We start from the raw sequence: 72,089 nt of genomic DNA on the forward strand, positions 1-72,089 counted from the left end.
CCCGATCCATCGGCATGTGAATGAACAGTTATGACCTAATTGGAGTTGATGTACACGCGCACAAAGAGAGCGTGGCCATAGTGCCTGATCTTTTCTGTCCCTAGGGGAAAAAATATCCAATAAGAAATTGCAAGCATCGTCCTCACAATTTCCCCACATTTGCTCTGCCCCACTTTTGACATTTTCACAAAGTCAAAGAAGAAGCTAATGTGGAGGAATTATAACCCAACACAAAAAGAAAAGAACAAAGAAACAATTATATTTTCCCCATGGTCTAATTATGATTCTCACCTCTCTACTTTATAAAAAACCATGAAATTAATATTTTAATTTATGTTGATCATTGAACAAAATTATTTGTCATTAGGACACTAAATTATCAAAATAGTTTTTAAGTATTTTGTATTTTAATTTGTAAAATTGAAGGATTAAATTCATTCAATTATTTTTAAATAAAATTCAAATAAAATTGATAGAATGCGAGATGAATCAAAAGGGAGGGTAGATGTCCCTGAAAATTGTAAACTAGTATATATTTTAGATATTTTTAATTGATAATCGATTTTCGTTTCATACAATTTTATAAGTTCTTACTCTTAAAATTTTAAAAGTTTACCCCCTAACATAAGATCTTACGTTTATCGTGCATCCCTGATAGAATGCGTAAAGGATAAATACTATTATTTTATGACTTATTGAGAAATTTTATCCAATTATCAAAATAAAATTGATTCTATTATTTAATTTTTGGGTAAAGAACGTAAACGGTCTCCCAACTATAGGATAATGCTTTATTAAGTTCATTAACTATTAAAAGTTCTAAAATGATCCTTCGACTATGGAGTGTTGCTTTGTTGAGTCCATTGACTATTAAAAGTTATAAAATGGTCATTTAACTGTTCATTATTTTCAAACTCGTCATTTTTCGTTAAAAAATGGATGATATTCTGAGCTAAACGTTAACTTATTGATTGTGATATGATAAAATTTGATTCCCAAATCTCAAACGACTATCATATCACAGTCATCATTTTAACATCCAACTTAAACAACCACCAAATTTTTAATGAAAAAGGACGAGTCTGAAATATAATGAATAGTCGGGTGACAATTATGTAACTTTTAATAGTCGAGGGACTCAACAAAGAAACACTCCATAGTCGAAGGATCATTTTGTAACTTTTAATAGTCGAAAGACTTAATAAAGCAATACCTATAGTCAGAGGACTATTTGTGTTCTTTAGATAGAGGGGTGAAATTTAGAATTTGACCATTTTTCTTTCTTTCATTCCTATCAGATGAATACACATTTATGTTTTAATTTTCTGTATAAATAAATTAACAATGACCAAGTCAGTGCACCGCCATTTCCTCACTTTTCTTTGATGCTTATTTTGTTTTTTCTTTGTTTCACACATAAACGAAAGTCAACGCCGTCCTTTCTGCCTGCGTTCCCTTCATTTTTCTTCCCAATTTGAGTATAAGAAAAATCGCAGCCGGCACCGAAATCTCATCGATTTTCAGACAGCAGCTCGAAGGGAATGGCGGAGGACTGGGACCTTTACGCCGTTGTGAGGAGCTGTACGTCGGCCGCCGTCAATAGCAGCAGAGATTCCGCCGTGGAAAGCAGCATCAACAATGAGAATTGCGGCAGTTCCCGTGAGGATCCTTTGGCTTGCTTGGCGTCGTTGACGTTTGAGGAAGAAGACGACCCCTTTACCTTTAAAAGTGGTTCGTTGCATGATTCTTACAAGCCCTTTTTGCCGAAAGTCGACCCCACCACTATGATCGCCACTAATCGTGGCATAGATCCATGTTCTTCGAGTTCTGTCCATGGAGGATCTAGTGGCCAACTTAATCATCATCATGAACATCCCTCAACCCCCGCCGCCCCCGCCGTTGGGATTGGCTCCCCGTTGTCTCCCGCTTCCGCTAGTATTTTAGCTTTCGGCGGTTTCGGAAATCAGCAACGACAACCACAGCAGCAGCAGCAGCAGCTGCAACAACGAATTCAACCACCGGCTCAGACTCCAAGATCAAGAAAGAGGTAAATCGACGCCGTACTTTGGCTTTCAAAAGATTGGCGCTTTTTACAGTATTTTCTCAGCTAAAGATCCTCCATTTCATTGCAGGAAGAACCAGCCGAAGAGAAACGTATGCCATGTAACGGCAGATAATTTGTCGTCGGATCCTTGGGCATGGCGTAAATACGGGCAGAAACCCATCAAAGGCTCTCCTTATCCGAGGTTAATTAATTTCGTTTTTGATTAAATTCGGATTATAAACTCTCTTACTTAACCGAAGAATGTGTAGTTAAAGGTAAACTTTTTTGGTTCTTTCAGGAACTACTACAGGTGCAGCAGTTCGAAAGGGTGTTCGGCGAGGAAACAAGTGGAGCGTAGCAATACGGATCCCAACAACTTCATCGTTACCTACACCGGCGAACACACGCACCCTAAGCCCACTCATCGGAATTCTCTCGCCGGAAGCACTCGAAACAAGGTTTCAACTCAAACTGTTCAAAAGGCCGCCACCGTCAAAGATTCCGCCCCGGAAACTATGCCTACCACCACTGCTTCTTGCTCCTCTCCTCGCTCCGGCAGCAACAACCTCTCCCCATATCTCCCACGACCCCACTTTCGGCACCTGCAGACGCCGCCGCAGCCGTGCACAACGCAGGCGAAGATGAAAGCGTCGACATGGCTTTTGAAATGGCACTGGACGGAGAAACCGACGACGACGACGAGCTTTTGATCCCCAACGTGCATGTAGATGAAGATCTTTTCAAAGGCTATGAAGAACTTGTTGGAAGTTCTGTTGACTCTGCTGCAACCGGCGCCGCCGCCAGCGGTGGCTGTTAGAATTATTTTTTATATTTATTATTGTCAATTTTTTTGTATACTACATAGTATAATTTTTTGGGAGGGGTTGGGTACGAAGATATTAAAGATACGTAACTTTTATGTAATTTGATTTCCATTTTATTTTTCTCGCTAGCTATATAATTTTGGAAAGAAAGCATATTTCGTGCATAAATAACATCATAAAATTTACTCCATTCCTATATTTATTGTTTCAATAACAAAATCTGACTAAAATAAATATAAGTTTTAAGGTTACTTTTATCCATTCAATATACTATTTTGTCCTGTCGTATTTTCGCATTAATTTAGTCCTTAAAATTATTTAATTATATCATTCTATACTCTATCCCTAAATTATAAATCTTAAATTATGGTTTAGATTTAAAATTTATGGTTTAGAGGTTACATGGTTATGGTTTAGAGTTTATAATTTCGGATTTTAAGTTATGGGTAGGATATAAAATGATGCAGTTTAATAATTTCGAGAGCTAAATTGAAGTAAAAATACAATAGGGACAAAAATGATAAATTATGTCTATTACAGGGATAAAAATAACCCTTATGCCCAAATATAAATATAATAATTACGATTAGTAAAAGAATGTTTTCATCGTAGTTTAAAAACGATTTATTTGAAATAATCACAAATACTTGTTAATATACAAATATAAGTTTCAAATAGAAATAAATTAATAAGATAATTAATTATTTAACCAAATTATCAAAATCTAATAATCAGCTTAGTATAATTAGGTTGTAATTGCATAGCCAGCTTGGATCCCAAGGACCTTGTTATTGCCCACTTTTTGTTTAATTCGAAATAAGATGAACCATGGGGCATTAGGACCATATAATTATCATTCTAATTATTAACCCTAAAAGCTTTTCCTTTTTGAAATCCATTCATTCTTATTGATAGAGGGGAAACTAATGATTTTCATTGGCTAATTCATTAAAATTAATAGGAGTTTTAATTTTATATATCATACTTTATAATTTATAGGTTAAATTACATGTTTAGTATTTAAACCGTTACTTTCATTTTGGTATCTATATTTTATTTTATTTTTAAAATCATATATAATATTTAAATTTTATTTTGGTATGTCGTTGCTAAAAATTTAACTGTGATGTTGAAGTGATAAAAAATATCACGTTAGTAGTTCTATTAATTTTTTAACGATATAATATCAAATTAAAATCTAAATTAAACGTTAAGTATAATTTAAAAAAAATACAATTTAAGTATCAAAACATAACAAAAAGTATAAATTAGATATTAAATGTATAATTTATCTTGATATATATTTGAATTTTGAGTTAATATTCGAGTATTGGACCTAAACATTTGATAACCCGAGTTTGCCCAATGATTGGGGAATAAAGTTTTTGTGAGACCCAATGTTTAATTGGAGGACCAAGAGCTAGTTTACCCTTTTTTTTACCTAGTTTTGTTTTGACGTGAAATTGTGGCAATTTAATAGTGAACGGTAACTTAATTTAAAATTAAAAAAATAATAAGAAATAAATGTGACCGGAAATATTATAAAAATTATAATATTTTTAGTTAAGTATAATTTAAATTGTTAATATTTTAACATTTTCGGTAAGAAATATTTTAAGTTGTCAGACAACTTAAAATATTTTTTAACTTAAAAATATTAAGAAAATGTTAATATTTTAGGATACACTTAACTTAATTTTATTTTAAACTAATTTAAATTATCAATTTTTTTATATTTAAAAAATTCATCAATTCAATTATTCTTCACGATACTATCAACTCAAATGCCTTTACCATATTAAAATAGGAATTGAATAATTGCAGTATGCAATAAATCAATAAAAAGTTATTAGTAAACTTTAATTATATATAAAAATAATATAATATTTATAAGAGAAGAACAAAAATTAAAATGATAGAAATTTTAAATATAAAAATTAATTTTATTAAATTAATTTGAAAATCAGATTAAATTAATATTATACCAAGCCACTTACTATTCTCATCTAATATTTAACTATCACTTGCATGTTTATAGTAATATATTAATTGGGTGATTTGTAAGGGTAGGGGTTAGCAGTAGCTTGGGCCCTGCAAACAATTTTAATATTTATTAATACTAAAAAATTTATATATTTTTAAGAAATAAATAAAACAATTTTTATTGGTCCTTCAATTGAAAAACTTAGATATTATTATATGATCATTGATCAGGAGATATTATCAGACTCTCTATCTTTTGACCCCAATTTTAATAAATTTCTAGATCATCATTGGTGGTTTGTTTGTAATTTTAGAAAGAAAAAAAGACCTGAATGTTATAAAAGCTATGATTAAGTGATACTGGGTGTAGTTTATCCTTATCGAATTGGGTAAACTACGTATTTAGTACCTAAACTATTAATTTTGACCGGTTTTAGTATCTAAACTTTCGATTTTTTCAAAACCATACAGAACGTTTGGTTTTTGTTTCATTTTAGTACCCATCGTTAAAAACTTAAAACGTTTAGTACCTAGACTATTTTTTTTGTCCGTCTTAGTACATAAATTTTCATTTTTTTCAAAATTTAATGTTAAAATTTGAATGGGGTACTAAAATGAAACAAAAACTAAACTTAGGTATATTTTGAAATTTTTGAAAAGTTTAGATCCTAAAACAGATCACAAATGATAGTTTAGGTACTAAACACATAATTTACCCTATTAAATTTGCATGCATTTTGTAATTTGGACAGTCAAGGTCAAGGGTGTAAAACGCCGGTTGTTGTAGGAACCGCCAAAAGAAGGGCTAGAAATGGGAGTATGGACCGTGTCATGTTCGGTGGAGTGGGAAAAGGATGGCCTTTGTCACGGGACAAAAGCCAAGATTCTCCTCCTGTCGGTTCACGAAGTGTGGACTTCGGCTATAAGTGGCTTACAAGGTCAATTTTTTTAATATATTGTTTTATTACTCATTCAAACATATATTATCTGCTTAAGTCTACAACTACTTTTAGGGTAAAAAATGAAAATGGTCCTCTGATTATATAATATTATTTTATTAAGTCTTTTGATTATTAAAAGTTATAAAATGGTCCTTTAACTACAGAGTGTTGCTTTGTTGAGTCTCTTGACTATCACAAGTTACAAAATGGTCACCCAACTATTCATTATGTTCCAAAGTCATCATTTTCCGTTAAAAAATAGACGAAATTCTGAGTTGAACGTTAACTTATTGACCGTGATATGATAAAATTTGATATCAAAATCTCAAACGACTATCATATCCCGATTATCATGTTAACATCCAACTTAATCAATCGCCAATTCTGGAGTAGTCTTTGACAAACCTCTGGTAGTAATTAGCCAACCCTAGAAACGATCTCAACTTCGTTACCTTGTTTGGTGCTTCCCACTCTTCGATGGCCTGAATCTTGTCTTTGTCAATCTTGATCACGCCATCTCCAACAATATGGCCGAGGAACGAAACTTCCTTTTAGATAAATGTGCACTTTTCTACCTTAACATAAAGCTTATTATCTTGAATTACCATGAACACATTCCTCAAGTGTTCGACATGCTCCTCCAAGGTATTGTTATAAACCACAATATATCTACGTAAAGTACAAGTCTAGAAAGGGTTGTAGTACCTTGCTCATCAACGTGCAAAAAGTGGAAAGAGCATTCGTAAGGCCAAAAGGCATAACAACGTATCCATAGAATAATACCTCGTCATATAGGTTGTCTTCGGTTCATCTCCCTCATCTATCCTGACTTGGTAATAGCCCGATCACAAGTCTAACTTAGTGAACCACCTGCTTCACCAAGTTGATTAAACAAGTCCACAATGAGAGGAATCAGATACTTGTTCTTCACCGTAAGCTTATTCAAAGCTCTATAGTCGATGCACATTCAAAGTGACTTATCGTGCTTATTTTGAAACAACACCGGAGCACCGTAGGGTGATTTGGAAGGTCGGATGTAACCAGCATCAAGGAGATCCTTCAACTGTGTGTGCATTTTCTCTAACTCAGGCATAGCCATCCTATAAAGAGCTTGGGCGAGTGGCTCTACGCTCCACATTCGACACAATCTCAATCTTGTGATCAATCTTCATTTTCATATACAACTTCTTCGGTAACTCGACATACATCACATCCTTGAATTCTGCCAACACATGTCCCACTTCAGTAGGAACTTCCTTAGTTGTGATCACAACATCACACACCAAGATAGCCAAAAAGGTCGGCTCCTCCTTGCGCGCCACCTTTGAGAACTGGATTGCGAATAAGATATTGGCCTCTACTCTGGACCCTCGGTTCACTAGAATGATGCAATGTTGTTTCGCATCCATATGCATAACAATCGGCAAAAAACACTAGGAAAACACTGATTGGTATAAGAAACTCAATCCAAGCATAAAATCGAAATCGTCAAGAGGGATTATCTTGATGGTTTCCTTTCTGTACCAACCCTCAACGACTAACTACACTCCCTTTGTGACTCTTGCAATCGAAACTTCTTTGGTATTGACAATTTTGATGGTTTCACTTGCCTTCTCCACATAAAGACTAACCTTTTTGTCTACTTGTTCTGACATAAATAACTCCAAGGCAAAGTATCAACTAGTGTACTCAACTTTTGGCCAACAACGTTGATTTCCAAGAATATCAACCCCTTATTCTTTGGTCCATTCTTGACCTCCACAGTAATAAGTATGGAGCCAAGCTTGAGAGACTCGATCTCTTCCCCATCCTTCTCCATGATGGCATGGATTTTGTTCTTCTACGGACACTTCCTCGCTAAGTGCCCAAGGCCATTGTAGTTGTAACATTGAATAGATTGTTTGTCCTTCATATCCCCATTATTGGCTTTCGATGGCTTAGTCGCGCCGCTCGAATCTTTATCGCTTTGGATGATTTATCCCTATCTCCACCTCCCCTTGAACTTCGTCTTTGGTTTGAAGGAGTCAGACTTTTTGACACCAAGCTCAATGATTGGCTCGGTCGTTATAAAGGCAGTAGAAAGATCTTTGCAACTTCGTCGCCTTAGCTTGTTCTTTGCCCTTGGATTTAGCCCATCCATGAAGGTAAAGAACATGTCCTCTTCACCCAAACTCGGTACTTGGAGACTCAGCTCGAAAAACTTTCAAACATGGTCACTCAGTGAACCTTATTGCTTAGTCATCTCAACTTTGACTTCGCCTCCTCTTCAGCGTACTCTGGATAGTATTATTCCTTTAACTCAACTTATAACACATCCTAGGTCTCGATGATGGACTCTCTCATTTCACATCGTTGTACCTTCAATACCACCACAAGAGTGCCCCCTCAGACAGATAAACACTGGCAATGCTTACCTTCTTGGCATCATCCTCAATGTCCATGGCTTAGAAGTATTGGCCCATCCCTAAAGAAATTCTCCACATACTAGGTGGACCTAGTCCCCTTGAACTTGTCGGGCTTAGGGATATCACCCACGACTTTCGGTGCTCGAACCGCCATGCTACTTCCAAACGCAGCTTTACACACCAATAACTCATTCTTAAGTATCTCCACATCCCTTTTTAGCTTGACAACCTTAGAGTCGGAACTTTGACTCTTGAGTTCCGTGACTTATTGTCTTAAGGCCTCAATCATGGCCTCAAGATATACCACGCTCCCCTATCTTGATGTAAAAATTATTGAGGGTTTATTGTACCTCTTCCTAGATATCCTCACAAGCCTTTAATATATCAAGATCTAATGACCCTAGCTTGTCCAAATCCATGGACTCCAACTGTTCCGTGACCTCTCTAACCTCCTTCATAGAATCCTCCAGCTTGGTAACTCTCCCTTAGATTGACGTCAAGACATCATTCGACAGAACTCTCTTATTCGAAGGGTTGCAAGAATCCTGTCCCTCAAAACCCGTTGCCTCGGCATGTTGAGGTGTCATTTTACTCGAAAAAATAGGTCTGATGTTACTTATCACGGGGCTAGACTGTTGCTAGCAAGCTCGTGTGGCCTTAGTCGCGTTCTTAGTTGTTGAGTTAATCGATTGACGGAATTGGCCAAGAGGGGGGTGAATTGGTAATAAAAATTTTGGTGGAAGCTTTTGCAGACAATTAAAAGAAATTGCACAACGATTTAGAGTGGTTCGACTTTCTCAACCAAAGTCTACGTCCACTACCTTAGCTATCCACACTAAGGATTTTCCACAAATTCACTAATTTGTCTTTCTTTTGAGGACAAATAGTAACCTTACAAACCCTCAAGAATTATACCCAAATTCTTGAGAACACTCTATCCCAAAGAGAACAATACAAATTTGCAAACTTACAAGGAAATCCTCATAAGGTAGATTGTTTGCACAATTCTAGAACAAAGAAAAGAACACTCAATAATGAATACAATTGAGCACAATAAGTGTTCTTGAAAGCAAAATGAATATGAATGAAAAATAGGCTTGAAATGCTCAAACTTGAGGTTTGATGCTTTCTCTTTGATTCTCTTTGATTCTAGTTGCTTGATGTTTCTTGTTGTTGATCAATGGCTTCTAAGCTTGCTTAAATACACCTTGATTCACTTCTAAACATTGGGGATCATTAATGAAGATAATATAGCCGTTTTAGTGTGAAATCAATTAATAAACAGTTTGGAGCGTTGGGGGAATCGGTTCCCTAAGTGTAAAATTCAAATATTTCGACCGTTACACAGGGGGAATCGGTACCCCCTGGGGGGAATCGGTTCCCTCCGAGCATACTGGAATTCTCAGAGTCAAACCATTAGGGGAATCGGTTCCTCTGAGTAATATGGAATTTTTGGCTTTGAGATGGTTTCGAATATTTTGTAAAATCGTTTTGAAATTATTTTAAGATTAAAACTTAATTTTACACTTGAGTAAGGATTAAAAATAACATTTGAAAGATTTGGAGTAATATTTTGATATTCAAATAATTATATCGAATATACTTAGAAAACCTTTTTGGAAAAACTTAAAATTCATTTAACTTAATTTGTTATATCGAAATATCAAAATGTTTTCAACATTAGTCGAATCTACTGCTAAATAACCCAAACACTTAAGCAAAGATTGCTTAGAGCAAAGCAAAAATGAACAATGAAAAGGAAAAAACAAGAGATGGGTGCTCAAAGTAAAGAGAAGAGAAAATTAGTGAATGTTAACTTATATTCCTCAAAGTGACGATGACAAATGAATGGGGAGAGGCTCATTTTATAGCTGGAGTCCCTTACATCCAACGATTACGATTGAATTACATCAATGGTCCAGAAGAAAGCCTACTCTATCTAAAACTCTAATTTATATCATTTTTAAAAGGATAACTACAACAGATAATTGTGGGATTTATCTACAAGATAAATAAGAAATTATCATGCCTTATCTCTTTATCCAAATGAGTGGCCCAACTCCTCTGGGTCTTTTGAAAACTCTTATGGATCTTCTAGAAGGCCCAAAACGTGGCAAAGAATAAAGCTTTGGGCAACTTTGATCGCATTTTTGTCGATCTTGGGCTCGTGGTCTGTAACAAAATCATATGATTTCCTTTTTTATACTATTTAAGTATACTTTATAATTTATATTTAATTTTTTTTAATTTCAAGTTGATATTCGAGTATTTCACTTAAACTTTTGATAACTCATTTTTTTTAATAATCTGAAGTAAATACAAGACAATATTTGTTTATATATAATTTCAATCATTTGATATTAAACTCTTACACCCCTGTCATTCCCGAACCCGAGACCTCAAGTAATAATATCATTTCATTTATCATTAAGGTCACTTGGTTCGTGCTTGATAACCCGAGTTAGCCCAATGATCGGGGGAATGAAGTTTGTGTGATCTAGTGTTTAATTGGAGAACTAAAGAGATAATTTACGCTTTTGTTCTTTTGTAGTTGATTTAGTTTGTTTAGACTGAAATTGTGGAAACAAGTAGCTTAACCAATTTTGTTTCAGCACATTTCTTAATTAAGATATTGTTACAAATATGTGACATCGTGGTTAAAATAGAAACTAAGATTTAATATAGTTTGGTATGATAATGATTTTTAATTCTTGAAATTTATATATTATATTAATTTTATTTTAATTTAAAATAATTCAATAAATTTAAGTCTTCAGATTTAAAAATTAATCATTTTTTATAACACTGTCAAATCAAATATTCCACCGTATCAAAATAGAAATCGAATAAATGCTTATGAAACAAATCAATAAGAAGTTGTTGTTGATCTGTTATTATGTAGAGAAATAACATGAAAATATAACACTTATGAGAGAGAAGAAGAACCAAAATACTAAATGATAGAAATTTTAAATATAAATGACTAATTTTTTAATTTTTTTAAAATAAGATCAAATTGATATTATATCAGTTCATATTTACCATTATTGACATATTTATAATAATATATTAATTGAGTGGCTTGTTTGTAACTTTTAAAAAGAAAAAAATGACCTAAATGTTATAAAAGTTATAATTAAGTGATATCGGATGTATTTTTACCCTTGTTAAATTTGCTTAAATTTGGACAGTCAAAGTCAAAGCTGCAAAGCGACAGTTGCTGTAGGAACCGCAAAAGGAAGGGATAGAAAAGGGAGTTGAGACCGTGTCAGGTTCGGTGCGGTTGGGAAAAGGATGACCATTGTCACAGATAGGATGGCACGGGTCAGATTTGGGTCGAGTTTCGATCAATTGGACTTGAATTTGATCTGATTATTTGAGATAAAATTTGAATTTGATTCAATCTAAATTGAAATAATATATTTATTAAAAAATATTATTTTATTCAATAAAAACAATATATAAGGTAAAATTAAACATCGAAGCGAGGTATTCATTGGTGCTCCTGAGAGAAGCTGAGCATTTCAAAGGAGAAGGGGTATGGGCTTTCGTGATCTCGGTAAAATTTAACATCGTTTTACTGGCTAAACGGGGATGCAGACTCCTTCATCATCCTGACGCTCTTGTGGCGAGAGTTTTTCATGCAAAATATTATCCTTCCTCGACTTTCTCGAAGGCGACCCTAGGGGCAAATCATTCGTTGATTTGGAGAAGTGTTTGAAGCAGTAGAGGTCTCCTAGATTCTGGATTGTGTTGGAAAATTGGGATTGGAAGTTCAGTGTCCATTGGGAATGATTTTTGGTTGCCAGACCCGGGTCAAAGGAGGGTTAAAACGGATCCAGTCGAAGGATTAACGATGGTGGCAGACTTATTAAATCAGGATGACAGATCATGAAACATTATTCTGCTGGAATCCAAATTCCAGACTGAAGATGTCCTGCGCATTTAAGGATTCGTATTTCCTCGGTTGTAACGAACGATGTGCAAGTGTGAAGTGGGGAGAAACTAGTATTTACGCTGTCCGAAGTGGTTATAAGATGCTTTGTGCTTCCCAGGAGTTGGATGTGGATTCTAAACAAGCTTTCACTCAGCTGTGGCAACAAGAATGTCCAATAAGGTGTGCATTTTATTATGATAATTATTTCATAATTATTTGCCTACCTTTCACAACCTTTATATTAAAAGAATTGCCTAAAGCTACTACCGTCTTAGATGCCCCAAGCGATTGAATCTAATGTTCTGTTTGTCGTGATTGTCCCTATGCAATTCGAGTCTGGAGGGGTTTAGCCGTTTAGGTTTTGATTGGACTACTTTTACAGGCCACACAAATTTCATAGATTGGTTTCTATGAGTTTTGCAGATGTCAACAAAGAATCAAAGATTTTCTATATTTGCATATGGGCTTTGTGGTTCTCTTGAAACAAGTTGGTTCGCGAAGGTAAGAATCAAAGTGCTAAGGAAGTTATATATTTTGTTAGGAGTTACTTGACTGATTTAAATGCTTTCTACGTCTGAAGCTCGTTGGTTACCTCATGTCGACCTATTGTGAAAATCAACGTGGACTCCAGTTTTCTCGCATCAAATGGAGAATGCATCAGGTGGTATTATTAGAGATTTTCTGGCGAAATATTAGGCTGAGTTGTCGAGTGACTTACCTGGTTGATTCGGCATTTGCAGCGGAAGCACTGGCTTTTTTGCACGATCTGTTTCGCGTAAGAAATGGGTTTCAGGCGAGTCATAGTCGAAGGAGATGCTTTATCTATTATAAAACACATAAAATCAAACGATTTAGATTTCTCATCCATTCGTCCTTTCATAATAGACATCAGAGAGAATATCAAAGAATTTGAATGTGCCATTTCAATTTGTCCAAGAAATACAAATAAAGCAGCGCATGCTTTAGCGACAATTGGGATTAAGGAAACACTGACCAGTTCTGGATCGAAGGAGCTCCTCCGGCCGTCCTTGTGGCAGCTGCAGACGATCGCCGACTGGTAGACCCTCCGTGACTCTTTTTAGAGGAGGTTCTCGTTTCTTTCCCGCTCTTTGAAGGGTATTTTACTGTTTTGTAACCCCTTCCAGCCTTCTTCATGCTTGAGCTATCATCATCAGTTTTTCCAAGAAGCAGAAGGTGGATCGCCGTGTATTTGGGTTTTTTAGTCTTCTCTTTCTTTAGTTTTGTTCTGTTTTCTTTTGTTGTTTTCAGTTTCTTTTGTGCCGTCATTTTTGTTTTTGTTTCGCTTAACTGCCTGAGTATGTGTTTTGTCTTGGGCCTTGTTGGATTTTTCCCTTTTGTTTTTTTTAATAAATAACGCAATGACATATTACTTAAAATATATATATATATATCTGGGTTGGTCCAATAAATTTTAATGTATGGGCGAGATGATAATTTTATGCCCTTATACTTGTACCGTATAATAGACAAAACATAAATAATTTTTTAAAACAAAATGTAATAGAAATAGTCAAACTAATACAACCAAAACCTACAAGACTACAAATAGCACCTAAAACGATGCCTTCGTGCATTTTTTTAAACAAAACCTCTATTATTTTGCGATAATCAAACTTTGTAAAAATTGACTTTCGATGCTTAGAATTGCTAATCGTTCAATCTATCTTGAGTCTCGTGTTTTCGAAGATAAGATTTCAAGAGTTTCAATTTTAAAAAACTTCTTTCCGTTGAAGCAACCGTAATAGTACCGTCAACAAAATTTTATATGCTATCAACACATTAGGAAATATTAACTTTTTTGGATTTTCGAAGGGAGAATTGATTAAGTACCGTCTGACGTCTACACTTCTAAGGGATAATTAATTTTTTTGGATCGGCAATTAGGTGTTTTGGGCTATTTTTTTGGGCCAAATATATATACACATATAAGTACTAGAAAACTGATGTCCCCCTCAAACATGTTGCCCTGGGTTAAGGTCTATCTGGCAAATGTATTGGGTCGGGCCTGTATATTTTTAATCAGATCATATCAAGTATTTTCACTCTAAACTAAAATCCGATCCAACCAGAACATAATATCTAAAAGAATTTAACCCAAACTTATTTTTTTAAAATAATCGACCTGATCAAATTAAATCGAATCAGAACCCATCAGATCCGATCATGTACCCATCCCTAGTCACGGGACAAAACCCAATATTCTTTTCATGTCGGTTCACACATATTGGACTTTGGATTTAAGGGTTACAAGGTAAAATATCTTTTTAATATATGGTTCTATTACTTAGTCAAACTTATTTTATTTTCTTACTCTACAATTATTTCATATTTTTTAAAAAATTAAGAGATACATAATTTTTTCGATAAATTTTAAAATTTTTGATATTATCTCGAGAAAAGAGAAAGAGAAACTTTTGAAGAAGGAAAGATTGTTCGTAATAGGACTAAAAATCATAACTTCAAATAATATAAAAACAAAGATGATATAGTCAACCGACTAATGTGTTTGGTGTAAATATAAAAAATAGATATAAAACGACCCACAATAATAATAAAATCGATCATTGCAAGACCTAAATTTAATCTAATTCGAACATGCGTTGACTTCATTAGATCACGCGGTTATTTGACAATTGGATCTTCAATGTTCCAATTCTATTCGAGCTTTAAGCTTCAAAGAATATTTTGAGTGTGCTAAATTATGAAATATTCTAAGAACAATGTGTATGGTGATCATAGTGAGGTAGGTCGAGAATCAAATGACGTTAAATATTCTAATTTCATCTTTAAACCATGACTCTTATTTTAAATTGATTCTCGAACTTTCAAATATTTTAAATTATCTATAAACTATGGATCTTATTCTAAACTGGTCTCCAAAATTTTGAAGTCCCAATAATCTCCTTCAAAATCATTCAAAAGTTAAGAATAAAATCGGAGCTTCAAAAGGTTGAGAACCACATAAGACGAGAGTTAATTTAGGGATGAATTTGGAATGTTCAAAAGTTTAGTAACTAATGTAAAAGAAGTTATAATTTGGGAATATATAGTGCAATTAACTCACATAATTATAAAGTGAAATTAAAAATTCTTTTAGAAGATAAAAATTAATAATTGAACTTCACTATCGACACTTTCAATGTTGTTGGTTAAATAAAAAGCTTACCCTTTTTTTCCATATGTAATGGGGTAAGGGGGAGTATGATAATAGACTGCCCCAACGTCAGGTTAAGAGCGCTTCCGTGAGATCTCCGAATTATAAAATCCCATGACTCGATCTCACGACCACAAGATTAGAGCCTTGTGCTCTACAAACTGAGCTGGACGGACATTTGTTGTAGATGTTTAATTATTTGTATTTAAATATTATAAATTTAGTATGGTCCAAGTATTAGACATAATCAGGTGGTCTAAGCAAGCCCGAAACATCACGTAACGTCTTAAGAAATTAATCACACATGTTTTAGTCCTCGATTCATGGTGCGTGACATTCTCCCCATGAAATCTAACAACGCCCCATCGTGTCTTAAGAAAGAACTCAAATTGAATGATTTGGATATCCTCAATACCTTGGTTTGCTCCCAACTTCTCCAAATTGGTTTGTCCCTTTAAAGACCGTTCATCCTAGTCTATCCACCATGTAACATCATATTTGTGTCGTGTCATTGTGTACATTTCATTCGTGTGAGCTTCCTTTTATTAATCTTGACATGTCTTGTCTTATTCTTACAAATTTTTAAAAACTTCGTATATTAATGTATTACCAAAAGTACTCACTAAAAGGTTAGGTCTACCCCAACCTACACCTAACCTTTTAGTGAGTACTCGTGTGATTTTGATCGCTCAAATATGTTATTTAAATACAGTAACTTAATAGATGTATCAAATTGAAAAGAAAAAAAAGCTTGAAGGGCCTTATTTGATGACGTATAATTAGGGGCCAAATCGTTACTTAATCTTTTATATATTTTTCGAGTTAATTACATTTATGTCATCAAAGGATGACCCTCAATTTAAACTGGTCGAAATTTTAAATGTTCCAATTTCATCCCTAAATTCTTATTAATTCTAAATTAGTCCTCAATCTTTTTAATATTTCAATTTCATCTCCAAACTATGACTTGCATTTTAAATTGGTCCATAATTATTTTAACATGCCAATTTCATCCCAAACTATATGCATATAATAATCACATCCATTGTTAATAAAATTATTAGTCCAAGGTATTTTATAACATGTTTTTAAAAAACCAAATTTAAGTTAAACTATAGTTGAAATTAATTACATGTTTGGATGAATTTGGGGATGGAATTGGAATATTCAAAAGTTTGGGGGTCCAATTTCAAAAGAGAGTTACATATAGGGACTAAATTAAAATTTTCAAAAGTTTAAAGACTAATTTAAAATAAAATAATTATGGGATGAAATTAAAATATTTAAAAGTTTAAGGTATAATTTCAAATGAAGGTTATAGTTTGGGGACATATGATACAATTAACTCATAGTTTCCCTTTAATCATTATGGGCTAGTTTTGGCCCACGAGAGTCTTCAAAATTAATAGCCCACAAATAGGGATGGCAAAAAAACCCGAATCCGACGGGAAAAATCGAAAACCGAATTAAACGGGCCGGGTTCGGGGATGATAAACGGGGATGGGGACGGGGACGGGAAAAACCTATTTATTTTAAACGGGGACGGGTTTGGTAATCCCCGCCCCGATTACCCGCCCCGATACCTGACCCGATAAATATTAAAAATAATTTATATATATATATATATAATATTAATAAATTTAATTTAAATAAAAATATTATTTAATTTAAATATATATAATACCCAGCCCATTCCCCCCAATGACTCAATACCCGACCCAATACCCGGCCCAATACCCGTTTAAATAACCGTTTGTGCTAAACGGGATACCCGTTTCCCCGCGGTTTTCCCCGATTACCCGACAGGGATCCCCGGGGACCAATACCCGGCCCGTTGCCATCTCTACCCACAAAGGACCAAAAACCATCCGATGGTTGACCCACAGGACAAAGTAATAGGTCGAGATTCGTTCATCCCATGAATTCGCCCACACACGATTCTACCACCACCCAACTCAACTCAATTAGATCATCTCACTCCGAGTTCCGGTTCTTTGTTCATCGCAACAGATGTGACACAGTGCGCCGCCAGAATCCGACAACAAGAAAAGGAAAAAATAAAAGATGTTCCTCCGATTGGTCGCGCGGCGTTGTTGGCCCGTACCCGAGGAAAGGGCTACACGTAAGGCCACCGCTGAAGCTTCACGTGCCACCGCTTGAAGGTATGCCAAGAGGAAGAAGACTGGGAAATGATCGAGAAGCGCCTCGGATGCGGCCAGGTCGAGGAGCTCATCGAGGAAGCGCGTGACGAACTCACTCTTATCGGGAAAATGATTGGTATGTACCCATTTCATCTCTCCTTTTTCGCTTTTGTTTTAAATGTATGCGCCATTTTAGGGTTTGTTCTTTGTTTATGATTGGTTTAGTCTTTCTGCAAGCAAATTTGGGTCAATGAGAGCTGGTTATTATTTTACTTAACCAATGTTGCATATGGAAAATCTGAAATTCTGTTAATAAGAAGGGGTTTGAATTGATTAGCCATAATTTAATAATTGACACGGGAATTGGAATGAATTTGATTCGAAAGTAAGATAGAAATTGACTTGGTATCAGCTAAGAATACTCGGGTGGAGGGCCGAAATCGAAATGGTTGTCGGCTTTTGGAGATCGGAGAGGGATATATACATCAAAATTGAGATAAATATTCATTTTTTCTTCAGTTAATGTTAATCATTTTATCTATGCATTGAATTGTGAATGTTCAGCAATCACCTCACTCTTCAAAACTGGGCTTGTTTATATGTGAATCCTTACTTTGCAGGAGTTAGACTGGTGTTATTTCGTGTTTCTTCTGATTTGCATTGTTTGTATCCCTAGCGTATAGTTAGTTCTAGTAACTTGTATTCAAAATTTATCAAGGTGTTTATTTTTAGTCGCAGTTGTCAATTATTCCGGCCTACTCCATGTCAGGGTGTTTTCTGGGTTCCAGTATTTTATTAGTTGGAACTTCTAGAGCTGTTTGATGTGCTGTAATCTGTTATCTAATGCCCAGTAAAGCCTCCTCTGTTGCAAGCTTTATATGAAGTGAATTGCAAGAAAACTTCTGATGTTGTGCATTTTCCGAACATTGACATGCCATGCTACACCATGTTGGTTGCAGAGTGGGATCCTTGGGGTGTTCCCGAAGACTATGAATGTGAGGTTATCGAAAACGATGCTCCAGTTCCCAAGCATGTTCCTCTGCACCGTCCCGGTCCTCTTCCGGAGGAGTTCTACAAGACGCTCGATGCCCTTTCTAAAAAGGACGAGCCTAAAATCACCTCTGGGGAGCCACAGATAAAGGAGTAAAAGCAAGCTGAAGGCATTTTGGCTGGAGACGCTTTGTTTTTCAAAGTTGAAGATTGCATTTTTCTAATCACGCTTTTGTTTACGTTTCTTTGATGGAACAGAGTTTAAACCCTAAAGACAAAGACTGGAACCAGTTGCCAATAATGTTAATATGCTTTGGGTCCCAAAAATTCTGTTGGCCTCTGCTATTTTCTCCATCTTTCAGAAATTTATCCAAAACTGTCCTTTATTTATGATTTTTATTTAGCTAGAATTTATTAATAACATTAGTATTTATAGTTTGCTTTTAAAATAATATAAACACTTTCATGTATTTAAGGCTGCTAAGGTTTGAGCTTGAATCCAGTTTGAATTTGAATTTCAATCGAACTAAATCTGAAAATGTTTCGAGTCCAAGTTTTTTCAAGGTTGAGTGAAACTTCAATTTTTAATATAAAATCTTACATCAAATATTAACAACGGTTAAGTTAGAAGCAAAATTAATTAACATTGAATCTAAACCTTTGTTGGCAGTGAAGCATAAAATCTTATGTATTTAAGACAATGTGCCCTACAACATGAAACTATGCTTCAATTTGTTCTAAATTATCAATGAAACTATGCTTTAATTTGTTCTTAAATATCAGTTTTAGTAGTACGCAAGGCAAGCTCTTGCTCAACTCAGCACACAATGTCGGGTTGTGAGAGAGTTCTATGTAGTAAAATTTGACGCGATAAATAACTTGGTCGATAAGGCTCTAAGGCATCATCTCTTCTCAGCTAGGTATTTTTTAGAAAATACTTGTTTGGGTCCCAAGAAGATGAACAAATGCAACGCAATGCTGTTATTTCCTTGATTTTTTTTTCATTTTCAAGGTTTCCGACTAAGGCTCAACTCGTACGAGCTTCCATAGATTCTTCTCAAGGTAATCTCCAAGAAGAACTTGTTTGGTTCTCAAGAAAATAAAATAAAACACTACATAACGTTGTTATTTATTAGCTTTATCTCATTTTCAGGGATAGAGGCTCAACTATTGAATGTTTCTATCTCACAATATACTCTCTGATAACTAAATAACACTATGTTTTAAAGGTGATCTCCTTAACTATCTCTATTTACTTATCTATTGTCTTAAAAATTCTAAACATTTAATATTTAAACAAATATAAGAAAGAGAGCCAAAATGTTGAAAAGTGAATAACCTTTTCTCTCTCTCTCACTTAATGTCTATTTCTTTTAAAAAGTTAGGTTTCTATTTGGTCTTAAAATGTTAGATTACTGTAAAAACTGAGTTAAATTTTTCAACATAATCTAAAAAGATACACTATTATTATCTTGATGACATCTATTGTTTTACTAATAAATTTGTGTTGCTTGTGGGATACCTACATGAGACTATTAGAATATGAAGCTCCCATTTAGTATGAAGAAAGTCTCTATCCTACTCATGAAAATCAGACATTCATCGAGATGATGTTCGATAAGCATTGTTTAGTTATTATTAGATTTTTTTTTTCAAAAATTTTACTATGAGGTGTCATTAAATTGAGATTCGATATGAGTTGTTAATTATTGAACATCATCTTCCAATTTTTGTGATTTTCTAATTGCATATATTGATGGTGTCATTTGCCGGAGATGTATGCGTCTTCGCTTGATTGGTTCTCTCTTTCTGAACGCTTTGTTGTCGTGTATTGAAGAAATATTTTATCCTATATTGGACTTATAAGATATGACTAACACTACTTTTATGAATTTAAGTAACCTTCAAATGCAATAAGAACTTAAAAGAACACTTTGATTAATAAAAAATGCAATTACAATATTGCACCATTATCTCGTTACTTTTCTCTTCTCTACTTCTAAGTTCTCTTTCTCTAATTTATATTTTTGACAAAATTTTTTCTCTTTTACGTTCTTACTACAATGGTAAAACTCACTCTATTTATAGATTTTAGTGATCGTTGGATTATTGACACATAGCAATATCTTAGTAATTGAACATTACAAATATATAAATTTTGAAAGTTTTTATACTAAAACGGACCAAAAATAAAAGTTTAAGTACTAAACGCGTTAAGTTTTTAACGATGGGTACAAAAATGAAATAAAAACTAAATGTTATATATGATTTTTAAAAAAAATTAAAAGTTTAGGTATTAAAACGGATCAAAATTGATGTTTAGGTACTAAATGCGTAGTTTACCCAAAAATTAATTAACCTCCACATGAGCACTCCCCTTTTCTAAAGGAATGCAAACGGCTACCCTCTCTTACAATTATTTCCCTGTCAACCATATGTGTTACAAATTTTATGAAGCCATGGCAGTCTCTGCAGATACTACTGTTCTTAATTATATGTATAGGAGCCTTAGAAGGTGTATTTAGAAGACCAAATGCTACTGCTAGCTTCTCGCCGTGATGATACGAGTCGCTAGTTCTCATGCCCCGACGTAGATATCCATGATTCTTAAACTCGGCCTCGAATGATTCGATTTTCTCATAAATTTCATTCGTCTGTGGATGAGACCTTTCCCCTGAGACGAATAGGTGAACTTTGTTCTGAATCTCCACCCAGCTCTGGCTAGGATTCTTCCTCAATTGTTTTTCCCTCATCAATTTGAGTGTCCTCTCGACTAAGTCACCTCGACCGGAGTCCTCGTACAAGTTTGCTAACAGTATATAGAATGCTGGATCCGATGGGTCGAGTTCAAGGCCTCGTTTTGCCATATCTTCGGCTAGAGTTATATTTCTATGTGCCTTGCAGGATCGCAGTAAGGTCTTGTAGATCAAAGCATTGGCTCTGCAGGGCATTGTTTGTATCACTTCCAGAGCCTCTTCTAGACGGCTGATTTGTCCCAGTATATCGACTAAGTGAACATAGTGATCCAACTGTGGCACTATATCATATATTTCACTCATGGATCGGAAATGCTCGAGACCGAGATCGACTAGTTTACCGTTACTGCAAGCTGAGAGCACTGACAAGAATGTAATAGCATCGGGTCTAACTCCTGATAATTTCATATCATCAAAAGCAGAGAGGGCAGAGGAAATGTACCCGTTCGACGCCAATCCAGATATCAACCCATTCCATGAAAAAGTATCCGGCACTGCAATCTCCCTGAAGGCTCTTTGTGCATCGTGTACGCATCCACATTTTCCGTACAAGTTTACAAGCCCATTTAAAACAGAAACCCACCTGCACAAACCGAATTTTACTGAATGACAGTGAAGTTGCTTTCCGGTAACCACTGTGCCCAAGTCGGCTGACGCAGATAGGAAGCTGGCCGTACTGAATTCATCGATCCTTATATCATCATTATTCATATCAGTGATAATGTTCAATGCCAACTCATGACGACCCATTTGATTCATTCTTGAGGCCAAAGTAGTGTATGTGATTGCATCTCTACAACTCATCGTATCAACTATTCGCCATGCGTCATCTATAAGCCCAGATCCGGCGTAAAAATCTACAAGAGCATTCTGAACAACCGTATCTTTATATAAGTTTGTTTTAACAACATGTCCATGTAGCATTAGTGCCTGAGGAAGCAATTTTGCAGCATTGAAGGACCCAATGATGCTAGAGATGGTAAAAGAATTTGGTTCCACTCCTGCTGCTCTCATTTCTGTAAATAAGCGAAACGAATCGTGTTGGAGACCATGTTCAGAAAAACCTGCAATCAAAGAGGTCCATGAAATGACATTCGGTAAGCTTATTCCTCTAAATACTCTCAGCGCATCATCGACCTTATCAGAGCATTTGACATACATGTTGACAAGAGCATTTCCAACCGAAACATCATCCTCGAAACCAGCCACTACCACCCTCGAGTGAACCTGTTGCCCAAGTTCTAGACACAACATCAATGAGGAAACATTCAAGATGCTCGAAAATGTATAATTATTCGGTATAAAACCAGAGACTCTCATATCACGAAATGCAGCAACAGCCTTTCGAAACATGAAGTTTTGTGCAAACCCAGAAATAAGAGAAGTCCATAACAAGTATCGTATTTGGGAGTTGAATTTGAGACTTTTATTGCATCTTCAATCCTTTGACATCTCGAGTACATATCGACCAAAGCCGTTTTCAATACCACATTCAACTTGACTCCCCACAATATCATGTGAGCATGAACCAATTTCCCATAGCTTAAACCATGGACACCACAAGCTCCCAAAAGCTTCACAAAAGTAAACTCATTTGGAGTAAACCCAGCCTCGACCATATCGACATAAAGTCGCAAAGCCTGACTCCATCGCCGAGCTTGAACACATGAAGAGATCATCATTGTCCAAGAAACAGTATCATGATTCCCCTTATCAATAAACAAGTTAGAAGCTTCAACTATTAAATCAAAATTGGAGTAAAATCAATCAATCCGCTGACCAAAACTGGATTCATATCAAACCCTTGCTTATCATACAACCTTGAATGCAAGTCCCATACCCAAACTCTCCCAATGCCGAACATGAACGCAGCACACTCGACAATGTAAACTCATTCGGGCATTGCCCGGATATCAGCATAGAATCGTAAAATCGAAGGGCCATTTCATGGTTTCCGCTCTTGGCATAAGCCGATAGGATCGCAGTCCAAGACACGACATCTTTCTGCGGCATTTCGTCGAACAAATGGCGTCCTTTGTCCACTCCAAAGCATTTTATATACAGAGACAAGAGGGTGTTGTTCAAATATAAATGGCGTTGAAGACCCAGTTTTACTATGGGACTGTGAATGTACGAACCTTCTCTGAAAGCGTTGGAGTTGCAGAATGATAGGATTCTCGAACATGTTTCTTCCAAAAATGTTGTTGCTTCGCTTCTGTTAATGACCCTGTTTGCCGTCTTGTAAAGCATAAGCATTAATAATATGGAAGCAAATTCTTTGGGGGGTGGGAGGAATTTTGAAACTAATGCTTATTCGAAACTGGAGCTCTCTTGTTTACGAGATTATAATAGATTCGATATTGGTTCTGAAAGCAACGAGTTTTACTGCTTGAAAGCGTCATTTTCCTTCGGTCTCTACCTGGTCTTAACTCTTAACACTTCTACGTGATTTACTAATGGTTAATTACATTATTAATCACTTATACCATCGTTCACTACGAATTAATTATCATTAGCAATTAAAAGATTAAGAGATATTTTTAATTAAAAGATTAAATTTATTAAAATTATAATTAAATTGAGAGAATATATAAATAATAGATTTTGGAGAAGTGGTAAAATCTTAAATTATAATATTAGCACATTGGGCAATTTAAAAATGATGTCAATTTTGGGAGAAAAAAATATTTTCTTTCTTTTAAGATGTTGGTCGGAGAATAAAACAAAGAAACATGATGTGGGAGCAATAGATACATAACAAATCTGGGAGAAGTGAACACTACTGGCAGGTTCTCTTTATGTATGTGATCAAATCTGATCTTGATCATTCTACACGGGCGAATAGGACTGTCGGGAACCTGTTGTATAGCTGAAGTTTCTCATCGGTTACGTCAAGTAAATGAAAGAGCATATGAACCGGGTTTTGAGGAAATCAAACGTGAGATCGACGAATTTCGATCAGGCATGAGACTCTTAGAATATGAAACCCGCAGATGGTTTGAAGTATGTCTTCCTCTCGACCTTGGTTCCGCAGCATTCGCAGAAATGATGATTCTCGATGGATGCTTCATTGTTCAGCTAATCTGCTTGAAGGGTTTTAAAGAAAGTATTTTCGCAGCGGAGCGTATTCGAACGGACATGCAAAATGATTCGAAAACCAACTACCGTTCTTTGTGATTTTCGAGTTGTATAAAATGATAGTACTGGATGCCGGAGAAATCAAGGAGTTTGCTAGGTTGGTTCTTTCTTTCTTCGACTTGTCTCACGGTCCCTTACCTAGGAAAGAGTTCATCCATCTGCTAGACTTAGTACATTGCACTCATCTTCCTTCACCCCAAGGAATACGACAATACAGGAATTTCAAATCAAATTCCCAACGTTCATGGAAGTCCATACAATTGTGCTCGAAGACGCTTGAAGACTTTTATTATGCTGAGATATTTGATAGTGTGAAATTGTCGGACAAATGGAAGGCATCATTGAAGAGAAACTATTTCAAGTATTTCAACACTCCCTGGTTGCTGCTATCTTTTTTTCACATGCTTAGTAGGATCGGAGATGGCACTCGTTCTTTTTTTTCTCTCGGCGCTCATTAGCAGGCCTGATGAATTCTGAGATTTTGGATCTTGATTCTTCCCGTGCCATATTCTTTTCTTCTTTGTGGTTGATCTTACTTTTGGTTCTTGGTTGATTATGTTTGATCCTTCAATGGGTGGGACTGAGCAAAGGAAGTTATTTGCGGCTGCTGAGAAATAAACCTTACCTTTCTTCTGTTGGCTTAGGAAGATTCGATCACTGTAAAACTTCTCCCGTCAAGGTTAGCCTCGTCAGTCCAAACTTGTTTGTTTTTTCGCTTATCAATTCGACTGCTAGAGATTGGATGCTTGAGAATGGATCGAGACACATTTAGAATAAGCTTATTTCAGGTAAAAGGAGTTCAGGATGAAGAAAGGGATGAGACAAGGGGATCCAATATCCCTCTTTTTGTTTATCTTAGTAACATAGGTGATGGAAAAAATGTATTATTTTGGTTGGATTTTTGGGAGGGTGAAAAAACATTGGTTGTTTTATTTCCAAGGTTGTTTAGACTGGTGATTAAAAAAGATTGTAAAGTGTCTGAAGTGGCTGTAAAAGGTATCTCATTGAAGTAGATTGGTTGTCGTTATTCAGTCGTAGTTTGTTGGATCGTGAATTAAAAATGGTTGAAGATATTAAATCAATGGCAAGTGAAATTTGTTTACATGTTGATGCTGATGATAGAATCATTTGGCTGCTCGATCGAGCAGGGAGATTTTACTGAAATGAGAGCCTTCATTTGGATAAAAGCACCTAAAGAGTTGGTGTTAACAGAAGAAAACGAATGGTGGGATAATCCTCGTTTGTATATTTATTTGGTTCAAGAGCCCTTTCCAGATTAGTATTATCCACAGCAAGGAAGTGTGATATTTGTGATTGATGGTGTGTCCGAGATGGAGATGGTGGGGTGTGGGGGAGTTCTTCAGTGTGAGGATGGTTACATTCAAGCTCTTTTTTATGGTCCTGTAAAGAATTTGGGTACAGATTGTGCAAAGTTATTGGCAAAAGTTTGCTTTGGAAGTGTTTAGAGAGACTGAATGGAATGGAAAGGTCGCTCTAGATATTGAAATCGATTCAAAAGTAATTTTCAATTGGTTGGGGGATATTTTACTACGACCTTGGTCCTGGTGGAATGTTTTTGATGAGATCGACAGATTATCGGGGCTTATTGGAAGAGTTAAATTATGTTTTACGCCTCGCTCACATGTTGGCATGGCTAATAATCTTGCGAAAGCAGGAATTAAGAGACGCGATGTTTTCAAAGCTTGTTTGTAATACCCCGAAACTCGGGTTGGTAGTTTGGGTCAATCTGAAACCTTTAAGTCAAGCCAGTTAGACCTCTCAAGATAGTTGGACCAAGTTATATAGGTGTTAGGCCTAAGGTATGCCCAAGAGTTAAAGGTAAGAGATAGTTTTAAAGTGAATAGGTGAAGGACCTAAAGTGTAGTTTACCCATTTTGTTGAAGTTGAAAACTTTCCCCCCTTTTTATATCTTTTGACGTAACCAAAGTCCCCATAATATCTCACCCACTCTTCTTATTCTTCATTCCATTAGTTTTTATTTCTTCTTCTTTTCAAGAGCTAAATTTCAAGCATTCTAATCTTAGATTTGTTTAGCCAAGGTAAGAATATTTCTCTCCATCCTTCAAACTTTGTTTCAAGCTTCATTTTGCGAGTTTTAGAATTTGTTTTTAAAATGGATTTTTGGGAGTTTGAAAGGAACCTAAAGATTTAAGCTTGTTTTGAGTAATATTAAGTAGTATAGAGTGTTTTAACTTAGTTTCCAAGTCAAAGACAAGTTAGTAATCCCTAGTTTTGTTTTGATTAGCCAATGAGGTGGGTGAAGTTCTAAAGAAAATGATAAAGGTAAGGTAACTCCCAGTTGAGTTGAGGGAGATTTTAGCAACCAAGGAGGCCAGGTAATATACTATCAACTCTTCCACACTCCTAGTGATCATTAGAAATGAGTTTAAGCTTGAGAGTAAGTTATGAAGCTTAGTGTTATATGTTAATGGTAGATTACATGATTTATGTTAAAAGCATAATATAAAGCCTTATGTATGCTACTTGTAATCACATAATACTTTAAAGAATGTTTGGGGACCTCACTAGGGTCTTTGGGATTGAAATATATCATTTTTCATATGTGTTTTATGACTTCAGCAGGTAGAGTATCGATACTTGTTCTTCGTTTTGGGAAAATTTGTGAGTTTCTGGGCAAGAGTATCGAAACTTTGGGTCATAGTTTAAAAGTATCGAAACTTTTACAAGAGTATTGATACTCTTGGGCTAGTATCTATACTTTTAGTTTTGGACAAAACGTTGCCTGAGAGGCCCTAGACCCATAGTATGACCATAAATGAGATCGAATTGGTGTAAAACATTAGAATAAGTATTATATAAGGTGTTTAAAGTTGGGTTAAAATGGATGAAATAGTTGTAGGGGTATCGATACCTTAGGTAGGGTATCGATACTGCTGAGAGAGTATTGATATTGTAAGGACAGTATCGATACCAAGGGTATGGTTTGAGTTTTAAGTCAAGAGAAAGTATAAAGGTAAGTGAGGTTTCCCGAAAGCTTATAATTTCTCTCGAATAAGACTACAAGTGATAACTTGTATTAATGTTTAATCCAAACGTAGAAACAAGAATAAAAATAGAATCAAATAAGACTAGCCTTGGTTAAATGCTTGGACACCCGAGTTCCTTTAGAAAAGATAAAAGAGTCGAAAGTATAAATTCAGTTCTGATATCCTTAGGGAGTGCGCAAGGCACTTTAAGTTGACTAGTTTGGGCGCAAGGTCCGACATTCAAAGAGTGTGCTAGTCGAGAGTGTGGTGTTCGATGCAGAGATTTCAGGGCCACATTCTCGGTAGACTAGAGGGTGTGTGAGCTTCGAAATACATAACTCTCAGTCGCACCATGATGTCTACCATATAATAAGTATACGAGTATACTCACTAAAGCATAACATAACAAACCAGTAGACCATATAACAGTAGACTTGATAGCTTGAGTATTTCAGTGATAAACTTTTACTATGTTTTAGTTGTTAGTGTGGCGGATGTTTCTGTGGGCAGATTAGTAGATTCAACAGTTGAAAAGCTTTAGAGAGACCAAGGTCCATATCCAACACAGAGCAGAGTACGCCATAAGTTTTTTAAATGGCATGTATATTCATGAATTCAATTGTATTGAGTTGTAAAGTCAGTTAAGAGTCAGTATGTAGGTATCTATATATTTTGAGGGTTCTCAGATGTAAAGAGTCGTTTTAAAGTACAAGAAAGTAAGAATAAGTTAGTTAGTCACTTCGGTGGTTCTGTATAGCACCTTAAATCGGTCGACTGTGTGTCGTACTGTCCTAATGTGTTACATTGGTGGTATGTTTTTTATGTGGTTGTCTATAGTGTTAGTATTGTTGAAGTTAGGCACCGAAATGGGGGGAAGTCAAAAAGGGGTTGTTCTTTTTTTTATTTTTTTGGCTAATGGAAGGCTTAATTTTCAAATGTAGGCACCGAAAATGGGGAAGTCAAAAGGGGGCTGATATTGTTGATTTTTTGGCAATGGTTAAATCACATATTTAGTCATTACACTTTAGGGTATCTTTCAAAGATTAGTCCCTAAGCTTCAACTATAAATACCCTAGCTCATTTAGCTTCAAAATCATCCCAAAATCTTCTAGTTCTCTCTCAAGTGTGTTCTGTAAACACCTGTAATTTTTTCTCTTTAGTAAAAGATTTGCAGCAGTCCGGAAACGTAAGCACAATTGGCTGAACTCCGTTATCAATTTTTCGGGTATTATTTTTTCCGCTTTTATTTTGTATTCTCACTAATCTGGCTATAGGAAAATTACTTGTTACTCGTTTATTTCCCAACAACTGATATCAGAGCTTTTGGGTTGTGAATTTTATCAATTTTTGTGAGGTTACTATTCATTACTATTAACGTGAATAGTGAAATTTTGTCGGCGATACGAATTTGTCGACGGAGGTATTATAATACACGGTGGTTCGCACAAATTGTCAGAAACGATCCGAAGAAGCCAGATTCGAGTGGGAGCGATGGTTGCAGATGAAGGGAATGTGAAAATTGAAAAGTTTGATGGTGCGGACTTTGGCTTTTGGAAGATGCAGATCGAAGATTTTCTGTACCAGAAAAATCTATATCAACCCCTCTCAGGAAAGCAACTAGAGGGCATGAAGAATGAAGACTGAGCTCTTCTCGACCGACAAGCCCTTGGAGTTATCCGACTGACGTTGTCCCGAAATGTTGCTTTCAACATAGCAAAGGAAAAGACCATAGCGGGTCTTATGGCGACTCTCTCCAGTATGTATGAGAAGCCATCGGCCTCAAACAAAGTTCATTTGATGAGGCGATTATTCAATTTGTGGATGACGGAAGGGGCATCAGTGGCTCAACACCTGAATGAACTAAACACAATCACAACCCAGTTGAGTTCCGTGTAAATTGAATTCGATGATGAAGTTCGAGCTTTAATTCTCTTATCATCTCTACCAGACAGTTGGAATGCTACTGTTACAGCAGTTAGTAGCTCGTCGGGAAATAGTAAATTGAAATTCGACGATGTTCGGGATCTGGTACTGAGCGAAGAAATTTGACGGAGAGAATCGGGTGAAGCATCAACCTCCTCAGCCTTGCACACGGAGTCCAAAGGGAGAACTTCACAAAGAAATTCAAATCATGGCAGATCAAAATCCAGACGGGGAAAATCCAGAACGGGAAAGAAAGATTTTACCTGTTATAATTGTGGCAAGAAGGGTCACTTTAAAATGGATTGTCGAGCACTGAAGAAAGATACCGACGCACAGGAATCTACAAACATGACAGAGGAGACAAGTGATGCCACGATTTTAAGCGTCAATAGTATGATTTAATCCTGGATCTTGGATTCAGGGGCATATTTCCACTCCACCCCATGCCGAGAAATCATGGAGAACTATATCAATGGTGATTTTGGGAAGGTTCATCTAGCCGATGATGAAACCTTGAAGATCGTCGAAAAAGGAGACATCCGATTAAAGTTGCCAAACGAGACCACCTGGATGCTGAAAGGAGTGAGAAATATTCCTGGCCTCAAAAGAAAATTGATTTCTGTAGGACAGCTTGATGGTGAAGGATTTAGCCCAATCTTTTCAGGCTGTGAATGGAAGATTACTAAAGAAGCACTCGTCATTACTCGTGGTAAGAAAACTGGTACTCTATATATAACCTCAAATTTAGAGAATATCATTGCAATAGCAGATGCTGATGGAAAATCAAACCTATGGCACCAAAGGCTTGGCCATATGACCGAGAAAGGGATGAAGACACTTTTGTCAAATGAGAAGTTACCGGATCTAAAGAATGTAGATGTCGGACTATACGAGGATTGCATCTTTGGCAAACAAAAGAAAGTCAGCTTTGCAAAGATTGGTAAGACACCCAAGGCTGAAAAGTTAGAGTTGGTTCATACTGATATATGGGGACCATCTCTAGTACCATCTCTTGTAGGCTCATTATATTATGTCACATTCATCGATGATTCTACAAGGAAGGTGTGGGTTTATTTTCTGAAGAAGAAATCAGAAGTCTTTGATACCTTCAGAAAATGGAAGGCCATGGTGGAAAATGAGATTGGTCTGAAAGTCAAGCGGTTGAGGTCTGACAATGGAGAAGAGTACAAAAATAGGAGATTCAGAGATTTATGCGCAAACAATGGGATCAAGATGGAGGCAACAGTTCCCATGACACCGCAGTAGAATGGCGTAGCAGAGCGTATGAACAGAACTCTGAATGAACGTGCTAGAAGCATGAGGATACATTCCGGATTACCCAAATTTCTATGGGCTGAAGCTATCAACACTGCAGCTTACCTGATCAACCGTGGGCCCTCAGTTCCTTTGGATGGCAGAATACCAGAGAAAGTTTGGAGCAAGAAAGAAATAAACCTTTCACACTTAAGAGTGTTTGGTTGTATTTCTTATGTACACATAGACTCTGCTGAAAGAAGTAAACTTGATGCTAAGTCCAACAAATGTGCCTTTGTTGGTTATGGCGGTGATGAGTTCGGTTACCGATTTTGGGACTATGAAAATCGGAAGATCATCAGAAGCAGGGATGTCATTTTCAATGAGAATGTGATGTACAAAGACAGGTCAACTGTAGAATCAAGCAGTTCAAATACCAAAGCTGAAACAAAAGAATTTGCTGAGTTCGAGGAGATTTCTGGAAATGATGTTCAGATCAGTCCTGAAGCGGTTCAAGAAGAGCCAGGCACACCGGAACTAAGACGCTCCTCCAGAATTCCTAAACCAACCCAACGGTATTCTCCTTCTTTGCACTACTTGTTGCTGACCAACAATGGTGAACCAGAGTTCTATGATAAAGCAATGCAAGTGGAGGATTCAGTCAAGTGGGAGTCTTCCATGAAAGATGAGATGGACTCGCTTATTTCAAATCAGACGTGGGAATTAACTGAATTACCACCAGACAAGAAAGCTCTCCATAACAAGTGGATCTACAGGATCAAAGAAGAGCACAATGGGAGCAAACGCTACAAAGCAAGATTGGTTGTTAAAGGCTTTCAGCAAAAAGAATGTATTGACTACAATGAAATTTTCTCTCCAGTCGTAAAACTGTCTACAATCAGACTGGTGTTAAAAATTGTAACTGCAGAGAATTTACATCTTGAGCAGTTAGATGTAAAGACAGTTTTTCTTCATGGTGATTTGGAGGAAGCAATCTATATGAGGCAGCCAGAAGGCTTCATACAGGCAGGCAAGAAAAACCTGGTATGCAGGTTGAAGAAGAGCTTGTATGGTTTAAAATAAGCTCCTAGACAGTGGAACAAGAAGTTTGATAGTTTCATGAGTATCAGTGGTTTTACCAGATGCCAAGCAGACCATTGTTGCTACATCAAGAGGTTTGACAACATTTTTATTATTTTATTGTTGTATGTTGATGACATGCTCGTTGCAGGCTCAAACATGCAAGAGATTATACACTTTAAGCAAAAATTGTCGAAGCAGTTTGCTATGAAGGATCTGGGCGCTGCAAAGCATATTCTTGGGATGAGGATCAAGAGAGACACAAAGTCGGGGACTTTGATGTTATCACAGGCTGAGTACATCAACAAAGTACTCTCCAGGTTCAACATGCAAGATGCTAAACCAGTAAGTACACCTTTAGGTTTTCATTTCAGAGTCTCCAAAGAACAGTCACCAAAGACGGAGGAAGAACGTGCACACATGGTGAAGGTGTCGTATGCCTCAGCAATTAGAAGTCTGATGTATGCCATAGTTTGTACCAGACCAGATATTGCTCAAGTAGTGGGAGTTGTTAGCAGGTACATGAATAATCCGGGCAAGGTACACTGGGAAGCAGTCAAATGGATCCTCAGATATCTGCGGGGTACCACAAACAAAACACTTTGTTTCAAATGTGGAGATACAATACTAACTGGCTATGTAGATGCTGACTTAGCCGGAAATGTCGACATCAGAAGGAGCACTACAGGGTATGTCTATACTCTAGGAGGTACTGCAGTGAGTTGGGTTTCTCAACTACAGAAGATAGTTGCTCTCTCTACAACTGAAGCAGAATATGTCGCTGTTACAGAAGCCAACAATGAGATGGTTTGGCTCCAAAGTTTCTTGGAAGAGTTAGGCAAGAAACAAGAAAACAATGTCTTGTATTGCGACAGTCAAAGTGCTATCCATCTAGCAAAGAAACCGTCTTTTCATTCCAGGACGAAGCACATACAATTGAGATATCATTTTATTCGGTCTCTTCTGGAAGATGGGATTTTGAAACTTGAAAAGATTAGTGGAGCTCAAAATCTGGCAGACATGTTGACAAAGACGGTGACCACGGAAAAACTGAAATTGTGTTCAACTTCAGTTGGCATGCTAGAATAACAAGACTAGAAAAGCTGCTGTATTGATCGAGGTGTGAAGACAGATTAAAATCAGTCTTCAAGTGGGAGATTGTTGAAGTTAGGCACCGAAATGGGAGGAAGTAAAAAAGGGGTTGTTCTTTTTTGATTTTTTTGGCTAATGGGTGGCTTAATTTTCAAATGTAGGCACCGAAAATGGGGAAGTCAAAAGGGGGCTGATATTGTTGATTTTTTGGCAATGGTTAAATCACACATTTAATCATTGCACTTTAGGGTATTTTCAAAGATTAGTCCCTAAGGTTCAACTATAAATACCGTAGCTCATTTAGCTTCAAAATCATCCCAAAATCTTACAGTTCTCTCTCAAGTGTGTTTTGTAAACACCTGTAATTTTTTCTCTTTAGTAAAAGATTTGCAGCAGTCCGGAGACGTAAGCACAATTGGTTGAACTCAGTTATCAATTTTTCGGGTATTATTTTTTCCGCTTTTATTTTGTATTCTCACTAATCTAGCTATAGGGAAATTACTTGTTACTCGTTTATTTCCCAACAAGTATAATGGTGTTCTGTTATTTTTTTGTGGTTTTTAGTGAGATGTTTTGCTTTGGTTTTATTTCTATGGTTTGAGTTTTTTGTTTGCTGGTTCGATGAGATGAGAACGTTTTTATGAGGTAGTGTAGTTGATTTTTATTGTTATTTGTTTTTCGGTTTTGTCTCTTATGAGGTGGTTGTGGTTTCCCTGGTTGTATGTACTCTTTTCCTTTACCTAAATTTAGAGAGGTTTTTAATGGGACATAAAACTCAGGTTTAGCTTTATCGTTATAACATCAATAAATTTAATCTTGCCAACCAAAAAAAATTACAATAGTTAAAAATAAATTTTTATATTAAAATCTTTAATATTTCAAAAAGACAATAATTATTTTTAACTATCGAACTAAAATTTTATTATGAGCAATTTTTTCAGATAATTATAATTTTTATAAGAAAACCCGCTAGTGTTATTAAAAATTGCCAAATTGGCCCGAACCAGTGACACAAGAAGCTGCAATTTTGAAACACCAACAGCAACGGTTTACGAGTTATGGCTCAATGAGGCAGAAAGTATGATAGTTTAGTTCAGTAGGGTAGTTTGTCTTTATTTACAAAAAAAAAACAAAAAATATCCCGAATAACAAAGATTTACCAACATAACCATAAACATAAACTAAATTATAATTAGAACATTTTTCTTATGACTATCGATATAAAAAATAGCCACCTAGACCACACAATGACTAAAGAAAGAAAATGTAAAAAAAATCTAACCAAAATGCTCGAACAAAATAAAGATATGAATAAATTTGACTGCATCGGCAAGCGAATCACAAATGGTGATGAAGTTAATTAAATACCACCGAAAAATCGCAAATCAGAGTTAGACGACGTGAGAAAACAATCCACGAGAACAAAACGCGTATCTAAATCAATATGAGGGTCCAAAGCATGAATGATCAGCGTGATAACAAAGAAAAAAAATGATCAAACGACCGAAAATTACCAAAAGGTAGAGATAATCGTGCCATAAAGACATAATTATTCTTATTAAAACTAAAAAAACACCCATGGTTGATAAGCAGTATCAAAACCAATACCGCGGCTCACTAAAAAAAATAAAAATAAAAAGAGAATTTTAATCTACTTAGAAAATGGAAATTACATCTTCTAGATGAACGCATCATTTTTGGTAGAGATGTTGGCCTTTACTGTTTGCTATCATTAAAATAAAACTAGTAACGCATAATAATTAAACTTTAGGTCAACATGTAATGATTATGGTCAAGAATCAATAATCTTCTGTAACGTACACATCCATTAGCAACAGAAGCAAATGAAGGTAGAGGTTCAAGTGTGCCTAACGCGGTCAAGTGTCAACGAAACTTATTGTATTATATTTCGAATTATCATATTTAATGGGTCGAATGATAAAAATAATTAATATATTTACAGTTAAATCTCTAATTTAAATCTTATGAATATAAAAAAATAAGATTGAAAAAACTTCGATTTTCGGCTAACTCGAATGTCCTAAGGAAAAGGAACCGAATGAAGTGCCTGTCGTATATACTACTCTTTGCCGTGTTCCAGACAGGACTTATATTGGTTTTCATGTTAACGGTCATGCGTGCGAAAAATCCGAAGTTCCGTGTTCGAGCAGCATCGTTCATCGACGACGGCGACTTTAACGTCGGAACCGAAGCTTCCCCTTCGTTCGACCTTCGGATGAGCACGCAATTCACGGTGAAGAACATGAATTTCGATGATTTCAAGTACGAAGTTGGCACAGTCACGTTTGCGTACAGGGACACATCGATTGGGTAGGCCACGATCGAGAAGGGTCGAGCCAGGATTAGGTCGACCAAGAAAGTCAATGTTGTCGTCGAGTTGAGGTCGAGCAGTTTGTCGTCGAACGCGACGGATAGGGTATCGGGAAGTGATATTAGCTCGGGAGTTCTGCCATTGACGAGTTATTCAAAGTTGGAAGGGAAGATTCATTCGATGAAGGTGATAAAGAGGAAGAAATCTGCTCGAATGAATTGTACTATGGAAATTGATATCCATTCGAGGAAACTGGGTAATATTATATGCAAGTGAAGAAGCTGGTTAAGGTTGTCGGAATTTTGTTTACTTTGTCTTGTTTGTGGCACCAATGGAATATATATTCTATGCAGGGCCGTGGCTAGGTTTTCGGGGGTCCTGTACAAATTCTTATAAATGGGCCTTATTTGTTTTAGATATATTCGATTTTGGGGTAACAATAGTGGCATTTTTTTTAAAACACGTCGCAATAGGTCCATCTATAGTGGTGTTTATTGAAAAAAACGCCACTATATATATAATTTTTTTAGCATTTTTTTTGGAGCCTGCACAATAGTAGTGGTGTTTATAAAAATCCGTCGCAATAGATCTATCTATAGTGGCGTTTATTAGAAAAACACCACTATATATATACTTTTTTTGGGGCATGCGTGGTCGCGCAATTCGCGCCGCCCCTGCCACTCCCCTAATTCTATGTTTTAAGGGTGAACCACCGTAATTTAAAGTTTAAAAACTGCGATTTTGGACACAATCTAAATGTTTGTAATATTTTTGAATCAATCAAAAATGTTAGAAAAAAATTAATATTCTGAGTTACATTCAATCATGTTATGATTTTTTATTATATTTTCAATTGCGTTAAAGATTATTGTTTTTAATCTTAAATTAAATTATCTTTCCTTGAATTTTACCGTATTTTAACACTTTTATTTGCTAGTGGATTGAATCTTAATTTAATTTATATTATTTTTGTTTAATAATAAAATATTTAATCAACGAGAGTTAGTTCAAGTGGTAAACAATTTGATATCGATTAAGTCAGTTCTCCGGTTCAAGTCTTTGTATATCTAGAAAATCGTTGTTGGAAGACTCACTTACCAAAACTAAGTGTGTGACGCGAATCAATCCAGATTAATCAAAACGAAATCTTAAAATCAATAAAACAACATAATAATAATAATAATAATAATAATAATAATAATAATAATAATAATAACATGTTAAATGTTAAACTAATAATAATATCAATCAAATTAATATTCAATCGTAAATCATGTTTACGCACAACTCATCTTGATAACCGAATTTTACTTCAAAATTCAATTTGGTACTTTAAGTTTTTCTAAATCCAATTAGGTACCTGAAACTGGCTTTGAAACTAAAATTGGCACCTGATGTTTTTTCAGTTGATTAAGATATCAAAACTAGGCTTGGTTTCAAATCAATACTCAAACGTGATTTTCTGATCAAATATGATATTTATAATATCCAACTTATTTAAATCAATCTGAATCATAAAATTTAGGATAAATTACGTATTTAGTACATAAACTATTAGTTTTAATTAATTTTAATACCTAAACTTTCAATATTTTTAAAACATAACATTAAATTTTGAGTGGGGTACTAAAATGAAACAAGAATTAAAGTTTTAAACGACGGGTGCTAAAATGAAACAAAAATTAAACTTTAGGTAAACTTTTAAAAATCTTGAAAGTTTAAGTATTAAAACGGATCAAAATTGATAGTTTAGATGCTAAATGTGTAATTTAACCTGAAATTTATTTTAATTACTCAATTCAACCATCTACATTGAAAAATCAAATTCAGATAACGATAAAAAAAACGTATATGCATAATATTTTTCTACATCTTTTTGATGCACTATTAATATTGAAAAATGACGTCATTTTTGAGAAAATCCAAGAAGAAAAATCCATGGAAGCCCGAGTAAAAAGCCAAGGTGGAAAATCCAGTGCCTCTCTCTGTTCACTTTTGATATCGAAAACTTTTTATTTCCTTTTAAATGTTGGTCTAAGAATAAAACAAAGAAACATGATGTGGGAGCAAAGATACAGAACAAATCTGGGCGAAGTGAACAATATTGTCCGGTCCTCTTTATGTATGTGACCCCTATGTTATTATTTGACAAATGGCCTATCAAATCTGATTTTGATCATTGTACATGGCCGCCCATTCCCTAGTTCAAATTTCAAAGACATGGGAGTGGTATGTCTCGGTCAGATTAGATCAGATTTTCGATCAACTCATTTTGATTTAAAAAATATATATTATTCACTCGAATTTGATTCGATCTGATATGAGTTTAGAGATTATTTCATTTGATCCAATTTTTCAAAAAAAAAAAACCCGAAGCCAATCGGACTAAAAATAAATATATTTATAAAAATATTGTTTTTATTCAATAAAAATATGAATCTAATTGAAATATATATATATATATTATTGCAATTATTTTTAAATATATAAGGTAAAAATATAATTTTTTTTAATCAAATCAGGTAATGTATTTTTCACCCTAAACCTCAACCCAAACTGAACTCGATTTTTTTTAAATATGTCCCAATTAAATAGGATCAAATCAAAACTAGTCGGATTTAAGTCTCATGTCCATCTCTAGACATGGTAGCTTTGTCCATATTATAATATAAAAATTGATAAATTTTAATATTCCATTTTACAAGATTATTAATTTTGAATTAGATAAGTTGTATGAAATATAAGATTAGGTTTCAAATTCTAGATTGAAAAATGTAGGGTCCAAAATTGGTGACTACTTTGGAGTAGGGACAAATAAATTGTGGGAAAAGATGATGAGATGAGGCACCACCATGACCATGATGGCACATAAGTACGTAACCATACCAACAAGTGTATAGAATATGTGGATATGACCATGGAATATGTAACAGATACAGTGGTTAGATGAATGAATCGTTCAACTTCAAAGGGTACGAAGAATATTATATATTATAAGCAGAGTTATGTTATGTCAGTTGTCACTGATGAACTGTATGGCCATAGTTCTCGGCTGAGGCAGATTGATTGAGAATATTCAAACTTTACCCTCTCTGCCCATGTAATAGGCATGGCTTGGCTTGTCCACACTGCCATAGGGGTCACCCACAGAGCATCTCTATTCACATTTGTTTAGGTAATAAAACGATCTAAATCACATAGTTTAAGTATTAAATATGTAGTTATAATATTCAAAGGTTATTACATAATCATTTTAAATTAATACTTAACGTATTTAGTATTTAAACTATTAGTTTTAACCCGTTTCAATATTTAAATTTACATTTTTTAAAGCTTAATATTAAATTTTGAATAGTAATATTAAAATGAAATAAAAACTAAATTTTAGGTATAATTTTAAATAAAATTAAAAATTTAGATATTAAAACAGATTAAAATTGATACTTTATATACTAAACACATAACTTACCCTAAATAATAATAAATTTTGATAAATTTAAGGATCGTTTTATAATAATTTAATGACCATTTTATATCCCATGCATCCCTTTTACTATCTATATTTAAACTTAATGGATGTCTCTCTTAATAATATTGTTATTAAAATTTAAACTAAGAACCTATCAGACTTCAAGATAAAGAACACAAACAGTCTTGTAGTTATAAAGTGTTATTTTTTTAATCTTTCGATTATTAAAAGTTACAAAATATCATATGACTATTTATATGTTCCAAGCTTGTCATTTTTATTAAAATTGACAGTTTTTCTGTGCTGGACGTTAATCTATTGACTAAGACACGATAAAATTTTATCTCAGAAATATTTGAGTTAACATATCTCAATCAGAATATTAACATTCAACACAAATTACCATCAATTTTTTAACATAAAAATATAAATTTAAAATATATGAATAATCGAATGATTATTTTATAACTTTAAATAATTAAAAACTCAACAAAACAATATCATATAATCATTGAACATTTTTATAAGTTTTAATAATCGAAAAACTCAACTATGGAACGTAATTTACCCTAGATTTTAACCAGACTTAACTGATTTCTTACAGTTCAAAAGTGCATTTTGGATGGAAGTGGAACTTGCATTAATCCTTCACTCATAAACGATCGAACTGCGTACGTTGAATGCATTGCCTTAAATACCCAGTACTGAAAGTAATAGCATTCAGATGTGAGATCCAATTGAATTAAAGATTTGAATTTCATTAAATGGTGCAAATCTGGGAATAGTATATTACTGTTGGAGCCATTTGAAAGGATTGAAGAAGCAAGTTCCCACTGGGAACTACCAGATTTGGAAACATGGAAGAAACTGTTGAACATCTCTCACCTTTCAAATCAAACATAGTATATGGTTTCAGCTGCAGCAATTTAAAGATCAAGCTTTCGATTTCTTCATGATCACTGCTAATAATCATAGCCAACAATCAAAAAAACAACACTACACTTTCTCAGATTTTTACATCGTTATGATATTGAAAAGATCAGTCTATGTTCTTCGCTGGATGTTCTGGCGGAAATGCTTGTAGCTCGTGAAAACATGGAAGAATCTGAGAAGAAGAAAAAGATGATTGATTAGCGCTTAAAACTTCGTTTTTTTCAAAAGGGTTTTGTAGTAGGGAAGCTTGTGTATACCTGTTGAAGAAGCATTGCTTAATTTCTCCTGTGAAGAAGAATCGCTTGTGCATCTCGACAACCATGAAGATTCTGCAGGCAAACCCAGAAAATGAAATGAGCTAAGAATCGAATTTTGAATCAAACCCAAGGTTTGAAATTAAGTATATGGTTAAGTGATTAACACCTCTAGATGAATTGAATGATCTCTTGCAATGCAAAATGGCGCTTTGGATCCCGTCATGTTGTAGAAGCAAGGAATCATCTCTCCTGTTAATCGGCGATGCTGCGGCTGACGACGATTTGCTCTTTCCCATGTGCTTATAAATACCTCTAGAATTCCCCTGTTTCTCCTTTGTGGAATACTCTGTCGCCGGAGAAGCCGCCGTAGATAACAGTGACGAGTCGCCGGAGATTCCTACCTTGGAGATTTTTTTGTACAACGGCTTCATTACGTTCAGGTATTTGTGCACCAGGTCCTTGGATAATCTCTTCGAGGAATCGTCGATTTCGCCGTTCGTTCTCCGTGAACTGTTTTCTCTGGTGAAACGGTTACCGCCGCCGTGCTGTTCGTGCTTCGGGGCCTCTGCTTTCGTCTTCTTGTGGTGAAAGACTCGAAATTTCTGGGCCGATTTCAACAGAGCGATGGGCGTTTGAGGCTTGGGGCCTGGCTCGATCGGCATAATCTTTCTTTTCGAGAAATGATCATTGGGAGACAAAGAACAAGCTTCAGCATTCCTAGCATTCCCTTTATCTTCTTCAGCCTCACGCAAAGGAAACTCCAAGTCGATGAAAGCGTCGTCACCTTCTTCGAACTCATGACCGGAAAACTTGGCGTTGGCGGCGGCGGCGGCGTTTCCATTACAATGTTGGGCTTGGTTCACTCTATAAACCCCGTGACCATGTTTCCAAAACCTCAGAAAATTCAGAGCTTCCATGGAAGGAAACAGGGAAAGAATCCAGAGAGAAAATGACTGTGAATTGTTTAGGGTTTTTCTTCTTTGGGAATTGATTTTTAGCTATTTAAAAAGCTCGTGAGAAAGGACTCTTTGCACTTCCTTTGATGACAGGAAATTGAAAATGGAGTTTCAGGGGAGTGAGGTAAGCTTTTGATATTCACTTTTACAAAGAGATTCGGACAAGAAAGGGATAAATAGCTTATTTAGCTTCGCAGCCTTGCTTTTCACCAGTGATGATTATTTTTAAGGAATAATGTTGGTTTTAATTGGGATAATATCATATTTCATCCTTGTATTGTGATATATTATTTAATATAACATCTATATTTTAATAAGATGTCTAATACAATATTTATATTTTTTTACAATTATAAATCTAATCATAATCTTACTTAGAGGAGAGGGGAATGAAGATTTTAAGAGAAGGAAGAGGAGTGATCCTAGTGGATTTAAAATCTATGACTTAAAGAAATACGAGAGAACAAAGATGAACAACTTGATCAACCGACTAAATATGATTGCTTTATAATATTTATTCTTTTAAAACGTCTAAACTGTAATCCCATTTTTGTGTTTATTTGCACTTCTAATCTCTTTATTTTCTATCACTTCTACCTATTGAAAAAAGGCAAAAAGATATTAGAGGTCCCTGTACTTTTTTAAAAAATAGCATAGTCATTGTATTAGTTTTCTCTCAATGTGGCCTTTTAACTCATAAAATAAATCAAATGTGGCCCTTTAATTAACATTTTTTTGTTGTGAATCGTTACAGTACTGGCGTGTCGATTCACGATGCTAACGTGGTAGTCAACGGTATTGATGTCGCAGTCTACTTGCCATGTTTAAGTTACCAATTTAGCCAATATGACATGTTATCCGCCACATTAATATGTCACCCTAGATTACCATGTCAGCACTGTAAATTGGCACATCAACACTGTAATGGTCAATGAAGAAAAAATATTGGTCAAAGGGTCACATTGTGTTTTTTTTCTAAGTTTGAGTGCCACATTGAGAAAAAAAATATGAGATTCACGTTGGTTTTTTAAAAAATTACAAGGATCTCTTATGTCTTTTTGCCTTAAAAACAAACTCTAACACTCTAAAATTAAGGGATAATTTGATATAAATCTTATACGATTATAAAATGATATTTGTTTAAATTTTTTTAGCCCATCGATAATTGATATATATCCTCCAGATGTAATTGCTCGAATCTAAATTCTCTAAAAAATCATTTTTTTTACCATTGAAGACCCTTAATGGAATCTATTAGTTGTTTTATTGAATTATAACTCTTACATTATATATTTTAAATGTATAGACACCTCATTGTAAATTTCACCAAAATATTAGATACCAAATGTTACTTTTATTTATACCGTTCAACTGCAAATTTTGCAGATGAATGGTTTTAGTTTGCGTGAGAGACTAACAGGCAGAGCACGTGAAGGAGCTTGCTGCTGCGAGTGAGTGATGAAAGACGAAACCTTTTTGCAAATGATGCAAATTTACTCTGTAAAAAAAATGGAAATTTACCACATATTTGCAGATAATTTTTTTTTTACTAAAGTTAATATAAGTTCAGATTTTTGCAGGAGAAGTGCAGCCTTTTTCACTTGCCTTTCAGAAACTTTCTCGGTAAAAATAAAGTACATCGAATCCTGGATTTACATGTGCACTCGTCTCCATCACTGCCATTCTTATCTTTTTGTTGTTTTACTCGGTCCAAGCCTTTATAAAAAAAATATTAAAAAATAATAATTTCGATAAATTTAAAATTCTGTCTGAATTATTTGTTTCATTCGTTTTATAAAATTAAATTAGTTTTATATATACACATGTGATGTAACGGTAAAAATAATAATCAAACCGGTATCTGATTTTACAGTTTATTAAATTATTGATTATTATCAAATTATCACAAATGATACTTTATGATGTTAGTATTTTGATTAAGCATGAACTAATTTACCTTAGTGTTCAAAGAAATTGTTGTTATTTCAGGAGGTCATAGGTTCGAGCACCAACAGTACCAGCATGTGATTGAGTGTTCATTTTCAAATGAATGCTATTGTTGTATCGACGGGGTTGATTCAAATGATAAACAGTTTGATATCGCTTAAGCAAGTCTCGAGTTCAAGTCTTTGTGTATACAGAAAATTCCTGTTAGGAGACCCACCCACCACAACCAGATGCACGACCCGGGACGGACCGGATTGATTAAGACAAAATCTTAAGAACCGAAAGGACAACCAAAAGAAATACTATTGTTGTAAAATAGAAAAATATTAACAATAAATAATAAAAAGATTAAGTCATATAAATTTAAATAAATTTATTGTGTCTTCATGATTTTATAAGTAATTTTATTTTGGTCGACATAATCTTAATAATATTAATGTAATTATTTTTTCTTCTTATCAAGTAATCGATTAATTTATATTCTCATCAATATTTTATCTCAAAAATTAATATTTAAAAAACACTATAGATATATTATATAATTTTATAATTTATTTATTTATTAAATAATATTATAAATATTATTTTCATGCATAAAATGAATATAAAAAAATATATGTGCAAATTGTAAATCTGTATTTATTCGTGTTTGGCGTAAGTTTTTATCTTAAAAATTCGGCCGAGTTTCAGGCCTTGGAACTTCCTCAAATTCAAGTCGAGTGATAGATGAAAAAATGTTATATTTGGATCGAATTCGAGTGAATAAAAATTCCAACATAATCTGAGCCGATCATCTTTAGTTTTAGCTTGTTTCGATTAGTGAAAAATATATAGAAATTGAGTGAGAATGACCAAAAGGATGGAATAAGGGATAAAGAAAAGCAAATGGAAGGGGCAAAGAACCAAAAAGAACACTTGGAAAGCAACTAAACGGTAAACAAGAGAGGGAAGTTTACGTAAAGGCTTGCACATGGTCTTAAACCACCTGCTAAAGTCAAATACACTGTTGGCTCATTTTCTTTCTTTTGGGTAAACTACGTATTTAGTATCTAAACTATCAGTTTTAGTTCGTTTTAATATTTAAACTTTCAAATTTTTCAAAATTATACTTAAATTTTTTTTTTTTAGTACTCGTCGTTAAAAACTTAACGCAATTAGTACCTAAACTATAATTTTTGGTCCATTTTAATACCTAAACTTTCAATTTTTCAAAACTTAACATTAAATTTTGAACGGGATACTAAAAGGAAACAAAAACTAAATTTTATGTATGATTTTGAAAATTTTAAAAGTTTAGGTACTAAAATAGATCAAAATTATCAGTTTAAGTACTAAACATGCAATTTACCCTTTTTTTACAAAGGCAATGGTAATGTGTAAAACGCTTTTGAACTTTGAAGAGGTCCAACTTCAATTCTACCATCTTTTGGAGCTGAATTTAGGGCAAATGGGTCCACAAAGGCCAAAGTTAGCATCATATTGAATTCAACCCCATACACTTTTGCTTTCATTATTCTAATTAATGATGATATAAACTGATAAATTAAATGGGTCTAGCTCAGTTGGTAGAGCACAAGACTATTAACCTTGTGGTCGTGGGATTGAGTCCCACGGTGGGCAATTCATAATTCGGAGGTCTCCACGGAAGTTGCTCTCAACTTGGTGTTGGGGGCAGCCTACTATACTACCTCCCCTTACCCCATTACATATGGGAATAAGGGTCAGCTAATTTAATTTATATTCATTAGTTTAGTGTGATGAAACGAATTATTCTTTAAATAAGACTAAAGATTCGTATTTTAGATACATATGATCCTCATCGTGATCTGAATTAATTAACAAATAAATTGAATATCGATGATTAATAAATATAAATTAATTAACTAATAAGTCTACGTTATACAATCACCATCATATAAAATTTGACTCTTAGAATAATTTTCAAATTTGTTGACTCATCATATGTATGTATATAATTTGACTTTTAGAATAATTTTCAAAGTAAGCTTGGCATATGACTTTGAAGCATCCAGTTCTTTTTTATCTTTATTTTCTTTTCCAAAAGATGCAAATATAAAGTAAAAAAAAGAAAAATTCAACCAAAAATAGAAAAGATAAAAGAAAAATAATACAAAAGCTTCTAGTTCCTTTAGATGATGTAAAGAAAATATATTACTTTGATGATAATCTTCTGAAAATATTAATTTTATAAATGATTAAACATATATACGCACGTATTTAAAACGGTAAAGAAATTGTACGAACCAAGCGGTCTCTTTGCAAGGGCAAAGGGAAGCCTAGGCCATGGCTCCCTAATGCCAAAAGAAAAATAACATTATTCTATAATTTTTTAATTCTTATTTCTATTTAATCAAAATTAAACTAATTAGATTCTTATTTAATTTCAAATTTAACTATAATTTTATCTCTTCACAATCTTAAACTGAGAGTTGTCTTCTTATGACTTTTTCTTATTTATTTATATTCAATATGTGCTTTTTAAATTTAAAAATTTATTCTTGAAGTCTGAAGGTATTCGTATATTTTAAGTGAAACTTTAGGTTATTGATTTTTTATATATTTTTTTTATTTTTTATGAATTTTCACACTTTATTTTTATTTTGGTCATTAATTACTTATGAACTTATGGTGTTATTAGCGGTTTGTTTAGTAATTTTTCAATATCACTTACAAGATTATAATAAAAATTTAAAAGGTATTCCTCCTGTGTTAATTTACTCAATCAAAATTATTCAATATTTATTTTGACAAGATCATAGATGATTTTGGTTTTGTGAAAATAGATCATCTTAATTGTTGAAAATATTATATTTCGAACTATGTATTTTGTACGTAAATTTAAAAGTTCTTTTAGAACATGTAATTATACTAATTTTAGTTGTTATTAATCTTTTATATTGAAAATTTTTTATATGAGTAATATTAGATAATTTTTTATTATATTCTTATTGTGATATCTATAAAAATATTGAATATTATACAATTTATTTTAAATTACATAACTTTCGTTTTTGTTTCACAAAAATTATAAGTGGGGTATAATTTAATTGGCTTGGTTATAAATAAGTGTTCAAATTATATCGTTTTTTCTAAATAGGTATTCAAACTTCTTTTTATCGATATATGTGTTTAATGTTAAAAATATTACTATTTTAAGTGTTCAGTTCGTAAATGATGTTAATTTTCTCCCTTAAGTAACACGTGTCATATTATGGTAATTTTGATATAAAAATAAAAATAATATTATAAAAAATATAGTTTCTCTTAAATTACAAAAATCTCAAATCTTTAAAAATCTTAAATCCATAATCCTAACTCGTCGCCATTCTTTCTAGTCATGACCGCCACCATCGTCATAGTCTCTGTCACCTTTTTAGTCATACACTACCATAGTTGTCAATGATTGGCCGTTGCGATCACGTGGGGTTGCAATTTTTTGCCTAGGGCTTGCAGGGTACAAAATGTTGATTGATAGTCGATTGGTCGCGATTTCATAGGATTATTAATCGTCAGGGGATGAGGTCGGGTGGAGCTTTATCGACGGTAAGGGACGGTGGAAGATGTGGGTTTAGAGGTTAAAAAGAGAGGGTTTTCAAAGTTTTGAGGCATTTTTTTTCTAAATGTAATTTTAAATTTTAAATTAATTTTTTGAAATTACCATAACGTAACACATGTCACTTAACGATGGATTCTAATGGCAGTTGCGGTTTAGACACCTAAAGTGCAAATATTTATAACGTTATGCACCTAGACGATTCAAAAAAGTTTAAGCACCTATTTAAAAAATGTATAATTTGAACACTTATTTTATAATTAAGCCAATTTAATTTAATAAAACTTACTTAAAATAAAATAAAAATGAATGTCCTTCCTCCGCTTGATTCCTTCTTCCTTCAAAAAGAAATTTCTAGAATCTTCAAGCATTCACATTCTCTTCTAGAGCAAATTCATAGTTGTGATGGTTCTGCGATCCAAATCACGAGGGTAACCTGTAAGTTGAGAGTTTAGGTAAGATTTTGAAAAACATGAAAGTTTAAATACTAAAATAGATTAAAACTGATAATTTAAGTACTAAATACATAATTTACCCCTTTTTAATGCTTATTCAGTCTATAATAGCATCACCGTCATCATCAAAGCTGCCAATTAATTTACCCTTTTGTTGTATCATATCAGGTTGTATGAACATTGAAGACACATCTATTCTTTTATTCTCTGCCAATGAATTTAACATTCCGACCAACTTCTAACCATATTTAGATCAAATTATAACAGGTACTTTTAAAGTTTTATTACATTTTAATATTTTTTAAATTTTAATTCAAATAAAATATTAATTTAAAAAATTATATCTAATACACACCTTAAACAAATGCTACAATCTCTTTAACAAGAAAAGTTGAAAATAGTGGCTTGCTCTGCAATTTCATGCAGTTTCAAGGTTTCGTTCTAATTAATTTGGACCGATCATGGTCGCATATTTAATTTTAGTGAGTGAATCTCGTAACAGGGTTTTTTACATACATAAAGACTTGAACATGAAACCTTACTTAAATGATATCATATTATTTATTACTTTAATTGATCACCGTTTAGTTATTTCACTCTTTATTCTTTAATAACAATTGAATTTTCGGTACAAGTCATGGGCCGTGTACATGTTCTGGCTGTGGAGTCGAATATCAAGTTGAGTTGGGTTATTAACACAACTCATGGGCTACATATGTGGAAACGTTTGCCCAAAGTTGAGGATTGATACAAATCATAGTAGCTAGGGTAAAGTAGATAAATTGTTTCACTATAGGATATTACTTTATTAAGTATCGACTGTTCGACTATAAAGTATTGTTTCATTGAATCCCCGATTATTAAAAGTTACAAAGTAATCACTAAACTATTCATTATGTTCCAAACTCGCCCTTTTATGTTAAAAAATTTATGGTGATATGAGCTGAAAATTAATCTGTTGATTGTGATATGATAAAATATAATCAAAGAATCTCAAACGACTATCATATCCTAGTCATTATATTGACGTCCAACTTAGACAACATTTGATCATTTAACGGAAAATGATGAGTTCAAAACACAATGAATAGTCGAGTGACAATCTTGTAACTTTTAATAGTCGAAGAACTTAATAAAGCAACATTCTATAGTTAAAGGATCCTTTTATAATTTTTAATTGTTAAAGAACTTAATAAAACAATATCTTATAGTTGCAGAACTATTTGTATAATTTACCCTATTTTCTATTATAATATTTTAATAGTTGAATAACAATTAATTTAACACGTTCACATGTCAACGATAATTAAATTGATATATTTCTATATCATTTTCTTTAATTATTTATTTATTGTTATTTTTTAAGATTATAATTTTAAGTATTTTATATATAAAGATATAAATATTTATTGTTAAAATATAAAAAGTCTTTAAATAAATATTATCGTTTTACTCTAAATTTATCACAAAAAAAAATCTAACACGTCCGCATGAAATTGAACAATGCATGATGGCGTCAACTTCCGGCTATTTGACATAACTGACACCGTTTTTTTTTAAATTTTCCCTTTCTGACACCGTTTGACCAATATTTCCAGAAGTAGCACCCTTTCTGCTGAGTTGGCAAAGGCACGTCCCCGGGGACACGCTTTACCAGTGTTTTCGCTGAGTTGGATGCCACGTGTGGAAGGCGCATCCCCGGGGACGCGCCTTTGCCAACTCAGCAGACACGTGTGGAAAGCGCATCCCCGGGGACGCGTCTTCCATTAAATGTCATAAATGCCCCCATCCGTTTTTCCTAACTACCCCTCCTCCTCCTCTATATAAACCCCCTCAACCCTCCCTCATTCTTCACACCAAAATCATCTTCTCCTCTCTTATATAACTCAAATTCTCCAACTATTTGAGTTTTAAATTTGTTATTAGTGGTGAGAAATTTATTTTTATGTTATTATTTTTTTAAATAATTATTATTTTTTATATTAATATTTATGTAAATATTATATTTTTATTAAAATAATATTTATATAATTATTTTATTTAGAATTATTAATTTTTTGCTAATTATATTGTTTTCTACAGTTATAATGGAAAACGAAATGCTGTTGCGATTGGATATTGATCATATCTCCAGACATTTTAGCGATATGGTAATATTTTTTATAATTAATGTTAATATTTAAATTTATTTTTATTTTAAAGTTATTATGAATTTATATTAATTTTTAAAGGTATATTTAGGATGTTGATCGTATTTTAGAGACTTTTATTAAAAATCCACGTATACCGACACCAGAACGTATTTTGCCATATTTGGCTTCTGCCGGGTTCGGGTATATTGCAACAATTATAGGCGGTTGCAAACTCGAACATGTCCTAATTTCTGCACTGATTGAGAGGTAGAGGCTCGAGACACACACTTTTCACCTTCCATGTGGAGAGGCGACAATTACATTGGAGGATGTCTCTATACATCTGGGGCTTCCCGTCGACGGAAATATGATGTGTGGTATGGCGGATGGTGATTGGCAATCAATGTGCATTGATTATCTTGGAGCTGCTCCGCCAGAGTTTAATGGAGGTAAAATAACTTTATCTTGGTTGAAAGCTAATTTTGAGGTTTTAAATGAAAATGCTTCAGATGATCAAGCAAAGGCATGTGCTCGGGCATATATTCTACGAATAATTGGAAGAATATTGATGCCCGACAAATCTCGTAACCAGGTGCATTGTATGTGGTTGCAGCATCTGATCGATTTTGATGAAGCTGGAAGATATAGTTGGGGTGCTGCAGTTTTGGCATTTCTCTTTAGAGAAATGTGTCGGGCGACGAATTATAAGAAAACTGCTATCGGTGGATGTCTTCTGCTTCTACAATCATGGGCGTGGTTCCGCATGCCTTTCTTATGCCCGATCGTGAATGAACCATACGTATTCCCCTTATTGTTGAGGTAATTTTCGAACTAAATTTTGATTTAAATATTTTCAATTAAATAGGGTGATATTTAGTTTATATTATATTTCATAGGTGGTCGATGAAAAGAAAGGACCATAAAAGTATACCTACTGGGTTAGAGGAAATTCGTTTACTTATTGATACGAAAGCTGGGTCTGAGGTATGTTTTTAAATTTGTTTAATTATTAATATTTTAATTTAAAATGTTAGATATAATTAGAATATTTTATTTATTTGAATTGTATATTTATATTTCAGTTTCAGTGGATACCTTATGCGAGCGATGAAGTGAAAGCTTACATCTCACCCCACCTTAGTGGGTCATTAGAGGTATGGATATTGGTTATACCTCTTATATGTTATGCTATTATTGAGTGGCATCCAGTTGATCGCGTGCTCCGTCAGTATGGTTGTACGCAATATATTCCTGGAGCTCCTAGGAATTTAGACGAAGTGCATAACATAGATAGACGAGGGAAGAAAGATGTTAACTGGGTGGTGAGAAACAGAGATTGGATTGCGCTTTGGGAGAACCGATATACACTGGTGGCCCCTCGACAATATTACGCTGAAACTGGTCATATGGTTACGGATAACTATATGGACTGGTTTAATGAAAATGGGAAGCCGTTTCTACTTTCGGCGGAAGCACGAGGGGTTAACATTCCTAGGCGCCGAGAAAGATGTCAACCGTCTCAATATCATCGTCCCCCGATGCGTGGACGGAGAGAAGGTGCTACCGGTTCTGCATCAGTCCCACCACAATATCCTTATTCGTCGATACCGCAGGGGTACATGCCCAGCCCTCCACTTCATATGCCAAGCCCACCAGTTTATATGCCATCTCCGCAGGGTTACATTCCGAGCCCGCAGGGTTACATTCCGAGCCTGCAGGGTTACATTCCGAGCCCGCCAGGTTACATGCCTAGCCCGCAGGGTTTTATACCATATGGAGATGCATTTACGACTATGTTTAATGATCCAGCATATGGTTCATATGCATCTTATTTGGCTGGTGGTGCTTCTCCGCAGATACCTCAATCTCCATCTGGATCACAGACATCGATGCCAATGTTTCCACAGTTTTCACAGTTCCCGGGGAGCGGTGGGATTGTTACTAGCACTCCTCCAGGGTCGTTATTTTATACAGGCCCTTCAGCCCCTTCAGCGTCATCTACACCAAATGAAGAAAATGCTGCTGATGATGATAGTGAAGATAAGGAGACTGAAGAACAAGTTCCACGAAGAAATCCTCCACAAAATAGACAACCACCGCCATGTGGAACTCATTCGAGAAGACAACATCGGTGATCCAGTTATATTTAATGTTATTTAAATAATTATATTTCAGAATTTTATGTAATTTGGTTATGTTATTTAAATGTTTCATGGTTGTTACAAACATATTTTTTAATGTTATTTTTTATTCACGTTTAACATTAAATGTTTGATAAATGTTTTTAAAATACAAATTATATTATTCGAAATTTAAAATAAAAATAAAAATAATATTATTCAAATTTAAATTTAAAATATAAATTATAGTATTCGAAATTTAACATTAAATTTCAACTTAATATTCCAATTGTATTCGAAATTAAAAGTTATATTCCAATTATAGTTCACAATACTTAAATTGAAATTAAATTTATCCATACATATGATTTTATCATTAACATATATATTAAAACGTATACATTAAAATCAACTTATGTTGAGTTCATCGATCGACGAAATCGGCCAGGAGGGGGGTGAATTGGCAATTTATTCAATGTCACATTTCAATGCTCATTCCATACAATTTCAATGTCACAATCAACTTATCACTTCACATTTATTCAATTTATCCATAACATTTTATCTAATTTATTCAAACTTCACATAACGTTTTAATTTAAGTTATTCTTAACTTGCTGAATTTTCAAAATAAGTTAAATTTTGGTTATAATTTACCTGATTTACTGATATATCTAGTGTCCCCGAGGGACATGAGTGACATAATAGGGCAATGATAACATATTCTCTGACGAAATAATAGAAGGCGCCCCCCCGAGAACGCGCCTTCATGTGAATAGTGAAATAATAGGTACTGATATATCTAGTGTCCCCGAGGGACATGAGTGACATAATAGGGCAATGATAACATATCCTATGACAAAATAATGGAAGGCGCGCCCACGGGAACGCGCCTTCATGTGAATAGTGAAATAATAGGTACTGATATATCTAGTGTCCCCGAGGGACATGAGTGACATAATAGGGCAATGATAACATATTCTCTGACGAAATAATGGAAGGCACGCCCCCGGGAACGCGCCTTCATGTGAATAGTGAAATAATAGGTACTGATATATCTAGTGTCCCCGAGGGACATGAGTGACATAATAGGGCAATGATAACATATTCTCTGATGAAATAATGGAAGGCGCGCCCCCGGGAACGCGCCTTCATGTGAATAGTACTCCGATTATAGACACTATTATATGCAACGTATTATAAACTTTCAAAACAAACTTCAGTTCATAATCTTTCAAATTCTCAAATTCCCAAACTCTAAATTCTCAAATTCTCTGAAAATGAGTCGTCTTTCTGCTGTTGTTTTGTATGATGGAGAAATTAAAGAAGCCGAAGAGGGGGTTGTTTTTGAGTCAGATCATTATATCCCCTTAACCTTGAAGAGAAACATCACAATTGAGGAGTTAATCACAAAAATTTCGTTAAAGATTCGTGTAGCAGGCCAGAGAAGACTATCTTCACTTCAGTACAGATTTCCTACTGAACTTTTTCCGCTCACGTATACATCATTTCAGCTTTCAAACGATGATGATGTTTCTATGATGGTTGATGCTCATATGGGGAGTTCACAATCTCTTATTGAAATGTATGCCACTTTTATTGAGGTTCGTGCAACTCGTGGTCTCTCATATTCCTCTCACTTTGGCATTGCATATCAAACTGATCAAGTTGATATCCCGACACAACTGATCTGTAATGATTTCACATCATTAATGGCGGATCCAACGCCATATACCATGCCATCAAGTTCAATAGGAAGGCATTCATCTGCAACTGCTTATGATCTCAACCCACGTGGCTTCACCAATAATCCATATGGCAACATCTCTTCTACTTCAAGGGGCAGACATTCATCTGCCAATGTTTTCGACTTACATATGGAAATGCCAACGAGACGACAATCTATTCACATCCCACATGATACAATGGCCTCAAGTTCAAGGGGAGGACACGCAAGCGGGAACTTATTTGACCTCAACATTAGATTATCGGAGGAACCCTCATCTCCACCAGAAGAACCTCTTCGGGAGCCAGGTGCAGATGGTGCTGAAACGGGATTATTCGTTGAACCTGACTCACCACAGTTTAACGTACATTCTGATGACGATGAGGATGACGTTCCGATAAATACAACACCAGTCGAACTTCCTGCACATATTTATGAGGCTGATTATGATGCAATGTATGAGCCTGGATTTCAAGATCTTACTGATGTTGGCAACTATGGACTTCAATCATCAGTCAATGACGGTAATTTACATATTGGAATGGAGTTCGCATCGAAGGAGGAAGCAATGATGGCAATAAAGAGTTACAATATTCGTAACTCAGTTCAGTCCCGAGTTGATCGATCTAACACGGAGAAATATGTCTGCTACTGCGTCCAACGTGATAACGGATGTCAATGGATGGTCCGTGTATCAAAGAGGAAGAGGAAGAACAACTTATGGGAACTAACCAGATACAACGGTCCTCATACATGTTGTGCAACAGGTATAAACCAGGATCATCCCAACTTGGACTCCAACATTATTTGTCAAGCAATCATGCCCATTATGAAGCAAAGCTCTCATATAGCTGTTGCAGTGTTGATTTATGCTATACAGTCACAATATGGGTACACTGTCTCATATAAAAAGCGTGGTTGGCAAAACAGAATGCCATTTGCAAACTTCATGGCGAATGAGATTCCTCTTACAACGAGCTGCCCAGTTGGTTTCATGTTGTGCAAAGACTTAATCCCGGGACAATTGTTGAGTTCGAAACTCAACATCATTACGTGAATGATCGAATGGTTCGCGATCGCTGCCAATTTTACCGAGTCTTTTGGACTTACCCTCAGTGTATTAATGCAGTCAAGTACTGTAAACCAATTGTCCAAATTGATGGTACTTTCTTGTATGGGAAATACAAGCAAGTTTTATTATTGGCTGTGGTCCAAGATGGAAACCGCAATATTCTTCCTGTTGCGTTTGCCCTCGTTCAAGGAGAAGACACTGAGTCTTGGGCTTTTTTCCTTAAAAATTTACGTTTACATGTTGTCACCAGGGAACGAGTATGCATTATTTCAGACCGAGGAGCCGGGATAAAAGCAGCAATGGACTCTTTGGGTACAATGTATAAACCTCCACATATTCAACATCGTTATTGTGTCCGTCATATTGCTGCAAACTATTACGGAAAATACAAGAAGAGCGATGAACGTCAGTTAGTCGTGCGGATGGGTATGTTACTTTTTCCCAATTTTTCTATCAATTTCTTATTACTTATTTATACTTCATATTAACTATTACATATTCCTAATGGCTTAGGTTACGAACTCTTACCTCAAAGGTTTGAGTCGATGCTACAAGAGCTGTTTGGCAAAAATAAGAAGGGGTGCGAGTACATTATGGACATCAGCAAAGAAATGTGGACAAATGCATATGACGGGGGGGTATCGCTATGGTCATATGACAACAAACTTGGTTGAAGCAATAAATTCAACCTTAAAGGGGGCGCGTCATTTACCAATCACGGAGTTGGTTAAAACGACTTATTTTCGTTTGGGTCAACTCTTTGCAAAGCTCGGTGGACAAGCTCTTACTTGGATGCAAAACGGACATATTTACAACCCAAGACTAGTAGTTGATTTACAGAAAAAAGTGGTTGTATCAAATGGGATGTTAGTTACAAATTTTTCTCGCACCTGTGAATTGTTTCGTGTAACCGAAATGCCACGTCCCCTGCAAGGGATTGAAGCTAACTCTTTCAGAGTTAATCTGCAAGAGAGGTGGTGCGATTGTGGTTTCTTTCAAGCACTCAAATATCCATGCTCTCATGTCATTGCTGCTTGCTCACATTCGCATTTTGACTACAAAAAAATATGTTGATCCCGTATACCAACTTTCACAAGTATTCAAGGTATATGAATTTGAGTTTCCGCCCATAGGAAACGAAATAGACCCAAATGAGATTCAAACTTGGCTTACAATTGTACCAGATCCATTGCTATTGAGGGACTCAGGTCGTCCAAAATCTACTAGAATACATTGTGATATGGATATTCGGGAGAAGTCAACAGAACAAAAACGATGTGGGCATTGTAGAAACATCGGGCACAATAGAAAAAAATGTCCATCTCTGTTATCATCATATAACCGTTAACTCTTATGTAATTAATATTGTATTTAAATGAATGTTTTTGTTTCTAATAATTTAATGTTATTGCATTTATATAATTTGTCAATGTATGTACACCTAAATAATTTTTTTAACTTTTAAATACATAAATATATTTAATATATTTATTTAATATAATAATTAATATTATTAGTTATAATTTTTTAAAATATAATAATTTCCACCTTCTAAGTAGAGAAAAATATTAAATTAAACAAATTAAAAGTTATTAAAAAATTTATGTATACGATGACACATTTCATGTTCTGATTGGAGGATTAAATTTATTAAATTAAATTTTCAATAAGACTAATTTTATAAAATATGTAAGTCTTGGAGATTAAATATGTAATTATACTAATTTATTAACTTATACATCAATATTTTCGTTAAATATTGATATGAGATGACTAGATTGATAACATTTAAATAATTAACTGATAAAATTAATAGATCGATAATCAAAATCAAAAATAATAATATAACCATATGTGTAATATTATAATTTCATACATTTTTCCTATAACTACAATAAAGTCAAAACTGGTTTTCATATATTGTTATATCATATTAATGTAGATAATTCACTCCACCTTTAACACACATTAACAAAATACATTTGATAATTCTTACATTATAATCGAAACATTTTACATAATATATTATTAATTTATAATAATAATAAAAATAAACTATTTATTATTAAACAAAATACGTGTCTGCTGAGTTGGCAAAGGCGCGTCCCCGGGGATGCGCCTTTGCCAACTCAGCAGAAAGGGTGCTACTTCTGGAAATATTGATCAAACGGTGTCAGAAATGGAAAATTAAAAAAAAAACAGTGTCAGTTATGTCAAATAACCTCAACTTCCAACATCGGCTCACAAGTACAACCACAATATAACTAATTAGCCAATTTATGATTTTTTTAATAAAATTTAATATTTAAATTAATCTTAAATAAAATTTCTTAATTATTATGAGAAAAGTACAAGATAATATATGTTTAAAAAACTAACTTTTTAACATTGAATACTCACACACTTGACATCTATGGAGCTCGAACTCCTATCCTTAAAGAATAACAACATATACAGAGCTCTCTTGAGGCCCAAAAAAGGCCTCGGCCCCTTTAAAAAAATTATGTTCGATAGACTTTGATCTAATAGTATTTTAATTCATGTAAAAATAAATATTCAAATTAAAAAATAAGAATTTATTAAATATTTAATTAAGTAGGGGTTAAACTAAAGAATGATAATCTAATGTTCTCAATTTTTTGGTCTAATAATAATTTAGTTCATTGTAAGTTTAAATATTAGATAAATTAGACATCGTCTTTTAAATTTTAAATTTAAATACATAATAAATAATTATATATTTCTTAAAATGTTTAATATTTCAGCCTTGTCAATTTCTAATTCGGGATCCTCTGAATAATAACAATTTTTTTATCACTTGGTTCGTGTCCCAAACAAATTGGTATTTTATATAAAAGTATAAATATTTTATCAAAATAAAAATGATAAACTGTAGGATTTTATATTGTTAAATCCAAATTAGAAGGATTTTAGAACAAGAAACGAATGGAAGGCCAGAGAATAAATAAGCAAAGCAAGAAATTAGCACGTCCCTCATTTTCCGCTACACTCGTAAGACCTTAGCTTCGGATTACCATTTCCCCTCCGAAACCTTTACAAATTTAAACTCCTCGGTTTTACGCCTTCGTATCCTTTCAAAGCCAACCGCACGTAGATCCAATGGCGGAGCACATCGAGTCGAAGATGGAGGAGATCGCCGAGAAGATCCACCGCAAGTCCTCTTCATCCTCTTCCTCCTCCGATTCCGATGACGACAAGCTCTCTCACGGCCACAAAGTGCCTTTCAAGTCCAAGGTTTATCGCCTCTTCGGCAGAGAGAAGCCTATTCACCAAGTCTTGGGCGCCGGAAAATGTAAAAACTATTTTCATATGATTTATTGTGTATTTGTATGTAGAGATTCTGCGAATTCATTTTTATTAACTGTTTTGGCGAATGGTGATGTTAGCTAGTTTATTATATCAGCGTCAGTCGCATTATATGACATTCTCTGTTTTGCTAATTGATTACGTAATCTGACATTTAAATCAAAGAATTACTATTCAGAATCATCTTCAGCAAGTCTTAGGGGAAAACGTAAATCTATTTTCATATGATTAATCGTTTGTGTGTATAGATTCCGCGAATTCATTTTTATTTAACTGCTTTGACGATGCATAGTTTATTTGAATCAACATCAGTTAGTCTCATTATATGGCATGCTCTGTTTTACTAATTGACTTCATAATCTGATATTTAAATCAAAGAATTGCTATTCAAAATCCTGTTTTCTCTCTTTTTACCCCTTTTTGATTGAGTCCAGATACGAAATCTTTCTAAGTCAGGATTTCAATGCCTTTGCCTTCATTTTTATGGATTTCCCCCTGTTTATGTAATTTGCGAGTTGTGAAATGCTAATGTAATTTGTTTCGATTTTACATTCATGCTAGTTTTTCAGAATCTTGCTTCATTCCTTTGTCTGATTCAGTCCAGTTACGTTAGCGAGAATTTTAACGAAATCGCCTTCATTTTTATTTATATATTTGTTAAAAATTTGAGAGTTGTGAATGCATCTTCAAATCTGTAATTTGCATTATATTATGACTAGGGTGAATTTTTTGTCATTCCTCAATTAAAGCTTTCATGATTATTTTTCTATTGTTTGTAATCGTCTTCCATTGTCATTCAATGTTGACTTGCAGCTGCTGATATTCTTCTATGGAGGAACAAGAGAGTGTCTGGAAGCGTGCTTGGTGGTGTAACAGCTTTCTGGTTTCTCTTTGAAGTTCTTGATTACCATTTAATCACTCTGATTTGCCACATATTAATACTCTCTTTATCAGTCCTTTTCCTATGGTCCAATGCTTCTAATTTCATCAACAAGTAAGGTTCTTCAACCATTCTTCTTTTGTTCCTTGTATGATTGTGCGATTGAAATCTTATTGTAACTTACCCACTTTGTTCAACTCGAAGTTCTCCACCAAACATTCCAGAAGTTGTGATATCCGAGAAGTCTTTGCTTAAAGCTGGCTCTTGTCTGACGACTGAAATTAACCGAGCTATGAACGTTGTGCGGACCATTGCAACCGGCAAACATCTGAAGACGTTTCTTGGTGTATGTTAACGTTAATATCTCCCCTCCTCCTAGTTAACTATTATATTAAACAAAGAAAAATCATCTCTATGATGAATCTAGTTATAGTACTTATTACTTCGTCTTTTTATTTTTCATAAAATAATTATGTCTTATACATATTTAAATATGAATAATAAGTTACGATTCTTCAGAAATATGAAAAAAATAGAATATATTAAATATGTTCATGTTGAATATATACCTATACCTGTCATTCACTTGGAATCTAATTGAGGGTATAATTGTACACTTGTGCAATTTTTTCAACTCACTAGGTATTTTGCTTAACTGGCTACGTTGAAAATCAAGGGATAGAATAACTTTTAGTCCTTGAATTTGATATTCTTTTAAATTTGGTCCTTGATTTGTTTGGTCCACATTAGCCTCTAAACTTGAAATTCCAGTTATTTTGATGACACGATTTCATGTTTTGCTAGTATTAAGAGTGTTTTCATTTGTGTCACATGCCACATTCTTAAGAGTGTCACACTATCAAAAGGACTAAAAATTAAATAAATAAAAAACCCAATTCAGGAATTAATGTGGGCAAAAAAATTCAGAGACCAAGTTGAGAAACCCATCTCTTGGATGAAATTGATTAATGTTAATTTTGTTTCAACTCTTGATTTCCTGCAATATAACACATTATGTACTCGTGCTATGTTTTCGACTCACTAGGTGTTTTTGCTTTGCTGCTCTTAGGCCATTACTGGATTATGGTTTGTATCAGTTTTGGGGAGCTGTTTCAACTTCTTAACATTGGTCTACGTTGGTAAGGAATTCAATTTCTTTTCTTTTTCAAAACACTTCCAATAATATATATATATATATATATATATATGTGTGTGTGTGTGTGTGTGTGTTTGATGAGACACACCAAATGGACTTGTATGACAGTGTTCCTTCTGCTGTACACCGTGCCGGTGTTGTACGAGAAATACGAGGACAAGGTCGATGCATATGCTGAGAAAGCAATGATCGAGATGAAGAAGCAGTATGTAATATTAGAGAAGAAGGTTATGGCTATCTTGAATAAAGAGAAGAAGAAAGATCATTAGACGACGTAAAAGGTTATTCTTTTCACTGCTGAAATCATTTTTTTTATTTTCTTTTTGGTGACCGATCTTGATGTTTGAGTGGTTCCGACTTTCATGTTTAGTTGCAGATATACTCATTGAATTTGGTTTTCAAAGGATGGTTTCTTAGTCTTTAGATCATATGTTTTTATATAGCATATATTAATAAGTTTTACTATATATATTATTGTGGTTACTCTAAGAGTAATTCGATTTGTTTTACAAAACATCTTAAACCTTTTCTTTGTTAATATTCATGGTTTTCTTATACTCTTGTGGCCGTTGAATGGAAAAACCCGAAAAATTATTAGATGAATCAAACTCACCACATCATATGTAGTCTTAATTATTAAATTTATTTTATTTCATTTTTCTTTCAAGGTGAATCTTCACATTTTTCCTGCATGTAAATAATGTAAATAAGAAGTGAGTAGTTATTTGGAAATTACTTTGAAATAGATGAATCTTTATTAGTTGGGACCATGAATGATGTGGTGAGTCGGATCTATCAAATAATTCAATGAAATGAATGATGCTAATGAAACATGCTTATGCTTATGTAAATTTTAGTTTTTTTTATTCTATATTTAAGAATAAAAATAAAAATGTTATTACAATAATATTAATTATTAATTTTTTTAATAACTGTCTAATTGAGTTAACACCAAACCGGAACAAAGTCGGGATTTTTTTTCGAGGGTCAAAGTATAATTAACAATAAAAAATGAGGAACAAAATTAAAATAAATCAAAATTTAAAGATTTAAATAAGTAATCATCCTTATATTCTTTAATGATAAAAAAATTGGGCCCGTCCCTAAGCTCCTACGTACCTCCGTTACTGACACCAAATAAATTCGATAACACGTCAATCAACAATATGTATAACATCTACTCTGGTGTCTGTAAAATATGACTTATATAACAAATAAGTAGATAAAGTATACTATTTTTTTATTTACATATAATATTTTGTTGGTTCTCAACATATGTGTTTGACGATCACGAGACAACAGTTAAAAGATTATTCTTTTTTATTTGTTTACTTCGAATATTCTTCAAGTTTTCTTCTTCTATGTTTGATGTTTTGGAAAGTCGGAGTGATTCATCTCTGTATGTTGTTGGCTTAAGTGTTCAAGCTCTTACTTATCAGGTTGTCAATGGTCGATCACCGATATATTTTATTTATGATAGATATGAATGTATTTATCTTGTATGCATGTGGAAAGACGATGTTGATGATGATTTAGTTGGCTAATGAATATATTATAGTTCTACATTAAAAAAAGTACTTAAAGTATTTTTTTTTGGGTTAAAATAAGTATATGAAGCTATATTTTTTAGTTAAAATAGGTACATAAAGTATTTAATTTTTTTATCTAAGTACCTAAAGTATTCTTAATTAATGCCATATGTTAACTTTTTCAGAACTTAGATGAAAAAGTTTGGGTACCTATTTTGACATAAAATACTTTAGGTATCTATTTTGACTAAAAATACTTTAGGTGCTTATATAAATACATATTTATTTGTGATATAAGCCTAAAAGATAATAATAATTGAAGCATTTAATGATTAATAGAAGGGTAAAGTATAAAAATAGTCTCCTGATTATTTTAATAGTCGATGAACTCAATTAATTAACACATTATAAGAGGTTATTTTGTAACTTTTAATAGTTGAGCGACTCATCCAAATAAGATATTATAGATGTTCAATACGAGTAATCCTCACAACTTAGTTTACTCTATTTACAACCGTTAATATTCTTCAATTAGAGGCACACATTCTTCAATATTATTCAATATGAGCTCGCTAATAGGTAAGATGGCCTTTCCGTGATAGGAATATTGCTCGACGAAGCTCGTGAAGCTCTTGCTAAACATTCTTCAATTAAAGTCATGTATGTAAATAGAACAACAAATAATACAATCGGGTTCATTATAATAGAACCAAGTGTTGAAATTATTAAAATGGTTTTCAAGTTTGGTAACCAACTTTGAAAAAATGGGTTTCAAAGTTTGGTAAATGTTTCTTTGAAAAATAGTTTTTCAAAGTTTGGTAGATGTTTGTTGAAAAATGATAATGGGATAATCACAATTAATCTCTAGGCTTTAGGGTATTTACAAGATTAAGTCCTTAAGTTTCAACTATAAATACCCTTGCTCATTTAGCTTCAAAACCATCCAAAAATCATTTCTTTCTCTCAATACTAGAGAGTTTTCTTGTGAGTAGTTGGTGTTTTGTAAACACCTATAAATTTTCTTAGTAAAAGATCTGCAGCAGTCCGGAGACGTAAGCACAATTGGTTGAACTCCGTTATCAATTTCGGGTATTATTTTTCCGCTTTTATTTTGCATTCTCACTAATTTGGTTATAGGGAAATTACTTTTACTTGGTTTATTTCCCAACACCAAGTAGGATTGAGTCTCGACAGAATCCAATGGGCGAGAGAATGCGTAACTCTAAAAACAACGTACTGCTTGATGCAATTGGTATCTAATGAAATCACAATTTCTTTTTCAAAAAAAACAATCATCAATATTTGAACCCTTAACCTTACTTAAAAGATCTAGTGTCTCATCCACGAGAACGATGGGTTGTAGGTCAATAATCTGCCGAACAACGCAATGGCACTTGGGAAAATAGTTCAGCAAGTTTTATAATGCACTGCCCTTAACATGGATATATCTGCCATTAATAGTACAAAGCTATGTTCAATGTATGTATAGTTAATAAGTGAACGTTATTATATATATATATATATATATATATATATATATATTAGAGATTCAATCGGTATACCTACTGAAGATTTTGAATTCAAGTGAACTTAAACGAACGTGAATTATATATAATCACAAATCTTTTAATTAAATAATCTTCAGACAATCCAGATATTGGTGCCAAATGGTTCAGTAATGGACTAAAATATTTTCCAAAAAACCCTTTTCTAAGCATCATGTACAAATGTCATAAATATAAATTTATATATATATATCACACACCCTAGCAAGAGCTCTGTGGTTGGTATTGTTCGGCACTTCGGACCCAGGCTGGAGCTTTCTGTCATCTTTGATGCTACCCCATCATGTGAGACCGACGAGTATAGTTGAACAATGCTATTTTTGTTGAAGGAGCTTTTGGAATCACCAAATTTTTACACCTCTTCCATGGAGAACTGTCGATGAGGAAATGGGATGTCTGATTTTACAATCTAAAGGAAGTAAGTCAACTGCTCCTTCTTCCTCGAACCTCCTTCTCCGTAAATCGTTCCATTGCTTTAGCTCTGCCATTACCGATCCTTCGGAAGCGAAGCTGGCAGCAACCTACAGTTGTAAGCATTTAGAATAAGCTTTGAGCATTAGAAATTATGGTTCTGTAACTTCGCAGTGTGAACTAAATATGGTTCGAACATCGATATTGCACTTTGGATGACAAAAGGATATGCATTCAGGTTTCAAACGAGCCATTCAATGATTAATGGCGAAAGGTTATGACTAAACTTACCTGATTCTTTGCTTGTCTCATATCTTCCATGGTTAAAGGCCTCAATGTGATCACTCGTTCCTCCGTGTTATCTTCTCCGAGGCATCTTCTATGCTCTTGCCTGCTTCTTCTCGCCTCTTCTTCTCCTATAGGAAATCATTGAAATAAAAAACAACTAAGATCCCTTATGCACATATACCACGAACAGTTAGACAAAGAAAAACAACAAAGATATAGTCGGAAGAGATTTCGTCGTCACCTGATCCTTCAACCTCTCCTGCTTTAACAACTCCCTAACAGGTCGATAAGCTGCCGTGACGCACAAGTTCTGTTCCCAGCAGTTGTTTTTTGTGCCATTAGTTGACGACAGTCGCATATAAATTCAAGATAAATGTTATGAGAGAAAATACAAACCTTGAGATCACTTCCGCTGTATCCCTCTGTCATGGTTGCAAGCTCCTTATAATCGAGATCTTCGACTTTTTCTTTTGCCAGTAAAGTTTTCAAAATTATTTCCCTACTCTCAACAGATGGAAGGCCAACCATAATTCTGCTCAAAATGGAAAACACACGAGTAAGATAAGATGTTCAATCATATCGAGCTGTAAGCAAGTCTCGAGACTATGTTACCAGAAACATTCGAATATACCTGCGCTCGAAACGCCTAATTATTGCTTCATCAAGGTCAAATGGCCTGTTGGTTGCAGCAAGGACAAGAATCCGCTCACCGGTTTTAGTCAATAGACCATCCCAATGTGACATGAACTCATTCTTAATTTTCCGCATAGCCTCATGCTCCCCAACTCTAGTCCTTTGCCCCAGCATGCTATCAACTTCATCCACAAAAATAATAGTTGGTGCGACCTTTGCTGCTAGTGTAAATAAAGCTCTCACGTTCTTTTCATCTTCACCAAACCATTTTGACGTGATGGTGGACATCGAGACATTAATGAAACTTGCTCCTGCTTCATTTGCAATGGCCTTTGCCAGGATTGTTTTCCCAGTCCCAGGAGGCCCGAAGAGTAATATACCTCTGCATGGCTTGAGAAGCCCCCCTTTGAAGAGATCCGGCCTTCGAAGAGGGAGCATGACCAGCTCTTGAAGCGATTCTTTGATATCATCCATAGCACCGATATCTGCAAATGTCACTCCAATCTGATTTGCAGGGATAACCTCTGGCCTTATTCTTTTCTCGAATTCATTATCAGGTATAACTTCCTGCATGAACATTATATCTGTGGTATGAAAAAACGAAAGCACTGACCAAAAAAGACACCCGAGAAAGGTTTAATGGACAAAATATTTAAAGAATGTATCATGCTAGAATTGGGAAACAAGAACAAACGGTCGAAGTACATCAACTTACAGGTGCTTTTGCTGGTGGCGGTTTCTCTCCATCTTTTGCACCGGGAAGGGACTTCTCGGTCTCATTCTTGCTTTCAGGTGCAGCGGTGTCGGATTTTGGTTCGTTTTTTGCACTTACAGCTTCTTCACCTTCATTTTCCTAAGGTTAACGAGGGGTAAATGATTAGTCGATAAGTACGAAGTTACGGGATTCTTATTGCTTGATTTCAACTGAAGGCAAACTAGTAGCATTAGAGCAAAACCTTGGCAGGTTCAGCATTTGTCTCCAATTTTAAGGTATCCTTTCCACAACCTTTTCCTTGGAATATATTCAGTCCATGGGACAAGCTGTTCTAGAGCAAAAACTAATGATAAGCGATTTACAAATAAGCTCAGATCAAGACAAACGAATAATTGATTACTACCTCTTGGATGATATAACAAGCCTTCCATTTCGGTATTCGGGATGCTTATTGTTCATCAAGTGATAAGAAATCGCCGATACCACAATTTCTTCAATATAATCACCTAAGACCATGGTGTCTGCATGAAAAATAGAACCCAAATCATCACATTCAAGGTCATTTGCTGCGAGTACCTCGGCAATGTGGTTTCTGTTATCTTGAACTTGAAGCGCCTTCATATCCTCCTCCAGTTTGGCTTTCCAGATATCAAGATGAGTTTCATCTTCAGGTGGTTTTATCTCGATATTGTACGGGAATAATACCGAGAGCCTCTCGTTGGCCTCCCTGTAATCGTCTTCTGGGTCCAACATCCTCGAACCAAGTATCAACACTGAATGTGGAAGTTTGCTCAACAACTTTTGAAACATATTATAAAACTGTTCCGATTGAAGGAGGAGCTTTTCAACATCCCTCAGGTACAATATGATGGAACTGGTTTCTGATACTGAAACCAGTACCTGCAAGAGGACAACAACATTCATTACCATTTAAGTCAATTGAAAGCCGCACAAACAGCACCTGTTTACTTTAATCAATTTTAGGCTCAGACCGAATTGGTAGGAGCATACCAGCACATATATAGTACGGTGTTCGCATGGAACTTGCGTAAACATATAAACGCGTGTGTGCCTCAAAGAAAGAATCGTCTAGAAATTCCATTCATGACTTATCTTGAAAATAGCTACGTAGAAATTTACGGCATACCCTGTAAAGTGACTGCAGAAAAAGTTTGTGATCGAAGCACCAACTGCTAGTACGCTTGTGCACTGATTAAACAAACAAAAAAACCACCAAAGAATATAAGTTTTTTAACCTTTTGACAGTAATAATTGATAATATACATATCATTAAGCTTTCATGACAGAATTAAAGAAGATATATGAAGGGTAACCTGGATTCGGAACAGCTGAAGTCGAAGAGATGCTACTCATGTCAGATGATGTAGAGACATTTCTTTTGAGTTTTGGAAGATTACTTGAACCTTCAGCAGCCCTGCAAATGTATGAACAAGAAAGTTATAGGGGACACTCTAATCCAGTAATAACAACCGACCACTTTGTATTCTTGTACCATGAAAATCGGAAAAACTAAAGGATAAAAGTTACCTGGACTTAATATCAGTAGCACTACCATGTCGACGGAATGTACCTGTAAGAAGAATCTTGATTCAAACTATGGTGAAGTAAAGGTTAGAAATGGAGAGTCAACAATATATGAAAAGATTGATATGACAATTGAATAGTAAAACCAAGCAGGTTTTCTAACATAATCGTGACTACTAGTCAAAAGTAAAATCAGAAGCACACATGGCTACCCAAGCAGGCTTCACCAGAGAATCATTATGCAGAAAAATGAAGCCCGAGGAGGCGATATTCTTCAGTTAATAAGTATATTTAATATGTTGAAAGTGTACCATTAGTTTGTTCTCGTTGGGGAAGGAGTGAAAAGGAACCAAACAAGCTGTTCACTCGATCTAAAGTCACCTCTGAGATGGACCTCTTCAAAGCCTGCAAAAGATGCAACGAAATTAGGTTGTCATGCTTACCACTAAAAGAATTCTTAGAGCTGATCGGTTTTTCTTTAGAGGTTGTGATATGCCATGGTAAATATTACATCAACAAATTAATAAGATTGAATTAACTCACAAAAGGCACATCGAAGGGTTCAATTGTTGAACTACAACACCCAAATTCAGAGTCAAACACAACCATGTCCAATGTGCACATGCAGTTACATTAGAGAAGAATAAGTAGGACTCTATGACAGTGAACGACTTATAGCTCAATGAAAATTAGGTTGTCCCTATTTACCTTGAGAGAAAAATCACTAACATCCATAAGCAGTAGCTTCGACTTAAAGTAATGCGCCATCGCCTTGGCAAGCATTTGCTGGTAAAGCTCTTCACAATAATAAAAGCCAACACATTAGGTTAATAATGAACTCATGAAGATTAACATCTTTATATGGAATTAGATAAACAATTCAGAATGCATACCAGCAGGTCCTGAGAGCAAAATAGCTTTGCTGACAGGGGAAAGGTTCCTTGTGTGCCTAGAAACATCATAGTGCTTTAATTGGACGTATGCCGTACTCGTCAACATTTCCCGGGTTCTTTCACTGTATTAAACGCCATTACAAGGAGTAAACTTGCGATACAATTATGAAACTCTTTGACTTAAAATCAATCACCATGCAATTGGCATTATCATATGCATGTTGAAGAATCAATATATGATCCCATAACATCACAAAACATGAAATCAGATTCCATGGCCCCATATATGATCCAAAATCATACATCTCTGAGGAACAAATCCATCTAGGAACTTTAACCCAGGGGGGAAAAAGAGGGGGGGGGGTAAATCGATTGATCAAAATACAACCAAAAAGAATAATGTAACAAGTAAAAAGATAACGGGTGTTAATAGTTGTTAGTAGCACGTGCAACAAATATCTCCATGCCAGACCATGGCACATGGTGCCTAATACATACCAAAGCCAACAACTTTCATGTTCTCTTTCTATAATTGACTGAGAACCAATACCAAACACAAGCACAAATGATGGCAGTATGGCATAAAAACAATCCCTTCATCTTCTTCCTTCAACAAAGATAAGAAAACAAAAAACCTAATGCAAAAAATCTGTAAAAAAATAAAGGACCAGTCATTGGTTTTTTTACCTAAGGTAATAAGGAAAGTCATCAAAGGTGACCTTGCTGAGTTTTCCATCTTTAACTCGTCTCAGAAGCTCCTGCTCAATCTGCTCCCCTGTGATTCCATCATCTGCAGTGGTGTTGCCTGTCCATTTGTTCACAGTTTGGCCTGAGGCCAATCCAAGGCCAACCCCAATACCAACCCCAACACTTAAAGCTGAGAAAAACATCACCTTTTGTTCCATTTTCCCCGTCGAACAACACAAAGAACCTTAAGTTTCACCTTTGCCTGTTCTTCTTCTTCCTCCTCCTCCTGTGTTCTATCTTGGCTGATAAAAGTGTGATCCTTTTAACAATCCCCAGAAGAGAAGATCCAAGAGAAAGGGAAACGGAATGTAAACGGGGATTTCAAAGTGAAAATTTTAATAATGGATTGTTGGGAATTGAAGAGAGAATGGATATATATATATATATATATATATATATATTAGGCCGAAGAAAACGTTGAGTTAAAGGGTGTATTTTTTTTTTTTTTTGACATGTGAAGGACTAAAGGTGTTACTTTTGAGGTATAAACCTTCTTCTACTACTTATTGCATTGCTATTAAAATACTAAAGGGGGGATATTGCTTATTAATGGGGTTCTATTTCCCGGGAAAAAAAACAAACAAGAGAAAAAATTTTGCTTTGGCTTTGCTTTCTTTTTGACTTTACCGGTGACCGGCTTCTCTCAGTTTTAATATCTTTTCTTTTGGGTAAATTACATCATATGTCACTCAATTATTGGTAAGATTATAAATGGGTCACTGAATTTTAAAATTTACAAATGAATTACTTAATTAATCGATTGTTATAAGTGTGCCACTATAACAAAAATAATTATATATATATATATTAAATAATATAAATTTTAAATAATAAAATATTATTCATAAATTTAATTAAGTTAATTTTTATTAGACTCAACTCAATTGAATACTAAACCTTATATATATATATATATATATATATATGAGGGGTAAAAGAAGTAGGGCTCTTATCATTTATCAATCAAGTTATCAAAAAGGCATATTTGATTTGCAAAGAAAAAGAAGAAGGAAGGAAGGAAGTGACATTCCAATAGACATCTACACACCCAAGAGCCACTAGCCTTTGTTGTTGTTTTCTTTGGATAAACTACATGTTTAATACCCCAACCATTTTTTTATTTTGTTTTGGTTATTCAACTATTTTTTATTTCAAAATCATACCCAATATTATGTTTTGATTTCATTATGTCACACATTGTTAAAAAATTAACGGTTATGTTGGCATGTCACCATAAGATAATGCCACATCATCATTGAAAAAAAAATTAAAAATATATCACGTCACCGTTTCTGTTAATTCTTTAATAACAGGTGACTGAAATGAAGCCAAAACGTAACGTTAGGCATGACTTTATAAAAATAAATGACCGACTGACCAAAACAGAATCAAAATAATAGTTGGGATACTAAACATGTAGTTTACCCTCGTTCCAGGCCTTTTCACGTCAGCATCACATGCAGTGGTTTAAAATCCTTTATATTTAGCAGCATTTTGATTTGTGGGTTACACTCCATGCCACTACAGTATAATATACATTTTTTCACTAACTTTTACCACTTTTAGCTTTTGATTTCATGATTTGAAATCTTCACATTTTAGGCTATATGCTTTGGCAGAATCTTTACATTTTTTTTAATTTTCTTTTGGAATGAATCGACAACGGATCGATGATTTACTACGAATCAACACGTTCTTTCATTAGTAGTACAGATTTGGGAATGTATGACATAATATTCGAACTTTGATTTTTGATGTTGACACACGATAATTTTATCGAAAATTTAGAAGATGAAGAAGAACGATGATAATTTACACAATGATATCGATAATTGCGTAGGATGATTATGAGAATTTAACAGAGACGTGAAAGATTCTAAGTTGAATTTTGTAAAATTAAAAAATTCTTAGTTAAATTCATTGGGAAAAAAAATTAAAATGACCAGATTGAAATATCATTAAAGTAAAAAGATCAATTTTATGTAGTATGCCTACAAAAACACACATTTTTAATTCCATTAATACCGTACACTGATGTGACTAGTTACTTTTTTGGGTAAATTCTACCAATCATTCCTGAACTTTACTCTTTCTCCTATTTTTCTCACTATACTTTAAATTCATTCAATTTTTTCATTGAACTTAATACATTTGATTTTTTCGTTTTGGTAAAAATTTTGTTTTTCTAAAACGACATCAATTTTAACACTGTTAACTATTTAATGACGGAGTGACCAAAAAATCAAATGTATTAAGTTTAGTGAGAAAATTGAATAGATTTAAAGTACCATGAATGAAATAGGAGGGAGTAAGGTTCAGTAATGATTGTTACAATTTACCCTTTCTAAAACCGGTGTTTTGGTGTTTGTGGGTAGAGAAACTACACTGTTTCAACAACAAGCCTTGAGTGAGCCTATAAATGACTCCCCACTCCCCACTCCCCACTCCCCACTCTTTTCCAACATTAATTTGCAACTTGATAAAATTATTAACTTTATGCCATTCTTTGTTTTGCATTGTTAGAATTGATATTCATATTTTATTTGATCAATTTTAAAAAATTTATTGTATAATTTATTGGCAAAAGGGTAATTTTTATCTCATAGTAGACTCAATTTATCACTTTCGTCTCTATCGTGTTTTCGCATCAATTTAGCCTTGAAGTAGCTCAGTTTCATCATTCTATATCATTCCTCAACTTAAAACCCTAAATTATAAAGCTTAAACCCTAAATCACAATCTCATAACCTTTAAACCATAAATCATAAACTATAAATAATATCTTAGGGTTTATAATTTAGGGTTTTAATTCTATGGTCGGTTATAGAATGATGTAATTGAGCAACTTAGAAGGCTAAATTGATGCGAAAACATGATAGGGGCAAAAGTGATAAATTAAGTCTACTTATAGGGGCAAAAGTGACTCTTAAGCCTAATTTATTTAAAGAAAAATAAAGTAAAAAGAAAAAATATTTTTTTTATTAATCTGGGGCAAGTATAAGATAGTATCTATTCAAAGATAATGTCTCAACTTTTCGATATTGAACGCTCACGCCCCTAGCATCTATGGTGCTCAAATCCAAATCTTCAAGAAATAACAACAATTCCCTTATCATAGAAACTAATGGTTCACGCGTGAAAATTTATTTTAAACACATAAACTCATATTATGTTCATAATCTCGTGTGTGTGTGTGTATATAATTACGAGATTATAAATTTTAGTATACTCTTAACTGTCATATAATCTTTTTGTATTTATCGTTAATAATGACAAATTTATTAAGGTGAGAGAGCACGTAAGTATTCAACGTAAAATTCGACTTTTTCAAATAATTATTTACGTTTTATTATATTTATCTTAAAATTATTTACGCCCACATTACAAAATTTTATATGATTAATATATATATATACTTAGAGGCTGCTTGTTTACTGCTGAATGTTGAACGGTTCAACATTTAGCGTATTTGATTCTCACCTCTGAATGAATACTATTTTGAATGAAACAACAAAACACTACTGAATGATTCAGTATTAGAGTACATTCTGAATCATTAAGCACATGGTATTTTACCATAATACTTATTTTTTCACATGTTCTCTTATTAAACAATCATATCTTATAATATAATAAATCATTATGAAGGTAAAAATGAAAATATTCATAATTCAGATTGTACATTCAGAACCATTATCAAACAGCATGTCACATTCAGATCCAATTCATACATAGCCTATGAATCATTCAGGCCATTAAATCATTCAACGCTTAATCATTTTATTTGATCAAACAACCCCTTACTCTAAAAATTATATCTGAATACATATGTGATTATTGATTTATTATATTTATTAGTAGGGATAAACTTAGGTGGAGTGGGTGGATGGTTGTCGCCCTAAAATTTAAAATCATTGTATATTTTTAAAAAAATTATACTTTTTTATTAAAAATATGATTTTATCATCCTTAAATTTTATAAATTCATATTTACACCACTCAAATTTTATAAATTTAAATTCGTCTCTCTATGTAAAACAATGCAATCGTATATGTTTATTAGTGTTTAGGCCATAACTTGGCAACGCCAGTGGAAAATGCCAACCAAGCCGACAGTGTCCCCAGTTGGCTTAGGCTATGATTCATTAATGGTTTGTGTTGTTAGATTGCAAGTCGGGTTGTCCAATGCAAATTGAATGGAAATGCATTGTTGTTTATAATATCAGAGGTGGGGCTCAATAGATACCGACTTTTATTTCATTAATGCATGTATTAGGCAAATCATATACACCAAACACAAGTGGTGAGAGCGACCTTCTCAAGCAGCAGGGCAGGCCATGGGCCAGGGCAGGAGGGGCACCCGCCCAGGGTCCACAAAATAATTTTTTTCTTCAGTATAATATTTTTATTCATCTAATAATAAATTAAAAGATTGTAAAAAATAGTCTATGCATTTAGTACTTATACTATCAGTTTTGATCCGTTTTAGTATCTAAATTTTTTATTTTTTTTTCAAAATTATATCTAACATTTAGTTTTCATTTCATTTTAGTATCTGTCGTTAAAAACTTAACGTGTTAGTATATAACTATTAGTTTTGGTTTGTTTTAGTACCTAATTTAAAAAAAAATTAAAACTTAATGTTAAATTTTAAATAAATGGTTGACCCTTGTTCCCATATGTAATGGGGTAAGGGAGAGGTAAGATAGTAGGCTGCTCTCCCCCAACACTAGGTT

General features: G+C 34.2%; 5 protein-coding genes and 2 pseudogenes across 5 annotated transcripts; 4 read left to right on the top strand and 3 right to left on the bottom strand.

Annotated features, from left to right (window-relative positions):
• The first annotated feature begins 1,489 nt into the window (after positions 1-1,489).
• On the top strand, positions 1,490-2,876 carry LOC120186648 (probable WRKY transcription factor 27). The gene is given in 4 exon segments (XM_039190527.1): positions 1,490-2,047; positions 2,133-2,246; positions 2,343-2,611; positions 2,614-2,876. Coding segments are annotated over 4 exon segments (1,137 nt in total). The 5' UTR covers positions 1,490-1,541; the 3' UTR covers positions 2,862-2,876.
• Positions 2,877-14,875: 11,999 nt separating this feature from the next.
• Positions 14,876-18,789, top strand: LOC120186747 (probable NADH dehydrogenase [ubiquinone] 1 alpha subcomplex subunit 5, mitochondrial). The gene is made up of 3 exons (XM_039190614.1): positions 14,876-14,898; positions 17,450-17,586; positions 18,410-18,789. Exons 1-3 carry the CDS (start codon positions 14,876-14,878, stop codon positions 18,595-18,597), a joined length of 348 nt encoding a protein of 115 aa, XP_039046545.1. The 3' UTR covers positions 18,598-18,789.
• Positions 18,790-20,792: 2,003 nt separating this feature from the next.
• Positions 20,793-23,446, bottom strand: LOC120186657 (pentatricopeptide repeat-containing protein At5g52850, chloroplastic-like). Its single transcript, XM_039190535.1, is given in 4 exon segments — positions 20,793-22,593; positions 22,596-22,958; positions 22,961-23,008; positions 23,011-23,446. Coding segments are annotated over 4 exon segments (2,646 nt in total). The 3' UTR covers positions 20,793-20,794.
• A 714-nt stretch (positions 23,447-24,160) lies between these two features.
• LOC120186748 lies at positions 24,161-35,336 on the top strand (annotated as a pseudogene).
• Positions 35,337-39,514: 4,178 nt separating this feature from the next.
• Positions 39,515-40,824, bottom strand: LOC120186749 (probable membrane-associated kinase regulator 5). The gene is made up of 3 exons (XM_039190615.1): positions 39,849-40,824; positions 39,683-39,754; positions 39,515-39,597 (listed from the first exon to the last, which is right to left on the bottom strand). Exons 1-3 carry the CDS (start codon positions 40,597-40,599, stop codon positions 39,515-39,517), a joined length of 906 nt encoding a protein of 301 aa, XP_039046546.1. The 5' UTR covers positions 40,600-40,824.
• A 15,757-nt stretch (positions 40,825-56,581) lies between these two features.
• On the top strand, positions 56,582-59,314 carry LOC120186634 (reticulon-like protein B1). Its single transcript, XM_039190513.1, has 5 exons — positions 56,582-56,977; positions 57,805-57,985; positions 58,076-58,217; positions 58,941-59,010; positions 59,136-59,314. The coding sequence occupies exons 1-5, from the start codon at positions 56,785-56,787 to the stop codon at positions 59,294-59,296; spliced, it is 747 nt and encodes a 248-aa protein (XP_039046444.1). The 5' UTR covers positions 56,582-56,784; the 3' UTR covers positions 59,297-59,314.
• Positions 59,315-62,247: 2,933 nt separating this feature from the next.
• On the bottom strand, positions 62,248-67,545 carry LOC120186616 (annotated as a pseudogene).
• Positions 67,546-72,089: the final 4,544 nt, after the last annotated feature.

Source organism: Hibiscus syriacus, unplaced genomic scaffold (genome assembly GCF_006381635.1).
Source record: "Hibiscus syriacus cultivar Baekdansim isolate YM2019G1 unplaced genomic scaffold, ASM638163v2 tig00113719_pilon, whole genome shotgun sequence".
NCBI classification, from domain to species: domain Eukaryota; kingdom Viridiplantae; phylum Streptophyta; class Magnoliopsida; order Malvales; family Malvaceae; genus Hibiscus; species Hibiscus syriacus.

What these genes read in the sequence shown, in the direction of transcription:
- LOC120186747 (XM_039190614.1), top strand. Translation starts at nt 14,876, where the DNA reads ATGTGTATGGTGATCATAGTGAG. An exon ending in TGTATGGTGATCATAGTGAG is followed by an intron (nt 14,899 to 17,449) that starts GTAGGTCGAGAA and finishes CCACCGCTGAAG; the next exon opens with CTTCACGTGCCACCGCTTGA. An exon ending in TCTTATCGGGAAAATGATTG is followed by an intron (nt 17,587 to 18,409) that starts GTATGTACCCAT and finishes TGTTGGTTGCAG; the next exon opens with AGTGGGATCCTTGGGGTGTT.
- LOC120186749 (XM_039190615.1), bottom strand. Translation starts at nt 40,599, where the DNA reads ATGGAAGCTCTGAATTTTCTGAGGTTTTGGAAACATGGTCACGGGGTT. An exon ending in ATCATTCAATTCATCTAGAG is followed by an intron (nt 39,755 to 39,848) that starts GTGTTAATCACT and finishes GTTTGCCTGCAG; the next exon opens with AATCTTCATGGTTGTCGAGA. An exon ending in AAGCAATGCTTCTTCAACAG is followed by an intron (nt 39,598 to 39,682) that starts GTATACACAAGC and finishes TCTTCTTCTCAG; the next exon opens with ATTCTTCCATGTTTTCACGA.
- LOC120186634 (XM_039190513.1), top strand. Translation starts at nt 56,785, where the DNA reads ATGGCGGAGCACATCGAGTCGAAGATGGAGGAGATCGCCGAGAAGATC. An exon ending in GCTTCTAATTTCATCAACAA is followed by an intron (nt 57,986 to 58,075) that starts GTAAGGTTCTTC and finishes TTCAACTCGAAG; the next exon opens with TTCTCCACCAAACATTCCAG. An exon ending in ATCTGAAGACGTTTCTTGGT is followed by an intron (nt 58,218 to 58,940) that starts GTATGTTAACGT and finishes TGCTGCTCTTAG; the next exon opens with GCCATTACTGGATTATGGTT.